At 38.1% G+C, this 71,282-nt stretch overlaps 5 protein-coding genes, 2 long non-coding RNA genes and 1 pseudogene across 9 annotated transcripts; 2 read left to right on the top strand and 6 right to left on the bottom strand.

Annotated features, from left to right (window-relative positions):
- The first annotated feature begins 7,821 nt into the window (after positions 1 to 7,821).
- On the top strand, positions 7,822 to 27,763 carry LOC125208963 (E3 ubiquitin protein ligase RIN2-like). 3 transcript variants are annotated; one of them, XM_089068246.1, is made up of 14 exons: positions 7,889 to 7,965; positions 8,108 to 8,141; positions 8,870 to 9,298; positions 23,344 to 23,421; positions 23,705 to 23,791; positions 23,870 to 23,991; positions 24,269 to 24,365; positions 24,451 to 24,556; positions 25,499 to 25,656; positions 25,773 to 25,910; positions 25,992 to 26,059; positions 26,147 to 26,374; positions 26,748 to 27,090; positions 27,348 to 27,763. In XM_089068246.1, the coding sequence occupies exons 3-14, from the start codon at positions 9,059 to 9,061 to the stop codon at positions 27,402 to 27,404; spliced, it is 1,722 nt and encodes a 573-aa protein (XP_088924372.1). In that variant the 5' UTR covers positions 7,889 to 7,965; positions 8,108 to 8,141; positions 8,870 to 9,058; the 3' UTR covers positions 27,405 to 27,763. The 3 variants fall into 3 exon arrangements, with proteins under 3 accessions (XP_088924370.1, XP_088924372.1, XP_088924371.1); XM_089068244.1 differs by lacking the exon at positions 8,108 to 8,141 and having other exon boundaries at positions 7,822 to 7,965; XM_089068245.1 differs by lacking the exons at positions 7,889 to 7,965; positions 8,108 to 8,141 and adding an exon at positions 8,222 to 8,780.
- LOC148930646 (uncharacterized) lies at positions 9,881 to 11,661 on the bottom strand. Its single transcript, XR_016137048.1, has 3 exons — positions 10,407 to 11,661; positions 10,229 to 10,296; positions 9,881 to 10,152 (listed from the first exon to the last, which is right to left on the bottom strand). It is a non-coding gene; the product is annotated as an uncharacterized LOC148930646 (long non-coding RNA).
- Positions 19,975 to 21,755, bottom strand: LOC148930647 (uncharacterized). Its single transcript, XR_016136773.1, has 3 exons — positions 20,501 to 21,755; positions 20,323 to 20,390; positions 19,975 to 20,246 (listed from the first exon to the last, which is right to left on the bottom strand). It is a non-coding gene; the product is annotated as an uncharacterized LOC148930647 (long non-coding RNA).
- Positions 27,764 to 29,717: 1,954 nt separating the features above from the next.
- On the top strand, positions 29,718 to 30,962 carry LOC125211115 (uncharacterized). The gene is made up of 4 exons (XM_048110812.2): positions 29,718 to 29,864; positions 29,949 to 30,039; positions 30,122 to 30,186; positions 30,679 to 30,962. The coding sequence occupies exons 1-4, from the start codon at positions 29,754 to 29,756 to the stop codon at positions 30,790 to 30,792; spliced, it is 381 nt and encodes a 126-aa protein (XP_047966769.1). The 5' UTR covers positions 29,718 to 29,753; the 3' UTR covers positions 30,793 to 30,962.
- Positions 30,963 to 32,658: 1,696 nt separating this feature from the next.
- On the bottom strand, positions 32,659 to 35,361 carry LOC125214690 (ETHYLENE INSENSITIVE 3-like 3 protein). The gene is made up of 2 exons (XM_048115815.2): positions 35,120 to 35,361; positions 32,659 to 34,864 (listed from the first exon to the last, which is right to left on the bottom strand). The coding sequence occupies exons 1-2, from the start codon at positions 35,152 to 35,154 to the stop codon at positions 32,941 to 32,943; spliced, it is 1,959 nt and encodes a 652-aa protein (XP_047971772.1). The 5' UTR covers positions 35,155 to 35,361; the 3' UTR covers positions 32,659 to 32,940.
- Positions 35,362 to 38,560: 3,199 nt separating this feature from the next.
- LOC125217041 (ETHYLENE INSENSITIVE 3-like 3 protein) lies at positions 38,561 to 39,774 on the bottom strand. Its single transcript, XM_048118863.2, has 2 exons — positions 39,707 to 39,774; positions 38,561 to 39,630 (listed from the first exon to the last, which is right to left on the bottom strand). Exons 1-2 carry the CDS (start codon positions 39,730 to 39,732, stop codon positions 38,847 to 38,849), a joined length of 810 nt encoding a protein of 269 aa, XP_047974820.2. The 5' UTR covers positions 39,733 to 39,774; the 3' UTR covers positions 38,561 to 38,846.
- Positions 39,775 to 43,027: 3,253 nt separating this feature from the next.
- Positions 43,028 to 45,120, bottom strand: LOC125208868 (ETHYLENE INSENSITIVE 3-like 3 protein). Its single transcript, XM_048108362.2, has 2 exons — positions 44,820 to 45,120; positions 43,028 to 44,621 (listed from the first exon to the last, which is right to left on the bottom strand). The coding sequence occupies exons 1-2, from the start codon at positions 44,942 to 44,944 to the stop codon at positions 43,415 to 43,417; spliced, it is 1,332 nt and encodes a 443-aa protein (XP_047964319.2). The 5' UTR covers positions 44,945 to 45,120; the 3' UTR covers positions 43,028 to 43,414.
- Positions 45,121 to 63,458: 18,338 nt separating this feature from the next.
- LOC148930648 (large ribosomal subunit protein eL37 pseudogene) lies at positions 63,459 to 63,995 on the bottom strand (annotated as a pseudogene).
- Positions 63,996 to 71,282: the final 7,287 nt, after the last annotated feature.

Here is a 71,282-nt window from a genome sequence, read left to right on the forward strand (position 1 = left end):
GGTATATTTTTCCCCATTATAGTCCAAGCAAATTGTTCCATCAAACACATCGATAATGGTCTTAGCCGTACGCAAAAATGGCCTCCCCAAAAGTACCCCACTGGGCTCAGCAGACTCATCATCATTCATCTTGATCACGTAAAAATCAGCAGGATATAGAAACTCATGCACCTTGACTATAATATTTTCCAACACTCCTTCAGGGCAAATGCAAGTTCTATCTGCTAGCTGGATTACTACTTTGGTATCAACCATTCTTACCCCAGTTAACCTTTTATAAATTGAAAGAGGCAAAACATTTATTGACGCCCCTAGATCACACATGGCATGCTTAACCTTGATATCCCCTAAAGAAATGGGTAATGTAAACATACCTGGATCCGTGCATTTTGAGGGCATCCTTCTTTTTTGTATCACAGCAGACACAGTTTCTCCAATCACAATCTTCCCATCTAGTTTGGTTTTCCCTGCAATAAACTCCTTGATGAACTTACTGAAGGTGGGCATTTTCAAGGCTTGCAAGAATGACAAGTTGATTTCCAACTTGCTGAAAATCTCCATGAGATCCTCTGTGTCATCCTTTATCTTCTTCGCCTCCCCTCGATATGGAAATGGTTTTGCTCGCTTTACTGCATTTGTGTAAGTACCAGCCTGGGTTTCATCAACTGCTTTGTTTCCTTCCCTGCTTACTTCCTCAGTTTCGGGGTCTAGGAAGAACGGGTCCCTTGGTCGAGGTAGAGATCCCCCTAAATCTTCCTTCTGGGGGTCTCTCTGAACAATGATCTCCCTTAGTTCAGCGCCTCCTTCTTGCTGTTTCTGACTCTGTTTCCCTTCTTTGGCTTGCATAGGCGCTTCCTCATCAGCTCCCAACATTGGCCCTTCGTAACCCCACCCAGATCTCAAAGTGATTTGACTAATATTTGCCCGGTCTGGCGGTTTGACGGTAGCAGGAAGTTTACCTTCATTCCCTCGCATCTCGTTCAAAGATACTGCGATCTGGGAAAGTTGTTTTGCCATCATGTCCATGGCGGCCTTTTGCTCTGACTGAGCATCTTGTAACTTGTGCACCATGTCATTGTTGGAATGTAGGTTACCTTGCATGAACTGCTGTGAATTTACCAAATCATGGACCATGTCATCCAAACTCCGTTGTGGTCTGAAGTTGAATTGACCAAAATTTTGTCCTTGACCTTGATTCTGTCGAAAATTTCCTTGATGATTGTTGTATTGGTTACTCGGCCCTTGATTGTTGTACTGGCCACCAGACCCTTGATTCCCTTGATGGTTCTGTTGGGAATTCTGAAAATTGCCTTGGTTATTCCTTTGGTGAGGTGGCACATAGGAGTTTCCTGGGTTGTTTTGATTTTTGTTTCCCCAATTAGCTTGATCCTGATTCCTGTATCCCAGCTGCAATTGTCCTTCTTGTCCCTTCCCTGGCCAATTGGACTGCCTCTCCGGAGGGTGTGCAAAATTCGTGAGCTGCAAGGGAGGTGGCTGGCTTTGATCATGGTCAGTCCATCTGAAGTTTGGGTGAGTCCTCCATGGAGCGTCCCTCTGTCTCCCTTGATTCCAACTTCCATCGGGATTCCAACTTCCCATCGAACTTGCTTGAGCGTGGCACTCTCCTTCGTAGGGTTGACTGTAGTATGGTTGCAGTTGCCTTTCCTCTTGACCAAGGGATTTCTCATTTTCCACTGGAGCATGCGGATTGCATTTCTCGATCGCACTTAGCAAGGCCTTTTCCAGTTTATCGATCCTATCTTCCACCTTCTTGTCTTCTTGATCCATCACTGCATTAGCTGATCCTCTCCTCAATATGCTTCGCGGGTTATCATAGGCCTTCTTTGCCTCAATCAATCTCCCCAGCGTTTCCCTGGCTTCACTTGCTTTGTTCTTAGTAAAATTTCCCCCGCTCGAGGAGTTCATCAAGTCCTTTGATTCAGGGTTTGCACCTTCATAGATCAAATAGTAAGTCTCCGCTTCTATCATCCTGTGGTTTGGACAAGCATCCAGCAGCCCCTTGAAGCGGGACCAATAAGAACTTAGGGACTCATCGTATTCTTGTTTGCACTCCTGAATCTCCTTCTTCAAGGCATTCGTCTTATTAGATGGAAAAAAGTAATCCAAAAATTCCAGTTTAAAATCCTTCCACGTGTTGATCGAGTCCGGTGGAAGCCTAACAGCCAAGTGTTCGCCTCCCCTTTGAGAGCAAACGGAATTGCTCGAAGACGGTAGTCCTCTTCTGTTGCCTCGTTGGGTCGCTTCTGAATGCTGCATAGTTTACTGAACTCGTTCAGAAATTCATAAGGGCATTCATTCCTACGCCCAGAGAAAGTAGGTAGAACTCCAAGCACATTTGTTTTGATGTCGATCGACCTCCGTCATGGATTCGAGACTATAGCATGAGCGGGTTCACCGTCAAGATGTGCGGTGAGCGACCCTATTTCCGGATCGGGGTCTAGTAGATGAGCCATATCTGGGTCCTTCTCCTCCTCGGTCTTGGAATGCTCTGGTTCGGTTAATGTCCCTGGATTCTCCTCTGTCGATGAATTCCACTCCTTTTCACTTTCTGACTCGAACGGGAATGGATCTTCCGTTTTCAATCCTGATCTAGTAGTGATGGTAGATGTAGATTGCTTGATTCGCCACTCGTACTGGCCACTCCCTGATCCAGATGAACTTGCCCAACTTCCAAATTGGAAGCCCGCTTTCATAAACTGTCAGGGAGAAAGAAAATAACAAAAATTAGAATATTTACACCAAATCCTTAATAACAGCAAACGCCATCCATCCCCAGCAACGTCACCACTTGAAGCTACTTGAGATGTGACAGTACAAGTGTAGTGTGTGTGCAGTGTTGCGATATTCAAATAAGGCAGGTTCCCCAAATCCAGCAAGTCCACTAGATCACTTGGTCTAGGAACTCGTAGGTTGTGCGGAATCCCGGTCGTCGGACACACAAGTACTTCCCCGCTTCAAAAACCCTCAACCACTTTACTAAACCTAGTATAGGGAAGTAGGGATCGATCCCACAGAGAAGGATGCGTAAGACTCGTAATCAAGGATTTGGGAGTATTTTTGGTGTTGGCTGCTGCCACGCATTTTCTTGGGTTGAGGAAAATTAAAATTAACTTGACTTGGGAATATTAGAAAGAAACTTAACCTAACAGCTAGACCTAGGAGATAATTCTACGGTGGGACCACATCTAAGAAAAAACAGAGTACGACTGGAAAGTGGCAGAATAACTAACTCTCGTACTAACTGACAGTGACATCGTCTTCTACAACCAAATTCGCATAAAACTTCTTGAGAAAACACATAAGCAAATAAAAAACAGGGCTACTAACTTGAAATCAAATCTATGCATAAATAACGAAGAACTTAACAGATCTGCATGCCTAGACGAAGTGAAATAGAAAACAAAGGAAATTAAACAAGTCTATCAACTACTGTTTCTTTCACACGCCAAAACCAACTTCAGACGCTAAATCCACTCCGGATCCAAGCGTCCGACACGGACTCCAAACAAAAGAAATTCTCCATCACGTCAGATTTACAAATTTAAGCTCCGAACACTCAATCAACCACAGATCTGTCACCAAATTCCACATCAAACACCTCAATAACGAAATAAGCAGAGATCGACATAGCAATTTAAGAATTACGCTAACAGCAGAGAGATCTAAGCAAAATAACTTGAAATTAAACAGCTAAACTCAGATCTATGAGCGATAAGCAGTTAAACATCATCAACATCAAAATCGACTCCCAAAAGTGAAGTTCGACGGTGGAAACTAGCAAAAACAGCTGAAATTAAAACAATTGTATCTTCGCCCTCACTAGGACGGTGTTACCAAACTCGAGATCTTTAGAAAGTACCCCCCCTATCACGATTATCCCCAGAATTTTTCCCAAGTGTGTGTGTAAATGTATGAGCTAAGAAGAGTAAAAACTATCTCTTGCGCTGCATGCTCCTCTCTATTTATAGGCGTTTTAGTGGGTCCAACGAGGAATTGATAATGACTTTGTTGCCCTCAGCTGTAGACTCCCTTTATCACGCCAATTTCCTCGTAATTCCTGCTCATTTCGTTCCATTCTCCTGCTAGACTATCTCCTCCATAACTTCCTCGATCTAGCCATTTTCTTCACACACCTGGCTTAGTAAACGTGTTAGACCCAGCAAATTATAACATTACTTTGCACATACCGATGCATGAAATTAGCCTTATCAATATACTAAATTAGTTGCGACACTTTAATGTAGTCTATAATAAAAAAAATCTATTGAAATTGAAACTATAATATTAATATGCAGTACAATTTATTTTAAAACTATTTTATGAATTTTCCATGATAAGAAGACTTCATTATTAAATGTAGTTTCATTTATTTAACTTAAACTGAATTTAATAATACTTAGATAATTTGCGAAGAAAAAATTATAAAACATAATGATTTGTAATTGCAAATCAATAATAATTTACGGCAACAATAGTGTTATAGTCTAGTATTTGATGAAGTATAATTTTGGTGAATAAAAAATTAATTAAATTTCAACTCCGACGAATATCAACTAAAATCTTCAATTGAAAACCTTACTTTGGAAAGTGACTCTAATATCAATTAAATTTTTAATTGAATTTAAGATGGATTGAAATGTCCAACTATTTTAATTCTAAGACCCAACTAAACAAAATACATCTGTACAAAGATATAATGAACCAAAAATTTATAGAAGAACCTAATAACACAATTATATTAGTACAAGAACCTCTACGTGTGTTTTGTCTAAAATTAGTACTCCCTCCGTTCCAAGGTATTAGACCAACTTTCCTTTTTGGGATGTCCCAACATATTAAACTCATTTCCTTTTTTAGCAAAAAACATCTATCTTATTTTATTCTCCACCTACTTTTTTCTCTCTTCTCTCCCCTACTTTTTCACTCTCTCATACTTTACTCTCTCCACTTTAACTATTTAAATATCAATTCCTTAAATCATGTGACAAAAAGAAGTGAGTCTAATACTCCGGGACGGAAGGAGTATAGTATAGTATACTTTTAAAGATGATGTTGACGTAAGATATATAGTATATCAATTATATCTTTCCATATCATAACAAATTATCATACTTCCGTCTCTCAAATTTTGTCACATTTTCTCATTTATGTTTGTCCCATAAAATTTGTCACATTTCATTTTTTTTTATCATTTTTGGTAGTCGAAAATTTTAAATAAATTTTAGATTTAATTAAATACCTTAGTAGTTTCAATTAATACTAAATCCATATGTAATTGAACAATTGAATGTTGAATTGGAAATTTCAATTGTTATTAAAAAAAATCGGCTGATCATGGTTCAATTGGTAATTTATTTAATCTTAAGTTCAATTGAATAATTGAGATCTAAATTAATTTAAATTCAAAATAATTGAAAATTTAAATAATGAGGTTCCATTGAATAATCTTTAGTAATTTTATTTGATAATAATCTTCAGTAATTTTATTTGATATTAGGTTCCATTAAATAATTAAGACATGAATTAATTTGAATTCAAAATAATTCTTAAAATTCATTCGATAGTTGAAATTTTAATCATATACTAATACAAGTCACTTAATGGTGGTACGTATGAAGTATTAACATTTGGTTCGACACGAGTTTTAATACATAATTGGTAAAGTAAAGAGAAAGAAAAAGTTTTTAAAATATTATTAGTTGAGAATGAGTCTCACCTCATTAAAGAGAATATTTTCCGAAATTAGAATGTTAATACTTTTCAAGGACAAACTTAAAAGAAAAGATTTCATAATTTTCGGAGACGGAAGGAGTAGCAAACATAGTGATGCCATAATATAACAATGTATATAGTTCTCTAATTAGTACACACACGAATATATCATAATACGCAAATAAATAATTATAATACCAATCCATGAGATATTATTGAAATACACAATTATAAAATAATTGATAAAATTTAAATATTATTATATGATATTTTAGAAGCTATTAATTTTTAACGATAATGTGTGGTACAATATAAATGTTATCAAGTTATTATTATCAACATTACTATTCTTATCATTTTATACGATATGGAGTATTATGGTGTAGTGAACAAATTATCTTTGATTGCAACTGATAAATTTGTAAAAAATAGAAAAAAAATAAATAAAAAGCATTCCTGATATGTATAGAAAATAGAAAGAAAGAAAAAAGCATTCTCTTTGTTGATTTTTCTGGTGAAGGGAAAAGAGTAGACGAGAGGGTAATTGATTTTCTTGTTAGATTCATTTTGAAAGCTATAAATCGGATTGAAACTGAGTAGCATACTAAAAAGAAGTACTCCAACATATTTCAATAGTCAAGGTTTATTATGTAAAAACACTACAACACGAATAACTACACTGATTACTATTATTATTTTAATAGGTGTAGTTTCTATTATGTCCTTGCGTGGCCAGCCACATTATGACCACATAACATTATCCTTATTCTTATTGTTTCTAAGTATTCAAACGAATCCTTTAAAATGTCATATGTCATTCATCCACAAGACCACAAATCAATTAAACAATCACAAGCTTAATCATCAAAATTAATATATGCTTTTTGTTTAATTGATTTACCTTTTAAATTGTCCGAGATACCTATATTTGTTGGTGTATATGTTGTGGGTGCTCAGTAGTTCTAACCACAAAACCAAAGCCAGATAAATAACTTAGCACATAATCATTGTATCAAGGTCGTCTAATGATGAAACCACCAATATATGCATGTTTAATGGTTTAGTGGAAGTTAATCCCAATATCTGCTTATCAGATGATGAGTGACCATTTTCTGGATATTGACAATTTGCAAGTAAGATGATAATAACACATAACCAAATCTACAATAATTACTCAGTGATGAAATATGAAGTTTATGGCAAACACAAAACCAAAGTATTTACACGCATTAATTAAATAATCACCCAAACATGAAAAGGACTGAAAATGCCAAAAAATGGAATTTGAACTTTAGATCTCATACGTCTTTATAAAATAGTGAGTCTTTAGTATAGTTGATTTTCTTTAAAAATCATCTGACAATAATTTAGAATTCAACGTCAAAAGTTATTCGTGTTTTGAATCCTAATCTTTCACTTCATTCTTATTAGTTAAACATTACTACATAAATTTTGAATTATAAGTATACTGACATTTTTATACACATGTATAATAATTTTATTTAATATCCATAATATTATAGATAATGCGCATGATTATTATTTGTTTAGACTTTGTCTAACTTTGGAGGACTACCAAAATGATAAAACTAATCTACTCTCTCCATCCGCCATTCATAGCTCCGTTTTTTTAACTATAATTAAATTATACACAATTATCATTTTATAACGGGCCAAATATAATTGATCAGAAATTTCTTTTCAGAAAGCAACCAAACGTGTAAATTTACACAATTGATTTTAAACTAACTATTTTAATCGAGACCCATTTTAACAACCAAACAATGTATTACTACTTCATTATAGTATTAATTTAAGTAATATTATTTGTTATGATTTATATTGAGTCATATTAGAGCAAACAATTGAATTAATTGCTCAATCAAAACAAATTAAAATACTGTTATGCAACCGAATTTGAAAAAAAATTAGGAATTCAGAAGCAAGAAAATACCCCTTATAAAAATACCATCTTAAAGAGCTGAAACCTAAATCTTGATATATGTTGCCATTAGGCAATAATATCACATAAAACATGTGTGTTTAATTAATGCCAAAGGCTCATACACTAATCTCACTTGGATATTTATATCTTATAAAAATAGATAGAATAATATAAAATCCGAAATTCACTGACAATTTCCCTTCCCGCAAAAACACACATAGAAAGAGGAAATTAGATATCACAGATTCTGCTTGTTTCCGGACGCCTTCAAATCATCCTCATAATTCGTAAGAAAATTCTATTCAATTCATGTTTCAAATTGGGTTTAGTTTAACTATGCATATTTTTATTTATTTTATGCATCCCGATTGATCGCAATTTCGTTCTGATTCCTCCTTTGCCTTTTTATTGTCTATGATTACAATTTAGTCAACGATTTCTGGTCCCAAGTTTGATTTTTGAGGTAAATTTCGCAGCTTTCCGTTCAATTTCTAGGGCTAGGTCGCTTTCTTCTTTTGGAAAGGTTTCTAAATTAGAGGATCGAATGTCTTTTGGAACGAAATGCGACAATATTTGAGCAATTGTGTTGAATTGTGAGTGCATAGATACGCAATTCTGCCGTTATGATGCTTGAATGAATGTTGATTTTGTTGTGTAATATTTCTGTTGTTTGTTACAGAGTAAAGGCTCTGACTTTTAGTGTTATTTTCTTGCTGTTGTTGTTGCAATTGTTTCTTGTTTTGCTTCACTTTCCAGGGTCCATAGTTATTGGACAATGGTTGTTTCTTGTAATGGAAAATCTACATAATTATATGCTGTATTATGGTTATCTGGTTCGCCAACAAAAGAAGTTGATGAATTGATAAATTAACTGCTAGAATGTTCTTCTGAGGTAGCTGAAAGTATCTATTGATTTTGCTATCATTATTCCTTCTGTCGAATGCTGTGTATGCACGTAGTTCTCAGCTGATACCATTTGCGGAAGGTTGTCTTGTCATTGATACTAGACTGGACGTCACTTGAGAAATTTGTTTTCTCCAGTTGGCATAAATTCATGTCTATTTTTCGATAGTGCATTGTCATTAACAGCTTTTGTATGAAGGTATATGCGTATTCTGGAATTTTGGTAGACTTTCCTTGTAGTTTTTATCTTTTTTGGATCATGCCTCATGGTGTTGCTTTTTCGTCCAGGACGATCTGTTGAAGCCTTATAAAGCCTGATAATTTGAAGGAGTGTTTCCGAAACCAGTTTAACAAAGCTATATCTGTTTCTCTCCATTAAAATTTCGGGACTGTTTTTGTGGGCAAAGGAAAATGCTAAAATTGCTCTCATGAAAATTTTGGATTCTACTTTTGGTGGAACAACTGGACATATTTCCGATGGGTGTCAACTTCTTATCTGTTTCTATAGCCTGTACGATTCTGAGCCTGGCTGGCGTCCAGTACTGGACAGAAATCTCACTTGCAAAGCATCAATCAGATGTTTTGATTGTAAATGAACTTATCAATTCAGAAAATGCAACCCATACTCTTGAGCTTCTTTTTGGTTCATACACGACCCTTCTGCTGGTTTCCAGTTTGGCAGTTAATGTCATCGTCCTGGTAATCTTAGGCCTAAAGGTAAGTTTTTTTCTTTGTTATAACTCACCTTATTATGTTTATGTTTCCTCAGCGTGGAAACATCTTACTCTTTGTTATGCTGAAGTTGTATAAGTTGTTCTGCATTAGTATCATTAACATTATTAATCTGTTTCTCAAAAGGTTTTGACTCCTGAGACTCTTAGTTACTTTTACTCTTATATTCTGACTTTGCTAACATTCACTAATATGCAGTTGTGACATCTTACTATCTTAGATATTTTCCAACCCAGTGCATGGTAACAGTTTTGGTGGATTTAGTCCGAGCTTAGATTGGCTACTCTTTGTTTACATTTATCTCCAGGAGCCTTAAAAGAGCAATAAAAAATTGAAAGATATTAATGTAGTACAGTTCTAATGACTAGCATGCCACTTTATAATTAATAGTGGGCAAATAAGATCGACTGCCCCCTGGTATAGTGTAATACCCGCTCTTTGTTACCTTTTCTTTAAGACTAATGTCAACCTAGAGAAATGTTTGTTGTTTTCAAATCAGAAATATTAGTCGATGGTCTTGCTTGGTTGCTAATTTGAAGAGTGTCGATCAAACTAAAACAGATTTTCGTATATACGTGTGAAATACAATAAACGTCAAGAAATAAAAATGATTTACACATGTGTTGACAAAAAAAAAAAAAAAGAATTTAAGAATACAAATATACAAAGAGTTGGGCCTCGACTCTCGAACACGAGATTTCTTTCGGCCCAAAGACTTAGAGGGCAGCCCGAAGGCCCGTGCAGCCAGCCCGACTGCCTCGTCTCGATCCCAGGCCACATCCCCAATTTTTTTTTAAAAAAAACCCTTTTCCTTTATCTGCCATTAAACCTGCAAGAACCTACAAAACTAATAAATATTTTAGATTACTTTTCCCAACATCAAACCAAACAAGGAAGGAGGCATCCTTTCTTTACCAAAGGAGGTCTAAATGATCCCAAAATGGGAGGTACACTCCTACACAGCCAATGCACCAAACCGAGAGCTGTATGTGAAAACAAAAATTCTTAAAACTTAGGAGTACAAGGCTGCAAACCTGTGTACTAAGTAATAAATGAATGAAGGGACAACTGAGATAAAACATTTAGAATTTACCTCTCATTGCTGCCAAGAATTTGAGACTTGCCTCTTTTGGAGTGGCAACCTATCCTTTGACCGATACCTTGCTGATCAGCTAGCCCAAAACGTGTCCCTCCAGCTGCGCCAAATCAGCCCAAACCGAACAGCCACCTGCTTCCCCTGCACATCAAACAAAGTAACCTAATGAAGGTAGTACTTATGTTTCAAGAAAGAGACAAAGGAAGTAAACTAAAGGTGCCATCTGCAGCATGAAAACAAAGAGCTTTGACAGCCATTTAAGGCCTCACGAGTACACCACACTTCGCCTATATAAACCACCATAAACCGCCCCTGACTCCCTCCCCAGAAACCACAAATTCACTCACAATCAAGGAGTGCAGCAAGGAATCGGGAGGAGCAAGAAGGCGAGGAGGGGCAGCGGCAACACGGAGAAGCAGCCGTAAAACGAGAATCGCAAAGGAGAGGTATTCCATAGCCCACCCTCACCAATGCATCATGATAGCCAATCATAGATAATCAAGAACTTAGAACTATAGGTGCTCAAAAATCCAATGTGAACTTAGCAATATCGACTGATAGAACCCATACTTTGAGTAAGAATACAAACCAACACAGTAGGCCTCATGTACAAGTTTTGATATCAAAGTTTTCCCCAATTAAATTACTACCCAAGATGGTTTCAACATCACACAGTAAGATACACTAAGACTTCATCTTTGAAACATAGTATTGTTACAAGGAAATAAATGAGAGGAAAAAAACTTAGCTTTGGAGCAAGGAGTGATGGGAGAGCTGCCGGACGGCGAGCTGCGATGACGGCGGTAGAGAATTCGCCGGAGGGAGCCAGGAGAACGCCGGAGGCAGGGAGAAAGAGAGGCGATGCCTCCTTCCTGTCGGCGACTCCGCTAATAAAGATGAGGCGACGGCGGGCTGGTCTTCAAGGCGGGCCAAGCCGCGTCTACCTCAGCCGGAGACGTCGGCGACGGCGCTGAATCGCCGAGAACGAGCAAAGGATGAGCGGAGAGGGGAATTTCAGAGGCGCGGCGTAGCAGCCGAAGGAGGGAGAGATTAGAAGGGAAGAAGGAGAGAGAGAGTTGGAGCAGCGGCGACGGCGGAGCTCGCCGCGCGATAACGGCGACACAGGCGCGCCGTCGATCCAGAGCTGGAGCCGGCGACGAAGGGGGGGGAGATGCGCCGTCGTTCCTCTCCAAAGCAAGGATTAGGAATTGGGGTTTTTGATTTTGATTTTGGGGATTTTGTGTTTTGAGAGAGAGAGGCCGATAGTTTTGAGGGAGGAAGAAATTGGGCCTCTTTCATTTGGGCCTCTCCTTTTCTTCTTTTGGGCCTCTATAAATTAAATGCATGGGCTAAGGTTTTGTTAATTAATGGACCAATTCTTTAAATAATCTAAGGAGTTGGGCTAATAATTAAAATAAAATGGGAGTTTGCTCTAGCCTAATTAAATCATGAGCCCACCTATGTTGCTAAATCAAATAATTGAGGTTAAGTAATGGTCCGCTAAATTTTTTTCACGATGATAAATTTAATTCCCAGACTTTAGTATTAGCGCTCGAGTAATTTATGGTGCGAAATGATGAAAAGACCTCGAGTCTATTTTAGTACTCAGGGACTCTTTTTTATGAATTAAGGAAAAGGAATAAAATGATCACGCACTTAGGATGCATCCACGTTTAAGCTTAATTGATTTATCAAAGTCTAATTAAATATTATGCTATTTCCTAAAGGGGCGTCTACGAACGTCATCTAAGGCCAAGTTAAGGAAATTACGGAAAGAGCTTTAGCTTTTGAGGTGGGCATTTCTTTCAAAATGTGATTTCAGTATGAAAATGTGAATCTTTGCTCAAGTATGTTGTCATGCCATGTTTTGTTTTATGATTACCTATCTGCTTGGCTATGCCAAATCAAGTTAAATCGAATTCGGGTCCCAGTAGGGCCGCAAACCCTACTCGGACTAGTGTACACATAAGGGGACCGTGAGCTAACAAAAGGGGTTGGCCGGTCCAGTGACCGTCGTGGAATGTGGCCACATTCCCGGTTCACATCAGTTTCAGATATGGTATATCTATGTTATGTGATTGCGCAATCAAATCTTTACTAAAGGAAAAGTATTTTAGTGACTCGGGTCTTTTTAAGTAAAACCCCGTGATCACTCAACTCTGGCATTGACAATTAAAGATAAAACCATTTTTGGCAATGTGCCCACTGAGTATATCAAATACTCAGCCCTGCATGTTATTTTCAAATGTGCAGGTTGAACGTGTACGAGGAGGCGAAGGTGTTGGGACAAGACTTTTAAATAAGTAGTTAGGTAACCCAAAGTAGCATGTCTTCATACGTGCTATTTTGTCTTGGACTCTTCCGCTGCAAATCTAGAATTAAGTGCTAGAAAGCTATGAACTTAGTCTTGATACTCTGAACACGTTTTGACTATGAACCCATATGCCTTTGATACTATTGATTTAAGTGATTTCATCCTTTTATTGTTGTCCCTTGATTATTGAGAATTTTTAGTCGCGAAATAGCTACGCTCACTAGCACTAGGGAGTTGTGGTCGTGACAGAGTGGTATCAGAGCACCGTTCTTTCGCTCTGGACCCAAGAACCTTCTTTTCAAGCCTTAGTCGAGAATGATAGTACTAGACTAGGATAGTACTAAAATGGAAAGCTTAAAAGGACCCAACACCTCGACTCGTCACGTTCAACTGCAGCAATGAGGTAAGAAAGAAGTTTTTACCAGAAAAATTTTCAGTTATTCATGAAAGAACTTGAAAAAAAAAAAATGATTTCTTTTTGAAGATATTGTGAAAATATTCAGGGTTTTCAAGGAAAAGCATGTAAATTCCATTTTTCCTACGAACCATGGAATTTCAAGTTTAAATTGTTAAGCATAAGGATGTCTTTGAGACAAATGCTAAAGTATTATCAGTTACACATGCTCGATTATGTGAAGTATGATGATAGATTAAGGAACTTTTTAGGAAGTTACGGAATGACTAACGCATGCGAACATAGAATGCCTAAGAAGTACGTTAGACTAAACGCTCTTGAACAGAGTTGTAAGTTGATGACTTCCTTACCGCTTTTCTAAGCGATAAAATGAACGAGTATATGCAAGTTAGGGCAAACCCCTAATTTTGTTTTAAGAATGAGGAAATATAGATGAATGTGTCTAAAAGTGGACCCCACACCTTTTCCTCTACCCTATCTCTTGACGAGACCACGATCCATGATGTTGTAATTGGAACAATTCCAAATGTACAAGAATGAACCTAACAATTTATAAATAACCCATCTATTCTTAGATGGTAACGATCAGACGAGATACGAGAAACTACCTACGGCACATGGGCGTCTGTTGAACGTTTTAAATGATGGGAACAACATGAAGTTCCCTTTGTCTTCATGAACTCAATCATAATCAAAATGAGCGTACCCTTGATCTAGTAAAGGAGGTGTATCCTTACACGAAAAGATATCGTACTTACGATCAAATTAAGTGATCCAGTCTTGCGTAGCAAGTCAAGGAGGCTACGTGATCTAGAAACAATGCTTATAGCACGCTGTGAAGCACGATGGAGAGTGCAATGTTTTACGAGAATGAACGTCCTGACTTATCGAGATCATTATGAAAATATGACCTTCAACGACAGCTATTAGTTGTAACACCAGGAATCCTAGCTTGGAATCTATGGTTTCCTGGAACGCTCTGATCATGTACAAGCTCCGAAAGAACAAACAAGAAAGTGTCACATAAGTGGAACAGATGATTATGATCAACAGTACTTACTTGGATTCCCATCGATTTCTTTCTATGAACCTCCTTAATGAAAATGCCCTCGTCTACTTTAGACCTTAGATTGACTTGGATTTATGCAACTAATGCCTCATTTTTTTTTTCTCCTACGAAAGTTGTGACTCTCTTTCAATTTGTTGGCTATAGTAGTTGAGCTCATTGTTCAGAAAATGTAAGGTGTTGACTTCATAAGCTCCGGTCATAAACCTTCGACTCTAAAGTTGCTTACGGCCATGCCCTCCAGAATAATCTCATTTTGAACATCCTGAACAAGGGTGTCCTGCCGTCTTTTTAAGACTTTTGATTGACTCACGTTTTTGCAAGTAATAAGTCACTATCATTTTATTTATTTATTTTTTTTTTACGAAAATGGTGACTTACTTTCAAATCTTAAATTCGAAAGACTTATATGTTCTCAAGCATCTTTGTTGTTTGTTGTCCCCCGTATGACCCACCATTGATAAAATCAATATCCCAGATTCTTTAACTCTCACGGTATAACTTCACCCTTAAGTTGCTGATTTTTTCAGACATTTCTTCTCAGAGAATGGCACAATAAGTGGAACTTTTGTTCACCTCCTTATTTGGCAACCATATTGTGACTATTTCGTTCTTATATGAGTGAATTTTTCTTGTCCAGTTCCACTACATGCATTATTTCTAGCTCAAGATTTCTTTCTGAAACACTAAGTTAAGGCTAATGTATTGCATTTTCCTTGATGGTAGTTGACTTTTCCAAAAATATTTCTTTCACTTTGGTCGCTACCTGTGAATCCATTGATGTATTTCCATGATTTCCACATTATAATGTTGGTGAACCATGATCAACGTTAATCAATGGCAATTGTTTACATTTCTAAACCCTCTTGCGACTAATCATCTGAGATCTTGACATGTTGAAATCATCATCCTTGATGTCCGGATCTAGTCAATTTGAACGGACAATTTAACCATCTTATTTGACAAGCCTACTATGGAAATTGAGAGTTCATACAGTATCATCTTATTCTCATGACCTACCTCATGTTCTTTCAAGTTCCCATAAGAATTGAATTCACAAATTCGATGGGTTTAAGTATTTGAAACCATTTGAACCTTGAAGTTCTTTGAATGGATACGATAAGTTCAATTGAACTTAGTACTTGCCTTCAAAATCAATTGTCACGATTTGAGGTCGAAAATTCACAACAGTCGAGCAAGAGATGTTATTCTTATCCCTTTGGATATTCTATAGTCCTTTCAATAAAAGAAATTTGCAGTCATGCTTCTTCTAGGTGACATCAGTACCTATCCAAGTTAAGACTGTTTGATTAATCATCGAGTTCTTAGTACAAGGCAATCACGAAGGGCATAGTTGTTTGGACTTTTCGCACTTGTGTGCCGCCGGTCACGAGCTGCTATGGGATGGATCGTTACGCTATATACATAGAATGTAGGCCACAAAAAGAGAAATGTAAAGGAATCTTATATACGTACAGACCTAATGACTTTTCGTTGTGCAAGACTTATTTATCTAAGTGATTAATCGTTTGGGGCACAAATAACAAAGTGAACTAGGAGAGCCACGAGGAAATGGAGATCAAGATCATCGTTAGGTAACGAAATCTAGTGAAAATATGAACACTCTCATAGATTACGTTTTAATGAACGGATGTCTTCGACAAGAGGAAAATCATCTGAGATATGGCGCAATAAAACCAACGAATGAAGGAACGATCGGGAAAACGAAAACGTACTTCAAATGAGAATAAGAAGCAACAACTTGCCCCAAAACCATCGCAGAATGGCGGTAGAGAAGCCGATCTCAATAAGAAGGTTGAGTACCGACCTAAGGCCCATCCCCGCGCTAAGTGGTCAAGAAACCACCGTGGAAAGTGCATAGTTAGGACACATAGGTGCCTTAATTGTGGCAGAAGCGGACATTTCTCCAGGGAATGCTGTACAAGAATACTAGGACAGGAGGGAGGCAGGACTATTAAGGGCAGCGTCCGTAGTTGCGGGCACTTCAAGCTGAGCCAAGAAGAAAGACAGTCCTAATCACCATATCACCAGCGGCAGCTACGCCAGAGGTTTCCCACTCAGACTATAGTTACTGCACCGAGGCAGAAACAGCCTAAGATTGAGCAGGGAACCAAGAGCAAGACAATTTAGCAAGTATGGGAACTCTCCTCAACATACCTATTGTCATTCTTTCATGTCAGCACCTTGCGTGGATACTTTAGAATTGCCTACTGATGAAATCGAACATAAGATGAGGGTGTTCTCACCCATAGGAGGCCTTAAAGATACCTCACGAACTTGCTCGAACGTAGAATTCACTATGGGAAACCTTAAGTTAGTGGCTCACAATTTACATGTAACGTTGATGTGGAACGTCGACATCATATTGGGAATGGATTGGTTAGCCGAGAACTACGCTACCATTCTTTGTAAGGAAAGGCAGATCTCTGTGCAATACCCAGGGAAAGAACCCACAATCTTTCACGGAATATCCGTGAGGCGACGAAAGTCCATAGATTCTGCGCTACAAGCGGCCACTATGATAAGGAAAGGATGCTCTGCATACCTCGTTTATCTGAATGGAGAAGAGAAAGAGGACCGTAAGATTGAGGATGTAGAAGTGGTACGAGAATTCCCAGATGTCTTTTCGGACGCACTACCAGGATTGCCGCCAGACAGGCAATTAGAATTCACAATCGATCTCGAACCAGGATCGGCCTCGGTATCGAAGGCACCATACAGAATGGCGCCTAAAGAGTTAGAAGAACTCAAGATACAGCTACAGGAATTACTAGACCTCGGTTTCATCCGACCCAGTGTGTCACCATGGGGCGCACCAGTGCTCTTCGTGAAGAAGAAGGACGGAACACTGAGAATGTGTATCGACTACCGAGAGTTGAACAAGCTGACGCTCAAGAACAAGTATCCTCTACCAAGGATTGATGACCTTTTGACCAACTTCGAGGGGCGGGTGTATTCTCGAAGATGGACTTGAGATCAGGCTATTACCAACTGAAAGTCCGACATGATGATGTACCCAAGACGGCGTTCCGCACTAGATGCGGCCATTACGAATTCACTGTAATGCCTTTTGGACTTACAAATGCCCTGGCAGTGTTCATGGACTTAATGAACCGCGTGTTCCATCCATACTTGGACAAGTTCGTCCTAGTCCTTATAGATGATGTACTAGTCTATTCGAAGAACGAGAAGGAACACGAGAAACGTCTGAGAACCACCTTAGAGACGTTGAGAGCCGAGAAACTCTATGCTAAGTTTGGAAAATGTGAGTTCTGGCTTAACAAGGTGAACTTCCTTGGACACATAGTAACGGCAGAAAGGACCCGAGTGGACCCTGCAAAGGTGGAAACAGTACAACGTTGGCAGTCACCAACAACGCCTAATGAGATTCGAAGTTCTTAGGTTTGGCTGGATATTATCGAAGGTTTATTGAAGGATTTTCTAAAATAGCCAGACCACTGACTCAACAGCTCAAGAAAGGAGCTAAGGTCAATTGGACGCCGGAGTGCGAAGCAAGCTTCCAACTATTAAAAGAAAAGTTGACCACCGCACCAGTCCTAGCCGTGCCAGCACCAGGAGCAGGCTATGTAGCGTACACCGATGCATCAAAGATTGGACTTGGATGCGTACTGATGCAGAATGGCAAGGTGATTGCGTACGCGTCACGCCAACTCAGGCCACATGAGCTAAATTACCCCACTCATGACCTTGAACTAGCAGCAGTGGTACATGCCTTAAAGATTTGGAGACATCACCTCTACGGAGTTCGATGTGAGATCTTCACGGACCACAAGGGCCTTAAGTACTTCTTCGAGCAGAAGGATTTAAACATGCGACAACGCAGATGGCTCGAATTAGTCAAGGATTATGACTGTGGTATAAATTACCACCCAGGCAAGGCCAATGTAGTGGCAGATGCCTTGAGCAGGAAGACTATGCCCCAAGTGGCCACCTTCCTCACACAGAATGAGGAGCTCATACGGGAATTTGCTAAGATGCGGCTGGAGGTAGTAAGAGCACCAGAGACGGTGGAAGGTAGGATCGCCCCTTTAGTGATTGAACCAGACTTAAGGGCCATAATTGTTGAGGCTCAAAGGAGTGATGAAGCATTAGAGAAAGTTCGTCTTAAAGTGAGGTCGGGAAAAGAGGTGAGTTATCATGAAGAAGCGGATGACGCCCTCACTTTTGAAGGGAGATTATGTGTACCCGATGACGAGGTTCTCAGAAATGAGATCATGAGCGAAGCGCATGAAACACCCTATACTGCCCACCCAGGAAGTACGAAAATGTATCAAGATATGAAGAAGCAGTTTCGGTGGGATGGCATGAAGAGGAGCATAGCGTCGTTTGTAGAAAGGTGCCTAGCATGTCAACAAGTGAAGGCTCTACATCAACGACCCTATGGGAAATTGCAACCCCTAGAAATCCCCGAGTGGGAATGGGAACACATTGCTATGGACTTCATGACAGGGTTGCCAAGGTCACAAAAGCGCGCACTTCGTGACAGGATTGTTATTTGGGTGATTATAGATCGCCTCACCAAAAGCGCGCACTTCGTGACAGGATTGTTATTTGGGTGATTATAGATCGCCTCACCAAAAGCGCGCACTTCGTACCAGTTCGTATTACTTACGAATCGAACAAGTTAGCTCAAATCTACGTGCAAGAGATCATACGATTACATGGAATACCGGTGACGATCACATCAGACCGTGATACGAAATTTACTTCTAGATTTGGATAAGCCTGCAGCAAGAGCTAGGCACCAGATTGAATTCAGTACGGCATTCCATCCACAGACTGATGGGCAGTCTGAGAGGACAATCCAGACCTTGGAAGATATGCTGAGAGCCGTAGTGCTCAACCGTGGAGGAAACTTGGAGCTAGTACTACCATTTATAGAGTTTGCTTACAACAACAGTTGTCAGCATCTATAAACATGGCCCCAAATGAAGCATTGTATGGAAAGAAATGTAGACCACCGCTTTACAGGAATGAAGTCGGAGAGAGAAAGATACTCGGACCGGATTCTGTAAAGGAAATGATAGAGATTGTCCGTCAGATCCGTGAGAGAATCAAGGAAGCTCAAGATAGGCAGAAGTCTTACGCGGATGCTCGCCGAACCAATCTGCAGTTCAAGGCGGGAGACAAAGTTTTTCTGAAAGTATCTCCGTCTAAAGGGATTACGAGATTCGGCGTCAAGGGCAAGCTAAGGCCACGTTTCATCGGACCCTACGAGATTCTAGAAGAAGTGGGTCCTGTGGCGTACGGATTGGCACTCCCACCGAGTTTCGGGAATGTACACAATGTCTTTCACGTATCACAATTGAGGAAATACGTGTTCGACCCGAAACACATAGTCCACCAAGAGGAAATGGTTTTGGAACCAGACTTAAGCTATGAAGAGAAGCCAGAGGAAATATTGGATAGGAAGGTCAAGGAACTGAGGAACAAATCTATTGTAACGGTGAAAGTTTTATGGAAACACCATGGTCACGAGGAAGCTACGTGGGAATTTGAAGACAAGATGAAGGAAAGGTACCCAGAGCTGTTTGAGTAACATAAGCAAAATTTCGGGACGAAATTTTTGCTAAGGTGGGTAGAATGTAATACCCGCTCTTTGTTACCTTTTCTTTAAGACTAATGTCAACCTAGAGAAATGTTTGTTGTTTTCAAATCAGAAATATTAGTCGATGGTCTTGCTTGGTTGCTAATTTGAAGAGTGTCGATCAAACTAAAACAGATTTTCGTATATACGTGTGAAATACAATAAACGTCAAGAAATAAAAATGATTTACACATGTGTTGACAAAAAAAAAAAAAAAGAATTTAAGAATACAAATATACAAAGAGTTGGGCCTCGACTCTCGAACACGAGATTTCTTTCGGCCCAAAGACTTAGAGGGCAGCCCGAAGGCCCGTGCAGCCAGCCCGACTGCCTCGTCTCGATCCCAGGCCACATCCCCAATTTTTTTTTAAAAAAAACCCTTTTCCTTTATCTGCCATTAAACCTGCAAGAACCTACAAAACTAATAAATATTTTAGATTACTTTTCCCAACATCAAACCAAACAAGGAAGGAGGCATCCTTTCTTTACCAAAGGAGGTCTAAATGATCCCAAAATGGGAGGTACACTCCTACACAGCCAATGCACCAAACCGAGAGCTGTATGTGAAAACAAAAATTCTTAAAACTTAGGAGTACAAGGCTGCAAACCTGTGTACTAAGTAATAAATGAATGAAGGGACAACTGAGATAAAACATTTAGAATTTACCTCTCATTGCTGCCAAGAATTTGAGACTTGCCTCTTTTGGAGTGGCAACCTATCCTTTGACCGATACCTTGCTGATCAGCTAGCCCAAAACGTGTCCCTCCAGCTGCGCCAAATCAGCCCAAACCGAACAGCCACCTGCTTCCCCTGCACATCAAACAAAGTAACCTAATGAAGGTAGTACTTATGTTTCAAGAAAGAGACAAAGGAAGTAAACTAAAGGTGCCATCTGCAGCATGAAAACAAAGAGCTTTGACAGCCATTTAAGGCCTCACGAGTACACCACACTTCGCCTATATAAACCACCATAAACCGCCCCTGACTCCCTCCCCAGAAACCACAAATTCACTCACAATCAAGGAGTGCAGCAAGGAATCGGGAGGAGCAAGAAGGCGAGGAGGGGCAGCGGCAACACGGAGAAGCAGCCGTAAAACGAGAATCGCAAAGGAGAGGTATTCCATAGCCCACCCTCACCAATGCATCATGATAGCCAATCATAGATAATCAAGAACTTAGAACTATAGGTGCTCAAAAATCCAATGTGAACTTAGCAATATCGACTGATAGAACCCATACTTTGAGTAAGAATACAAACCAACACAGTAGGCCTCATGTACAAGTTTTGATATCAAAGTTTTCCCCAATTAAATTACTACCCAAGATGGTTTCAACATCACACAGTAAGATACACTAAGACTTCATCTTTGAAACATAGTATTGTTACAAGGAAATAAATGAGAGGAAAAAAACTTAGCTTTGGAGCAAGGAGTGATGGGAGAGCTGCCGGACGGCGAGCTGCGATGACGGCGGTAGAGAATTCGCCGGAGGGAGCCAGGAGAACGCCGGAGGCAGGGAGAAAGAGAGGCGATGCCTCCTTCCTGTCGGCGACTCCGCTAATAAAGATGAGGCGACGGCGGGCTGGTCTTCAAGGCGGGCCAAGCCGCGTCTACCTCAGCCGGAGACGTCGGCGACGGCGCTGAATCGCCGAGAACGAGCAAAGGATGAGCGGAGAGGGGAATTTCAGAGGCGCGGCGTAGCAGCCGAAGGAGGGAGAGATTAGAAGGGAAGAAGGAGAGAGAGAGTTGGAGCAGCGGCGACGGCGGAGCTCGCCGCGCGATAACGGCGACACAGGCGCGCCGTCGATCCAGAGCTGGAGCCGGCGACGAAGGGGGGGGAGATGCGCCGTCGTTCCTCTCCAAAGCAAGGATTAGGAATTGGGGTTTTTGATTTTGATTTTGGGGATTTTGTGTTTTGAGAGAGAGAGGCCGATAGTTTTGAGGGAGGAAGAAATTGGGCCTCTTTCATTTGGGCCTCTCCTTTTCTTCTTTTGGGCCTCTATAAATTAAATGCATGGGCTAAGGTTTTGTTAATTAATGGACCAATTCTTTAAATAATCTAAGGAGTTGGGCTAATAATTAAAATAAAATGGGAGTTTGCTCTAGCCTAATTAAATCATGAGCCCACCTATGTTGCTAAATCAAATAATTGAGGTTAAGTAATGGTCCGCTAAATTTTTTTCACGATGATAAATTTAATTCCCAGACTTTAGTATTAGCGCTCGAGTAATTTATGGTGCGAAATGATGAAAAGACCTCGAGTCTATTTTAGTACTCAGGGACTCTTTTTTATGAATTAAGGAAAAGGAATAAAATGATCACGCACTTAGGATGCATCCACGTTTAAGCTTAATTGATTTATCAAAGTCTAATTAAATATTATGCTATTTCCTAAAGGGGCGTCTACGAACGTCATCTAAGGCCAAGTTAAGGAAATTACGGAAAGAGCTTTAGCTTTTGAGGTGGGCATTTCTTTCAAAATGTGATTTCAGTATGAAAATGTGAATCTTTGCTCAAGTATGTTGTCATGCCATGTTTTGTTTTATGATTACCTATCTGCTTGGCTATGCCAAATCAAGTTAAATCGAATTCGGGTCCCAGTAGGGCCGCAAACCCTACTCGGACTAGTGTACACATAAGGGGACCGTGAGCTAACAAAAGGGGTTGGCCGGTCCAGTGACCGTCGTGGAATGTGGCCACATTCCCGGTTCACATCAGTTTCAGATATGGTATATCTATGTTATGTGATTGCGCAATCAAATCTTTACTAAAGGAAAAGTATTTTAGTGACTCGGGTCTTTTTAAGTAAAACCCCGTGATCACTCAACTCTGGCATTGACAATTAAAGATAAAACCATTTTTGGCAATGTGCCCACTGAGTATATCAAATACTCAGCCCTGCATGTTATTTTCAAATGTGCAGGTTGAACGTGTACGAGGAGGCGAAGGTGTTGGGACAAGACTTTTAAATAAGTAGTTAGGTAACCCAAAGTAGCATGTCTTCATACGTGCTATTTTGTCTTGGACTCTTCCGCTGCAAATCTAGAATTAAGTGCTAGAAAGCTATGAACTTAGTCTTGATACTCTGAACACGTTTTGACTATGAACCCATATGCCTTTGATACTATTGATTTAAGTGATTTCATCCTTTTATTGTTGTCCCTTGATTATTGAGAATTTTTAGTCGCGAAATAGCTACGCTCACTAGCACTAGGGAGTTGTGGTCGTGACATATAGTTTTGAGCTACAATACGATGGCATGTGTAGCGTGAAATTATTTAGTTAACTATCAATTGGTGCTCAATTGACATGTTTCTGCAGAACACTTGATTATTCTTGCAAATTATCCCAACATAATGCATATATATCTGAGTTTTGTTGGAAAGGCATAATCTCAATGCTCAGATTGATGGTCCCAATTAATGACGATTTGTCGATTGGATTTATATGGAAATTAAAACTCAACTTACATCACAAAAGTTATGATCTTATCTTTTTTCTTGAATGCAGACAGTATTCTTTTCGGAGTTGTATACATCTGAAATCCGAAAAATGCTTGAAAGGCTCGTGAATTACATCATCTACAAGGTTTGATCTTTGTTCAAATATGACATTTATCCTTGCTGCAATAGATGCATAGAATGCAATTGGAAATTTCTGATTACAAAACGCCTGAGGTTTACCATCAATCTTTTTGCTCGGGAAGTGGTGGAATTTTTTGTTTTATTTTTACCAGCATGTGTATGAGATTATAGTTAAAGTTGTTGAACTGGTAGAAAAATGCTTATCCAATGAGGATCCAGTGATACATGCTCTGAGAATTGCTTTGTTTGTTTTGTTAAAAGAGTTGTGATTATTCAGCTTTTGACAGGGAACTTTTCTTCCATTGGTAGTCCCACCAACAATATTTCAAGCAGGTCTATGGTCAACTTGGTTAGCCATGCTTTGCTTCTTAAAGGTACTCATTACAAGAACATGATATCATTGGCCTAACATAATGGCATATGCACAACTGATCTAAACACTAATTATGCAGATGTTTCAAGCTTTAGCTAGGGATCGGCTTGAACGCTTGAATGCTTCACCTTCTGTCACCCCATGGACATACTTCCGTGTATATTCTGCTTTGTTGCTTGTTTTCTCTGTTGACTTGCTCTGGTACTTCTTACGCACCTTCTGTTTCATATATGGCTGTGGTTTCGCTCTCTCCAGTAGCGCTACTTGATTATTTTGAAGTTTATATTGAGTCGAAAAAACATACTGATATGTTTTTCTCCTTGATATGGATGATTGCCAATTACTAAAAACATTCTTATAGGGTAACATGATACACTAGACTTACCAAAACATTTAGTATCTCTATTTCTTGTTGCTTATGTGTCTAAAAACCCTTCAATTTCATGTTTACACTATATATGACTGTCTATTTTTACAGGATATTGCTATGTGTGACAATCTACAGTGCAATGCCTTCATCAATATTTTTGTTGTTATTTTTTGAGCCATCTAGCATAGCTTTTGAGACACTGCAGGTAATGTTACCTTTTCCATTGGATTTTAAGAAATTATAATGTGGTGAACCAATTTAGGCTCACAGTTTGCCAATTCCTTATGCAGGCCATTGCGGTCCATGGGTTTCAGTTGCTGGATATATGGATGCATCACTCCGCAGGAGATGCTGCAAATTCACAATTATCTAAAATCTTCAATATGTCTTCCGCAGGTGATTCTGCTAATAATTTTTTTTTGTGAAACAGGATATTTGAATTATCTCCATTCAGTAGAAACTAGGTTGATGCAATATATTTGTCAGGTTCAAATAGATATGCTGAAGTGTTTATAGAAAAATAAATATAATCCATCACGATTGAGATTCATTAGGTGGTTTTAGATGGAAAATGTGTGATTCTGCTTCAGTCCATTCTTCGTAATTCTTTTAAGTCGAAACTTGATTTGGATCCTCATTTATGTATGTGCGCCTGTATATAGAGTTTATTGTTTATTATTCCAGTTTATTCTTTTATTTTGTTTAGTAAAGGATAACTGAACTGAATATTACCAATCCAGAGGAAAGATAGCTAACAGGAATGATAGATGAGATGTACTCTCCTGCCCAAGCGCCACATGCATCATTCTCTAAAGTAATAGAAATTCTATACGAGTCTACTGACTTTATATACTTATGTTGAGCCCAAGAAACCCCTCACCCCTTTGACCGAAGTAGGAATCGGTCAATGTAGAATGGTTGACACCTTGGACGGATCCATATGCACACCATATGACGGATCCATGAATGTTTCTGTAGATTAACACTAAGCACACAAGAACGTGCCTGCAAAAGGGACATAACTGTCCCGAACTGGTGCACATGCTCCTGCCACTCGATCCCTGCCATTTATCAGATTATTGTCAAAGGAAAAGAGCACAAGTTTCATGGCTGACAGATGCATTTGTCAGGCACTCACAGCCCAGAACTGAAATAACTAACTTAACGAAGAAAAACAGAAAAAACAGTCTGTCCGCCATGAATCAAGTGTGTGACATTTTCTTCAAGGATGATTTCCATGATTTTATTTTTACTAGCATTATTTTGAATAGTGAGTTGAATATGATTTGAGGTTTGACAAAGTAATGTTCTTTGGGTTTTACTGATTTGTTTTCTTAGGTTCACTGGGGGAATGGAAAGTCATGATTATTCGGAATTTTGGATTTTTCCTTGACATGATGACGTTGCTAATGGCTCTTGCTCACTACCTATATATTTGGTGGCTTCATGGCATGGCATTTCATCTTGTAGATGCGGTCCTTTTCCTAAATATTCGTGTAAGTACTCTAGTCGCCCTTTTATGTTCTTAAAATGCATTTATGACATTGTTATACTGCCTTTGATTTCTCCATGTTGTTTCGTACTTATTTTGAATATTGATCATAATTTATAGGCCCTTCTAAGTGCTATTGTGAAGCGTGTCAAAGGTTTCGTCAAATTGCGTATGGCTTTGGGAACCCTTCATGGGGCACTTCCTGATGCCACATCTGAACAGCTCAAAGCATATGATGATGAGTGCGCAATTTGTAGGGTAATGCTCACTTTTACTCGCTGGCTATGAATTTCAGTTGTTTCATAGTGTAAAAACCTGTGAGTGTTCCAATAATCACAGGAACCGATGGCAAAAGCTAAGAGGCTGTCATGTAATCATTTATTCCATCTCGCATGTTTGAGATCTTGGTAAGTCTGATATGTGTTTCCTCAAAACACCTCCTTACAGTTACTTGAAGCTGTGAGAGGTAACATTTGATTGATGTGTCGATGCAGGTTGGATCAATGTTTAAGTGAGAGTTACTCATGCCCCACTTGTCGCAAGCCGCTCTTTACAAACAGACCTGAAAGTACTGTGAATCCAAATGCTGCAGATTTGTCTAGAGATGAGCAACTCGCTCATCAGATTAGTACTGCACTCAATGGGCCAGATCTTCCCGGTCATAACCTGCACCCGGGAGTCTTTACCAACCAGCCCCAGAACCTAGAAATGAGTGATTGGAGGTCTTAATCCTTCTCGATTTCTCACATATCACACAAATGAATAGGGCTGGCTTTCTTTCATACTGTATATGTGAAAAAAAATTGTTGCCTATATAGTGGCATCATGATTATAAATAAGATGAATTCTCTTATGTGAGAACTGAATTTTCTAAGCCACATCTCACTTCAAGATTGTGAAAGGTTGAGTGGCAATCGCTAGTCCTTGGTGTGTATTAGGTCTTGATTGCTCTCTTTCTTAATTTTTCTGCTTGTTGAAATAGGTAATATATGAACTACTACTCTCTTCCAGTGTTCAGCTATTCTTCTAGCTTTCTTTATTTCTCGAAATTCAGAGCTAATGATGCATTTCTTTTCTTCGTTTTTTCCCTTGTAGGAGGACGGGTGTAAATTTAAGCTGGTTGGGTTTAGATGGAGCTGGCCCATCTGGATTAAATCGTGTTCAGATGTTAATGAGGCAACTTGACGTTGGAGAAACTTATGCACATAGTACGCTTGAAGATGCTGCATGGAGTCTGTTTCCTCCGAACCCATCTCAGATTGGTACCTCGAGAACACCTATCCCTCCCGCTGCCTCAACAAGATATCCGGGAGGCACTAGTGGTTTGCATTTAAGGTCAACATCTAACGCTGCCAACACCAACTTTGAAAACATAATTGCAATGGCCGAAACAGTCAGAGAAGTGCTGCCCCACGTTCCAGACGATGTAATCTTTCAGGTACAGTACTACAGTTTCAGTTACAATCATAGAAACTCATTTCCCGTGAGCAAGGATGTCAATCTAGCCCGAAACTGATGGTTTAATTAGCTTCCTTGGTCAGAGCTTGATAGCATGATAGTCCGGCCCTAGGAATGTCAAACCAGCCTAAATCAATGCGTTGGCCTGATTAGATCGATGAATGATTTTTAAAACCAGGCTGTATGCTTTTTCCGTTATGGGAAAATCTCTGATTTGGAAACTGGAATAATATGCAGGATTTGCAGCTGACAAATTCTGCGATGGCGACAGTGAATAATCTTTTGCAAATGTGATGGAAGCCGCGAGTGATACTCTTCCTTCTCCAGTGAGCGATACTCTTCCTTCTCCAGGCCGAAGCAGGTTGAAGCTCGGAATGCAAACGATTATGAGGTTTGTGCAATAGAAGCTTCTTCCCTCCTCCCTCCCCCTGTGTACAGCAGCTGCACACTAAAACATCTTTGAGGAAATGTGCAAATAATTAATTTTGTTAGGAAAATAAAGCAAATTCAGTCTATATGAAAGGGCTCTGTTGTATCTCTTTGTAGTTGCCTTTTTTCGTTATATTACATAATTCTGAGGAATGTTGTAGTCTTTCTACTCTATTATACCTATTTCATGAAATATGTAACACCTCCATCTCTATCTTCTTTTACCCTTGCCTTTTTTCTCTCTTATTTTCACCTTTTAGAGTATTAAAAATGGATATGGAGTGAATGAAAATAAATAAATAAATAAATGGTTATTTTGTTACCAACTTTGTAAAACATTGGGTAATTTTGCAAACCTCCATAAGATCAACTACTCCACTATATCCTCTAATGGCAGTCTTGTTCCATTTCTAATTTTTAATTACTTTATGAGGGAGATAATAATTGGCAACAAATTGTTTTTATACCCGAGTGTTGTTTATAACAAACCGTGATGAACTCATCTTTTTAGAATAAAAATAATTATTAAAAAAATGGATATAAAATGAACTAGCAAAATTACAAAAAAAAGGTTAAAATTTATATAACTTCATAAAACATGGGTAGTTTTGCATACCTCCCTCATATCAACTACCCCACTATATCGTGACTACACCTTTTACATCAAATTAAGGTGAAAATTAGACCTTTTTACATCAAATTAAGGTGAAAATTAGCAGCAAACATGGGAGAGAAACTCCCTCAAAATCTTGACATTAATCTTACATCCCATGGTTAATAGTATTGTTTTTTCTTTTGTATTGACATTTGCTTATTTACTAAGTTTTCATCACCCACAGTTTTGTGCTAAAAGTTTGGAGCCTGTCTATTAACCTCACAACATTTTGCATTGGTTATACTATTATGTCACGTGTTGGGATTTGAACGAGTTATTTAATTCATGCTTGTTCTTTATTGCTTAATTTTGAACCAATCCCTATATTGATAAGTAGAAAGTGATTTATTTTTATGCGAGATGTAAAATAGAAAAACAAGCCAATGGAGAAAGTACAAAATGGACTATCAGTCTTTTTTAATATTGTCTTGTCCTAGGCAATTGCATTTTTCGCCTTTGCCTAGGGTTGAGCCTAGAATCTCGATCTATTGGTTAGAACTTAGAAGTGAATAAATATCTTAGCTACACTTCAATGTCAACTATACAAATGACTCCACGCACACAATATACACAATACATTGTCGAAGTTGCACTCTACCTTTTGTGATTAGGACCTTTGGAAGATTTACCTAATTATCTTTTGTAACATCAATGTTTTTGTTGCCCCCAAACTAGGCTATAATGAACCACTTCATAGAAGAATTAAGTGTGGAACATGTGTTGAACTAATAACACTGTAGACTGGGATTAAGGTTGCTATGCTAAAACTGTATACTACTACCTGTTTAAAGTTTCACTGTGACTCAGTACAAGTTTTAAGAAATATGAGTCTCTCTTTTAAATACTCACTTCGTCCTAAAAAATAGTTTCTTTTTGACATTTTCATCCCGCCGAAAGAAATAGACCACATCTAGTTTTTGAAAAAAATTCACAACTTTTACTCTCCTGACAGTGTGCTCCACAATCCTACTTCAACTACATTTTCTCTTTCTCTCTTTTACTTTATTAATTTCGCATTAAAAATCTGTGTCGTCACCAAATTCTCTATTTTTATGTGACTAATAAAGTATTAGTTGTAAAATATTGGAATGCGAGCGTAATGTTTTAGTTGATACCAAATCTTACAAGAGTTACAAGGCTTTAAATTATGAATATTTAAAAATGGCAAAATAACACATTAATTATCTTATGGACGAAAAAGTAATAAGCTAAAATAGACAGACAAGGTTACCTGGGTATCTTGAGTTTCCCTCAATCACAAGTCTTTGTCCAATACTTATTGCTACAGTACTAATATTTTCACATATATATGTCCTTCCAAATTAGAGTACTTGTACCGAAAGTTAGTTGTGATCATTCCCAACTACAAATAGTACTCCATTTTTTATTCACATCCATATAGTAAAACTAGACATACATATGGTTTATATATTTCTTTATGTAATTTGTACTATTTGGTTGTTTTCTCCACACACACACACAAACACACACACAATGTATTTAAATGCTCGTCAAATTAATAAACTTCTTACATTCTCTTCTCACAGACACCAATAATCATGTGTGTGAAAGAAGCTTCTTTGATGGTCTTATTTCTTTGCTTCTTTATGCATGCTTCATATTCTGCTCTTCCAATTCCCACTCACAATAAATTTCTCCCTCAAAAAAAGGTCTCATCTCTTTTCCTACATTCATTCAATTTTCCAGTTATTTTAGGCTGATTTACTTTTGTGTGTGTGTATGTTTGAGTGCAGATTGAGGAGAAGTTGAAAAATGGAAGGGAGACATTTGAGCACAAGTTGATTAGAGAGGAAATTTGCAAGAAAAATAATGCCATTAAAAGAGGTATGGTATACATTTAAAATACTTTAAAGAAAGCAATGAAATGTTTGGACGAAGATTAATTTATTTATTATGAATAATGTAGGAAGTAGCAGAGCAGATTGTAAATCTTCTCTTCACCAGGCCTTGCTGCAATTCACAAAATCAGAGGTAACAACACAATATAAACTCAATATAGAAGATTTTATTATATAGAAACAAATTTTAATTAGGGTTTTTAGAAATATAAAAAGAGGACAAGGGTTTGTTACCACAATAGTTTCTTTAATGTGAAATTAATTAAGATAAAGTTAAATGTACATAATCCCCTTAAATTTTAAATTAAATACTAGTAGTAAATTAGTTTTGTTATTAGTTATATTATTCTATAGCAATAAAAAAGAAATGATTTAAAAAATTTATGACAAATTTTCACATGATTTTGAGTTTGATTCAAATTAATTATACTATATTCAGTGAAAAAATTGTTTTTTTTGGGTCTTAAATCTATAGTATGTAATTTAATTTATATGAATTCATATTAATAAATTAATTTTCAACGTAAAATATCTAAAAGTTGAATTATGTATTTACATATATTATCAAAAAGTTATATTTGTTTTTACATTTATGTAATTGTAAGTGATTCGATATTGGACGTAGGTCACAAGATGGAGACATCGGAAGGTAATAGAAATGGATTTACAACATTCACAACATTTATCAGAGACGGACTATGATCCACCCCATCGAAAATCACCTATTCACAACAAATAGTGTATGCAAATACATATATGATTAATATTTTAATCATTGTCTACTTTTACGATAATATTACTATTTAGAAATAATATACACAGGCAGTAGTTTATTTTTTGCTTATGACGAGGCACGTGTAACTGTGTAAGGAATATTGGTTTAATTTGATGCATTTTCGTTGAGGTTTACGTTAAGGCTCTGATTAGTTACGTTTATACCCATGACCCCATTTATCAATTTTGTTAATAAAATACTGACGTGAAAGGAAAAAATAATTGGGTGTGACAGAATATTTTGGACAGGTTTTAAGGCCACTATTTATTACTAGGAGTAGTTTTTATGTTTGAATTTGAGTAGACAACACATCAATTTGCAGCTAAATCATCGATCTTACTTTTAAAATAATGGTAACCATTGTTCAATCTTTTTTTATGAATAAATGGATTTAAAATTTAAGATCACGCTATGAGGAATTCAAATTTGAGATCTTTAGCCTCGTACATTAATATTTGTATTAGCAACTCATATACACTTACAATAGTTTTGATTGTCATCGCAATAGGAAAATGTTACACTAATAACTTAAATTTGTTGTACATATACACACGTGTAAATTTATTATTGGTTAATAGACGGACGTGCAAATGATAGTAATTCCCATGACTCCATGACCGCACAAATAACCGTAAACTGGCGGCAAAAGTGCTTCAAATAAAAACGCACAACTCAGAAATCTGCAGAACCGAAAAACCAAAAAAATGTCACGTACATCATGGGCCACTCTGCGGAAGAAACTGCGCGAACTCGAATTGGAACTCAACCACGCCTACCAGTTCCGCCTCCAGCCGCATTCCGACTCCGATCAGAAGATCTCCCGCCGCCTCAACAAGCGCTTCGATTACGTCAGCAACCTCCTCTCGGCGGAGGCCGCCTCCGCGCCGGACAAAACTGACCAACTCACTCAGATGACCGAGAAATTCGCCGAACTTGAGGCCGTCTTCCGCTGGTGGAAGAAGGAAGACCCTGCCACTTACGCCCTAACCAATTGCCTCGCCTACGAAGAAGACAACGACGCCAGTTCCGACTCCGATGAGTCGGATTCGTCGGTGGAGGATTCCGTCCGCGGCGAGGAGAAACGGTATCGGCGGATTTGGGGCAGATTTTGCAAGTTGTGTGGTGCGTTTGGTGGCGGAGTGATTTTAGGGGCGGTTAGCGTCATCTACTTTTCTTCTTCATTTATCTGGGAATATCGAGATATTTATGTTATTCATCCTACTTAATTGTAGATATAATTACTTTGATTTTATGATTAGGTATTAATGTAATTTGCATATGCTTTGAATTTCTTATAATTTGTGATAAATTAAGGCGATGAAGATATGTATGGTTGACGAAGAATGTTGTTTGTTTCATAACAAGTTTAGCCTAAAATGGATCAGTGATTATAATATGGATTCATAATAATGCAAGTTATTATTTTTTGGGACGAGATTGTATGTATGTTTCCATTTTAGGGAATATAGCAAATTGAATGGGACGGAGAGAGTGTTATATATCAATTCAATACATGCTATCCCCTCAGATAATTAAACCCTCGGGAGAAGGCCATGAAGAAGAAGTTGAAGGCGAAGATGTACACTACTGGACGCCGAGATAGGGACCAGCAAGAAGTACCAATGGAGTGTCGAGATCAAAGGTGGCGAGCAGACTAGCACGGATGAGGTCTCCAGCACCGAGCAGAAGATTTGCCTAATGTATATGCACAGGATATGCCAACTTGTAACCATACTAAATCCAGTTTCTCTCAAAAACAAGAACATTCTTAATCAAGGCATTGAAACATTCATATGGCCAAACAACAATTAATCAAAAAACATCTCAAGATTAACAAAATTGTGACAGATTTAAGTGACCTGGCTGATTTGAACAAAAATAAATACCAAACTTGTTTACACCTAACAGCTATGAGTGTCTCTACAATAACTATTGCCAAAGGAACAATGATGAAAATTTCAAGAATTTAATTTAATCAGAAAGCTTATATTTTCTAAATAAAGCTTTCAGCTGAAATCTCTTCTTGAATCTCCAGAGTTGGTATATGTACATGATCTGAACATATGTACTCTCAGCAGTGAAACACATTAACGGATACCTGTTCGCGACAGCTTATGAGGCGAAGTACTTCATCAGTTCAGCGAGGTTATTGTCATCGACTGTATCCATATCAATACCAAACTCAAAGTCGCCCGTCTCTAAGGAACTCGTGCCATCAAACTGGAGACTGAAGGGACTGTATGCTGGTAACTCGGGTGTCAAACTGACTAGAGGAGATGGAAACTGTGCACCCACGTTCCTTTCTGGCTCATGTGGGAATGCGTCTTTCACAAATTCAGGGAAACCTCCTCCAGCAATATCATTTCCATTTCTAGGTAAATGGAGCTCAGGATCCTCTGCCACCGTGTCAATGAATGATGCCTCCTGATGGCTTGAACCAGCTGCAGGTGTTGGGTTATAGAAATGCTGATGATAAGTTAACCCATGATGGAGGCTAAGAGTTTGAGATCCCTCGGGCAGAGATGAATCTTGGCTTAACATGGTACTTTGTCTTCTGTCATGTAATTGAGGAAACTGTCGCTTATTATGCAACTGAGTATCTTGAGGAGCATGAATCACATGGATACCCTGCCCCATTAGGTCACCACTTTGATCAATGTTATATGGCAACTGTTCTTTCTCCTGGATCAGAGACCTAATTGGGACAGAATTTGAAGAAGGCAACAAGCGAAGGTAGTTTAAGTTAGGCTCGACTATGCAAGTTTGTCGTTCCACATCATTCTCTTGAGGTACAAGAGTAGTTAATCCATCTAACTCTGGCTGGCTCTCAATGGTCGTGAATCCATTGAAGCGTGCATTGTCATTATTTACACGAATCACAAGGTCCTCATGAACACCGTCTTGATTTTTGTCGAGAGAAGGAGCATCTTGAAGGTTATCAGTGCTTGATTTTGGGAATTTTCTTTTCCTTGGGCGACCAACGGCACGCCTTTGATTTTTGACTATTTTTCCTTCAGCGTGAACCTGAGTCTCGGCAGGTACTATATCCATACACTGGTTTCCATCATCTTTAGATGAAACAGATCCAAGGCCATTACCGACACCATCAACATCATAATCACTATCGCTCTCTACTGAAAGTCTCTTCTTACCTCCACGACCTTTCAAACGCGCCTCAGTAATACCAGATGAACCATTCTCACTGCTTGGCTGCCGAATAAGAGCTTCCTCCATGCTCAATACTGCCAACCATATCGAGCTTTCTTTAGCAGTCATCTTATCCTGTAAACACTTCGACAGGCTAATTAGTCTCCTAACCTTTGCAATATCCGGTGACATATGCTTTATCACAGCAGTTAGCACCCCAACTTTCCACATCTTCTTCAGATCATGTGGCTTTTTATACGGAGGAGTCACGCCCTTTGGTAAACTCAGTCTCGCCCACCATTCCTCATCCCCTGTCGGCCACCATGGTGGCGAGACGCCCTTCTCCAACGGATACTTCCGCTGAGGCGGATCACAGTGTTGCATCAGCGACGACAGAAGTGACCCCAACGTAGCATCTTGTAAGTCTTGAAGTACACACTGCGAATTCCCCTTGCGACTACCTACCCCATCCTCTCTAGAGAGGCATTCGGCCTCATACTTAGCAATAGCCGCAGGGCCATTTTTATCGAACTTCACTTTCTCCTTCCACCATTCTCGTATATTATCCGATGCGCCACTAACAGGCTTACCCTTCTCAGGGATGATGCCATACACAAAGCCGCGAGCCTTGCAGACATCCATGAGCTTTAGCATGTACTTCAAGATGCCATCCTGTGCTCGGGCCATCTTCTTCCGACGCGCCTGGTCTGTAGTCGAGGATACAGCCTTATGCTTCTCTGCAAGCTTCTGTCTTTCCTTGATCCTCTTCAGCCTCACACGATCCTTCCACATTCTCTTCTCCAACTCCTCTGCTTCAATCTCTTCATCACTCACATCTTTCTCCTCTATCAATCCCTGACCTCTTATCTCATCAATTTCAATATCCGAACTGTTGCAGAAAGCATCAACATCAACTAATTAAACACATGATTTAAACCCTACATGATTGCTCAATATAAGAAAGCATCACAATCAGCAATCACAAGATTCTATGCTTATTTCCTAATCAAGTAAAAACAACTCCACTCAATATTTAGGGAAAAGCCAATTCCTTCTCACAAACACAAAAATGGTAGAAATTTCAATTTCAATTTCAATTTCGATTTCAATTTCAATAAAAATAAGTAAATTCAGAAAAGCAGACCTCATATCAACTCCAATATCCTCCATCACAGCCATGTCGAATCGAAAACCCTCTTGAGATTTTGGCGGATCTTGTGATAGGGGAAAGGGCTGAATGAATGGGGTGAAGTAGAAAAACGCAAATCGACAAAAATTAATTAAAAATTAGAGAAAAGGACAATGTCTTTGGCTGATTGCAAAGGCCAAAGATTTGTGGTGGACTACGAGAGTGTGTGTATGGTGTGGAGAGAGACAGAGAGAGCCAAATATTCCACTGTGTGTTCTGATGTGGAATTACACTAGCATCTTCAGTTCTAAAATGATAAACTGTAGGGTTGTGTACCGTAGAGAAGATAGATGTTAGTGCACAAGGTCAAACACTGAATTCGAGGGGACTGATGAAAATCACGAAGATCAGTATCGATTGAGAATAATCTTTGCCGATTTGAAAATTTTGGAAAAATCGAATTATAACAATCTACTAAAAATAGCCTCATCTAGCTGGAATTTAAATATAAAATTAATAAAATATAAATAAAGTGAGTAAAGTATAATAATTACAAAATTGAAAAAACAATACATACAGTACGATATTATAATTAAAAAATACACAACTAATAAATACTTCCTCATACAATAAGAGTCACACGTTGATATTTTGGTTCGTCTCATAATAATAATAATAAGAATGACACTTCATTTTTTATCATAAATAGTTAGTAGGTCTCACATTCTACTAACTTATTTAATGCATATTTTATTATAAAATCAATATAAAAAATTAAATCTTATATTCCATTAATTTTTTCAACTCGCTACTCGTTACATTTCTTAAAATTCATGCCGATAATAAACGTGACTCCTATTGTGAGAGGGAAAAAGTATAAAAAGAAATAAAATTTAAAGAGTACCACTACACAATTGTACGGATATAAAAGTTCTATAGCATTTGATGCTTTTGAGGTAAATTGATTTTGTTGAATTAGCATTAATTATATTAAAGTTCGTTTTTTTTAATATCTACGGCGGGTTACATTATGGTTATTTAGAATCACTCTATTAGATATGATAATGTATGGTGAGCCTTTTGATATTCCTTAGGTTGTTCACATTGCTTCAGTATAGCTAGAAACAAGTTCTTCAAAAGTCATGTAATCTAGACCTGTCCCAAGTTTATCGAACTGGTGGTTAAAATCGAAACCGTAATCGTCGGTTACGGTTTCGAACCGAAACCATGAGAATTTACCTGAATCGAAACCGTTGATTTTTGAATTGTGGTTCGGTTCAGGTTCAAAAAGTTTTCGAATCGAAACCGTATCGGAACCGCCGGTTCCAAACCAGAACCACGAAAAACCGCCGAAAAATCGTGAAACCAAGTCAGAACACAAAAAACCGTAAAAACCGCCGGTTCGGAACCAAAATCGAAACCGACGGTTTTGAAACCGTAACCGTAACCGCGAGACACCCTCGCGGTTCGGTTTCGCTTCGGCAATTTCAAAAATCAGAACCGGCGGTTCCGAATCGTAACCGCCGGTTTCGGCACCATGGACACCTCTAATGTAATCCATTGAGAAACTGACGTTCGAAGAGTCACAAGTTAAAATATTAAGATAAAAGATAATCAGGTCAGATGGGGTCTTTCAAGACTCGTTGCGACTCTGGATGAGTTAGGACGCGAGACCATTGGCTTGTAAAAGCTAAAGTGCGGGGCTACAGTTCCCATGATTCGGGTTGGCTTGATTCGATTTGGTGCGCAAAATTAATATCGTAGCTCAAAATAGCTTGGAAGATGTTCGCCAATTGTTTAAATACAAATGTGAGGTGAGTCCAAAAAACAACACAATTTTGTTGGCCAGCTCTGTAGTTGGATTGTAGAGCTCTTAACCAAAGTGGTGGTCGTATGTTTAATTCGTAAATTAAATATGAGAATATTTTACTGAGTATGACTATATAATCATAGCACGATTTCAAAACAAATTATGGATAAATGAGAGACGAGAGGAGTGATCAATTGCTAACTCATCATTTAATTGTTAACTACAATTAATTTAAAATCATATGATTTTAGAAAATGTGTGGTCTACAATTTGTCACGTGTAATTTTCGTTTTTATTAATTAAATCGAAAAAGATAAAAAAAAAAACTCCAAATTAGGGTTTTGGATGAAAATGTCAATATAGTGTTTCGAAAATATCAACACAATGCTTTGAGAATGTCAACACAATTTAGGATTGACATTGTATATGTTTTATATTGACATATTATCTTAGCTACATTGACATTAACCTGTGTACGAAAAATACGAAAATTCTAGATTTTTTTTTTCAAATTTTGACGTCGGAACATATGCATGTAGTATATCGTTGAAATCCTTATAAAATTATCTTTAATTTGATATATGTTATATGAATTTAAAATTTTTGGGATTTCTTTTAAAAGTTAGTTATAACTAACTTGACATTAATACCCATATTGATATTTTTTTGAATTAATCCTATGGCCTTATTGACGTTTTTTTTTATCGTATTGACATTTCGTGGTTGATGATCTAGGCCTTTAATTTGAATATCTAATGTCTATTATTGAGTTGTAGTTAATAATTAAGCATTGAGTTAACAATATATCACTCCCCTGAGAGATGATATGTTGAATTGAAGTTGTGGTTGCATATTTGCAATAAATCTATACAACCAAATTATTAATGAGTAAATAATGGAGGAGATCTTATTTTACTAATTGCAAATTTCCCTTGCCACTATGGGTGGCAAAATTGGTAGTGGTAATGGATAATTCTCATCTTGAACCAATACCCGGCGGGTATCGGATACTCGCTACCTGATGATAATGGGAAACTGGGTGGGATTGGGTAGTGTGTTTTAAAATTTTATGGGTAGCGAGCGCGGGTATATCCGTTAGTCGCGATAATACTCGATATTGTTAATATTAGCTATACCATCTTTTAATAATCCCTCCGTCCCACATTTGTAGTAGCATTTAGTTATGGTACGGATTTTAAGTAATTGGTGGAGTGTGTAATAAATGAAATGAGATGGTAGAGTGAGATGATGGAGTGTGTAATAAATGGAGTGTGATGATGGAGTGTGTAATAAATGAAATGAGTTGGTTGAAGGTGGGTCCCTCTTTGACTTTTTGATTTTTTATTTTTGTTTTGATTTATTATAATATAGATAATGGCATTTGAGTGTAATTTTAGTAAATAATGGGGTAAAATTTTATGTGCAAATATGGTAAATTCTAAATGTTACTCCAAATATGGGACGGACTTTTATGGCAAAATGTTACTACAAATCTAGAACGGAGGGAGTACTTTATAGAGTTCTTTTGAAACATTTTTATATTCCAACGACCATATAGTTGTAAACTCATTGGATCTAACTATAGAGTGGCCGCTCACTTTTATTATCAACTTATTCAAAGCTTACCATGAAAAGTACTACTAATACATTAAATTTGGGAACATTATCGTGGGTTTTCAAATTTTTGGGTCGGGTGCGGGTACCCGCAATGTCGGGCACGAGATACCCGACACGGGTATCGGATAATCCCAATTTATTGTGGGGCGGATATTGTGACAACAAATTTGGTGAAATCAGGTACGGGTACCCGACTTTTCGGGTGCGGATACTCACAGATAACCCGTTTCGCTACCCCTACTTGCGACTACCAACCCCATACACTGATTCCCATCATCTTTAGATGAAACAGATCCAATACCAGATGAACCATTCTCAGCTGCTTGGCTGCGAAATAAGAGCTTCCTCCATGCTCGCAACTCCCAACAATATCGAGCTCTCTTTAGTAGTGATCTTATCGTGTAAACACTTTGACTGCCTAATTAGTCTCCTAACCTTTGCAATATCCGGTGACATATGCTTTATCACAGCAGTTAGCACCCCAACTTTCCACATCTTCTTCAGATCTTGTGGCTTTTTATACGGAGGAGACACGCCCTTTGGTAAACTCAGTCTCGTCCACCATTCCTCATCCCCTGTCGGCCACCATGGTGGCGGAACGCCCTTCTCCAACGGATACTTCCGCTGAGGCGGATCACAGTGTTGCATCAGCGACGACAGAAGTGACCCCAACGTAGCATCTTGCAAGTTTTGAAGGGCACACTGCGAAGAGAGGCATTCGGCCTCATACTTGGCAATAGCCGCAGGGCCATTTTCGTCGAACTTGACTTTCTCTTTCCACCATTCTCGTATGTTATCCGATGCGCCACTAACGGGCTTACCCTTCTCCGGGATGATGCCATACACAAAGCCGCGAGCCTTGCAGACAACCATGAGCTTGAGCATGTACTTTGAGATGCCACCTTGTGCTCGCGCCATCTTCTTCCGATTAGTCGAGGATACAGCCTTATGCTTCTGTCTTTCCAAGATCCTCTTCAGCCTCACACGATCCTTCCACATTCTCTTCTTCAATTCCTCTTCATCAATATCTTCATCACTCACATCTTTCTCCTCTATTAATCCCTCACCTCTTATCTCATCAATTTCAATATCCGAACTGCTGCAGAAAGCATCACAATCAACTAATTAAACGCATGATTTATTTCTCAAATATAAGTAAATTCAGAAAACCAGACCTCATATCAACTCCAGTATCCTCCATCACAGCCAGTCGAATCGGAAACCTCTTGAGAATTTGGCGGATCTTTGTGATAGGGGAAATGGCTGAATGATGGGGTGAAGTATAAAAACGCAAATCGACCAAAATTAATTTAAAATTTGAGAAAGGGACAAATCACGACGTGATAAACGAAATTAATGAATTTGGACCAAAGTTTATTGGGTTTGTATCGTAATTGGGTCGACTTGTTAAGAACAAGAAAATTTCGTGTTGGGCTCAGGTTACCCGTTAAGAAATAATATTATAATATTATTAATTTTATTATTTTGAAATGATACTCCTACTTTTTTAGTTAGGATTTCGTTGGTTTAATTATTTCTATGAATATGTTGATGTATTGTTCATAAGATAAGATTGTGTATAAGATTTTAGATTTTTAATCGGATTCTTATTGATCAAATTCAAAGTTTTATAATTTTTGTTAATCATGAGCAGCTGTTATCAGATTCTTACCGTGTTATCAGGTCGTGTTGTTATCGTGTCGTGTTGACCTAAGGTGGTTCGTTTCGTGTTCGAGGATAGCAGATCGGGTTCGTTTTGGGTTTGAGGTTTTTTGAGGTTTACTTAACAGCTCGTGTTTGTGTTTATCCTTGTTGGGTCGTGTCGTTAACGGGTTAACTCGATAACAACCCAACACGCACGGTTTACCGCTCCTAAATTTGTGGTGGACTAAGTTGAGTGTGTTTATGGTGTGGACTGTGGAGGGAGACAGAGAGGGCGAAATATTCCACTGAGTGTTCTGATGTGGAATTAAACTAGCATCTTTAGTTCTATAATGATAAACTGTAGGGTTGAGGCGTTGAGCACTGTAAAGATGATTAATGTTTTTGCGCTAGGTCAAACACTGATTCGAGGGGACAGATGAAAACTACGAAGATGAGATGAGTATTGTGAACTGAATTTTCATTATTTAATTTAGTTTTCTGAAAATATTGATTCAATTGAGAATAATCTTTGCCGATTGAAAAAATTGAAAAAATCGATTTATAACAATATACTAAAAATAGCCTCATCTAGCTCAAAATTATTAGTATAAAATTAATAAAGTATGACAAAAATATAAATAAAGTGAGTAAAGTGAGAAAATCACGAAGATGAGTATATATATTCAATGTGAACTAAATGTTCATTACTTGATTAAATTTATATTTCTGCACAATTTGATTAGATTGAGAATGAGTATTATATCATATTTTTATCACACATTAAAATTTGTGTTATGTCAATATATATAAAAATTTAAAAAGAAAAGGAAAAACAAAAAAAATGAACACATAATAATAAATACACTAAAACTATAAAAAGAAAAAAAAAATTATAGAATACCACCACACAAGTGTATAAGGACTAAAGACATAATAGTCATAGTATAGCATTTGATGCTTTTGAGGCGAAATGATTATGTTGAATTAGCATTTAATTCACGATTTAGAGTCTCACCTTGATTCGGGGCGGATTTTAAGAAACACCCCTTTAATCCCATATAAATAGAGATAATTTCCTTTTTCTATCCGCCATATAAAAATAGCTCAATTCTATTTATGAAATATTTTCCTCAACTCATTACTCATAAACCTTAATTCATTTACCACTTATATCAATAAGATCCCCCATTAAACGCTAATAATTATGTGGGTCATATTATCTACTAATATTATTTTAGCTACTTTTCTCACCATCTCTCTCTTACTTTACCAACTATATATGCATTATTTCCTATGTCGTCCCAAATGTCTCTATTTTTATGGGACGGAGGAATAGTATAAAAGAGAGTGGATTGAAAAAGTTGGCGTAATATAGATCCTACTTTTATATCAATTAGTTTTATAATAAAATGTGAATGTAATTAGTTTGTGAAAAGTGAGGTCAATTTAATAAAAATGGAAAAAAGTAAATATGGACGAACCGAAATGCCAAATATGAACAAAGAAAGTATTAAACTTTACTTATTTTTTATTTGTGTGGGCTAATCATATTATAGTAATTTAGCATCACTTTATTAGATAAGATAAATACAATGAGCCTTTGGATACTCCCCAGGTGCTCATAGGTTGCTCATATTGCTCTAAGAATTGCAGTCCAACGAGAAATGAGTGTTTGAAAAGTTGCACTGTCCAATGAAAAATAAGCATTTGACGAGTCACAAGTTAAAATATTAACAAAAGGATAAGTGGTCAGGTTGGGTCTTTGAAGGCTACGTATTTATCAAGTGCTCGGTAAGTTTACCATAAATAACAATCATTAATATTAATAAATTAATCTCACCGTCTTGATTAGACTACATGGGTTTCCAATTCTAAGAGCATCCACAATAGCGGCTAGCCGATTCGCGTGCGCTAGCCGCCATTGTGGCGTACCGATCGGCCAGCGCCCATTTTCATTTTTTTTTGAAAACCTATATATACGCGATTTTAGTATCATTTTCGTTTGCACCACTTGTTTTAACGAGTTTTCTCTCTCTCTAAATTTCTGTACAAGAGCAACATTGAGCGATGGACAACAACAACGAGTTCAGTTCGGCGACGAGCGGCTCTCATACTCCCATGGTACCCGCGGGATCTGGATGGGCCTCAGATATTCAAGTATGGATACGATGGATGATTATAATCTGCCTATTCTACTGCAAATGGAATGATTGATTTTTGGGCAAGGAAACGTCTTGCACTGATTAAACCCCTCTCACTTCTTTCTCTCTTTTTTTGTTTGCATTCATATACTCCATTAATCAATCACAATTATGTACTAATAGTATTAATAGGTGTTACTTAAAGCTTAATTACGTATCATGACTATTCTTACAAAACATAATACTGTTGAAAAGTAAAATACGAAAAATAAAATTTAAGAACTCTTGAAAACTACATTGTGATTGATTTGAATTGTTTGAGATACATTGTACATTCCTATTTATAGGACTAGAGAAATAAATGTGTCTAGGGACTTATGAAGATTGGTCTCTACCATAATAATAATAATATATTCCCTTGAGAATTGAGACGCTAAGGCTCTTTCCCACAATCTTGAGACTCTCAAATTATTTATTTCCAACAAATATTGTTTGTACTTAATATCAATATACTTTTACAAATTTAGTCAACATGCTAAATAAACTCATTGGATTTAAATCAATATAAATTTGGACTTACATGTTCAACAAGTACTCATATAAATCGAAGAAAGGTGTATTAGTAACACTAGTACTCCATAATTGTAACTAATGAAATGAATGCACACAACAAAAAAGAAAGAAGTGAGAGGGAGTTGATCAGCCTTATCATGAAGTGAAACGTCTGATCGTTTATTTGAACGCTTTTTTTGCCTATATAAATCATGTTTTGGTGATCCACAATACATATCCAGGAACAATGCAGGACATCTCAGAGAGGTGTGGTACAAAGATAGATAAGATGAATGCGTTAATCACAAAAGAGCGAGCTTGTAACGGTGAGGATCGCAAAGAACTAGTCAAGGTCACAACACTCTTGATGCATCAAATCACGAGCATACAGAGACGAGGAAGTCTTTGCTTGTTCAAGTTAAAGCTTGTGGCTGATTCTGTTTGAACATCTTTATTACATGACTTCATTTTGTTATAGGCTGAACAACTGACTCAGCTACCTCTATTTTCTCTCCTGTTTTATTCAAACCATACCTTCACATTCCCTCAAAAGAAGCATACAAAACACGCAAGCAAGCCTGCAGAACAAAGCACTAAGCAACAAATGGAAAGGTAGTTTAAGTAAGCTTGTGTTTCCAACGCTGGCTGGCTCTCAACGGCCGCAAATCCATTAAACTGGGCGTTGTCATTATGTACACGAATCACAAGTACCTCATGAACATCGTGTTGATTTTTGTCTAGAGGAGCATCCTGAAGGTTCTCAGTGCTTGATTTTGGGAATTTTATTTCCCTTGGGCAGCCAAAGACATGCTTTTTATTTTTGACTAATTTTCCATCCGCACGAACTTGAGTCTCAACAGGTACTAAATCCATACACTGATTCCCATCATCTTTAGATGAAACAGATCCAATACCAGATGAACCATTCTCGCTGCTTGGCTGCGAAATAAGAGCTTCCTCCATGCTCAGAACTCCCAACAATATCGAGCTCTCTTTAGCAGTGATCTTATCGTGTAAACACTTCGACTGCCTAATTAGTCTCCTAACCTTTGCAATATCCGGTGACATATGCTTTATCACAGCAGTTAGCACCCCAACTTTCCACATCTTCTTCAGATCATGTGGCTTTTTATACGGAGGAGTCACGCCCTTTGGTAAACTCAGTCTCGCCCACCATTCCTCATCCCCTGTCGGCCACCATGGTGGCGGAACGCCCTTCTCCAACGAATACTTCCGCTGAGGCGGATCACAGTGTTGCATCAACGACGACAGAAGTAACCCCAACGTAGCATCTTGCAAGTCTTGAAGAAGGACACTCTGCGAATCCCCCTTATCCTCTCTAGAGAGGCAATCAACCTCATATTTGGCAATAGCCGCAGGGCCATTTCTGTCGAACTTCACTTTCTCCTTCCACCATTCTCGTATATTATCCGATGCGCCACTAACGGGCTTACCCTTCTCAGGGATGATGCCATACACAAAGCCGCGAGCCTTGCAGACATCCATGAGCTTTAGCATGTACTTCAAGATGCCATCTTGTGCACGCGCCATCTTCTTCCGACACGCCTGGTCTGTAGTCGAGGATACAGCCCTATGCTTCTCAGCAAGCTTCTGTCTTTCCTTGATCCTCTTCAGCCTCACACGATCCTTCCACATTCTCTTCTCCAATTCCTCTGCATCAATCTCTTCATCACTCACATCTTTCTCCTCTATTAATCCCTCACCTCTTATCCCATCAATTTCAATTTCCCAACTGTTGCACAAAGCATCACAATCAACTAATCAAACTCAATCAACAATTACAAGATTCTATGCTTATTTCCTGATCAAGTAAAACTAACTCCACTCAATATTTAGGGAAAAGCCAAATCCTTCTCACAAGCATAGAACATTCAAGACACCTAAAATGGTAGAAATTTCAATTTCAATAAGTAAATTCAGAAAACCAGACCTCATATCAACTCCAATATTCTCTGTCACAGCCATGTCGAATCGAAAACCCTCTTGAGAATTTGGCGGATCTTGCCAGAAAGGAAAGGGCTCAAGTTCAACGGGGACCGAGAATGTACCCATCATACACACGATTATTAATGCTCCTAATCCAGCTTCCACTCCTTTCTCGTAGCAGAATTACACTAGCATCTTCTATTCTAAAATGATAAACTGTAGGGTTGAGCACAGTAGATAAGATGGATGTTTGTGAGCAAGGTCAAATACTGAATTCGAGGGACAGATGAAAATCACGAAGACACCTAAGAAAAATTACGAGTTTTCTTATTTGACCATATTCTGTTTTCGGCTAAATTTTGATTCCATTGAGAATGATGTTTTCCAATTTGAAAAATTCGATATAATTTTTCTTAATTTGAAAAAATTGGAAAAAATCGAATTATAATATTTTTATGAATATAATACTCCCTTGTCCCGCTTTACCAGTTCCGGTTACTTTTGTGTACCCGTTTTATAAAAATGATAATAAATAGTTAAAGTGGAGAAATAGTCTAGTAAGATAGAGGATAATCTACATTTTTACAACTAAATTATTGTTAATTGACATAATACCTTAATTGATATTTTTTGTTCACTGTATTGATACTCGGACTTATATGATCTTGGCCCTTGATTTAATAATATAATGTGTATTATTTAGTTGTAGTAGTTAACAATTTAAGGGTAAGTTAGCAATATAACATGCTCCTTATGCCATAATTGTAAATTTTGGGTTGGGTTTTTTTATTAGGTTTTCAAATTTATGAATTTTCAAATTATTTGAGTTTAGAGATGTCACACCCCAACTCATATGAGTGACTTATGCACTTACCAAAAATAAATTCAATTATATTGAATCGTCAGAACAATAAATATATTCTTTATAACACACTTAATATCTCTGTAGTAAAAATGACAATATAATATGATAATATGCAAAATAATGCATGTTCGGGTTAGGGATGTCACAATTCTTCCCCTCTTTAAGAATTTTGTCTGCAAAATTCATTTCTTTATAATTTGACCTACTCAATTAAATTGTTAACCCGTAAACAAATGTGGATAGTTCTTTCTCATCTTTTCCTCTGCTTCCCAAGTCGCTTCTTCGACTCCGTGATTTTGCCAAATAACTTTCACCGTTGTAATATCTTTTCTTTGCAATTGTTTTATCTGGCGGTCCTCTATATTGACTGATTCTTCTATATAACTCAAATTTTCAGAAATACGTAGATCAAGATCTTTCAACAATATCTCACGGTTTAGTATAATGAGGGCTCAACTTACCTTTTTGCTCGAATCGCATGACTCCTTTCTGAGGTGAAACTCACAAAAAAACTTTATAAAAACTGAGATAGTAAATTGCGGATCTCTATCAATATATAAGATACTAGAATACCATATAAACATTCCTGTAGATAATAATGTCAAATCTTCAAAGCAAAATAATGTCGTTAATAACAGATTTTGAACAGAATAAGAAACTACATGTACTTGTGATTGTTACGACGAATAAGCAATAAACATTCCACTAAGTCAAAAGATAACCAAATCCATGTTTCAGTGCATCACTATAAATAACATAATATCTTGTAGCTGCGAAGAAAACCAAAATAGGTGACATATTCAACCGATGCTTCCACTCATTAAAACTCTTTTGATATGCTTCACTCCATATAAAAGAAGAATTTTGTCGTACTAACTTCATTATCAATTGAATAATAACCGAGAAACATTTCCAGTTGAAAACCAGTTCAATCTTTCGTAGATCCACTTCTATTCCATGACCTGACACCACGTGTCCCAACAATACCACAGGGCGGCTGACCCTTCTCTCCTCGGTGACATATGTTCATTATAATTCAAATGCAAATGAAACTTATAACTAAAATGTATCATATGATTTACACGAATGCTATGTCCCAGCGGGATTCTATCCCCACTCTGATACCACCTAAGCTGTCACACCCCAACTCATATGACTTTTTGATACTCTTGATATTTTTAAACTGCGTGCACAATAAGGAATGTCAAGCTTCCTAGGTCCAGAGAATCCACTAGATCACAGGGTCTAGGAACTCACGGAACTCTGAAAGATCTTGGTCGTCGAACACACAGAATATCTCTTCAAAACCCTCAACCACGTATACTAAAATTAGTATAGGGAAGTAGGGATCGATCCCACGAGGACAGATGTGAAAGTACGCATTTAAGGGATTTTGGGTGGTATGGCTGCTGCCACGCAACTTGGGGTTGAGGAATTTATACTAGACTTGGTAATTGAAATTTGCTACGCTAACAACTAGATCTAGGCAGAAACAGGAAACATGCATATAAACTGGAACAAGCGAGACAATTTCTAGATCTAAGAAAACTGTTCCCTAAATTACCTAGACCTGGGAAAACAACTGCAAGTGGGGACCATTTTCTGAAAAAGGTAGAGTACGGTTAAAAGGCTGCAAAATAACTAAATAAAGGACTAACTAACAGCAACATCATCTTTTCCAACCTTTGGCATGAAACAATCAGTAAAAACAGAGAGAGAACGTAAATTAAAACGAAGCAGACTGAATTAAAAAAACAGTAAAAACGAAGAACAGTTAAAACTAGGCAGATCTACGCTACTAGACGAAGCAACATGAAAACGAAAACAGAAAACCAAAATCCATGCACAACTCAGTTTCCCCTGTTCAGATCCACACTTCGGATGCTAAATCAACTTCGGATCCAAGCATCCGAACCAAAGTACGATAAAAACCATCTCCATAACTACAGATTTGCCCAATCACCACAGATCAACAACAAAATTTCTCAGATCAATCACAGAAACATCCAAAACGGAGAATAACGTCAACCTTCGAAATAAAATTCCTCAGAACATAAAATCAACGTAAATCAACACCATCATGACATAAAATAAACTTCATAGAATAACGATAAGTAGCACGAGCAGTCGACTTCTAAAACGGTGAAGTTCGACGGAAACCAAAACGCAAAAACTGAAAAGTAAACGATTGTATCTTCGCCCTCCGTGAGGACGGTGTTGCAACAGAATTTTTTTTCTAAGATGAAAACCAGAGTCAGGTACGCTGGTTGAAGCTTAAGGCCTCTCATCATGGGGAACTGCGGTTTGAGCCGTCGAATCCACAGGGATCGTCGGCGGTGGTGTGGCAGCCGCGGTTGTCACCAGGCTGGCTGAGAATAGGGCGTACACTTCTTTCGCCTTCTTGACGCTTCCCAATTTCTGTGTCAATTCCGCCAGAATAACCGCGTCGTAGACCTCCGGCTGTGAACTTCTTGTGGCCTGAGTTGGATGTTAGAGTTTGTATACTAGAAATCACCTTTCGAGTGATTGAATACTGTTAAAACTCTTATTTTATTTTCCAAATGAATAAACAGATTATTTTTATCATAATGTTGTTATGTTTTACATTTAATGGATGTTTATTGCATATTTATATGTATAAGTAACTTAACAAAGTCTAAGTCTTTGTTTTAGTAGACTGATTGTGGGCGTCGTTCGCTTTAAGGTAACACAGTCAGTTCTAAACAAAGAAAAAGAATAATTTCACAACCTAGATAGGCTTAGACTACCTATCGTGAAAGGTTGCAATGTCAGTCCGATTATTTCTAAGTCTTACTGAAATAAGATGACGTTGGTGTGGTATAGCACTGAATGGATCTAACATCGGGACAGTCTTTATGCTATCTACTGAAAGACGAGGTCTCGTAAATTATTTCTCAATCAATGTACGTTAGCATTGAGCATACGGTATTGATTATGCACTACTTTGACTTACCAAATGGTGCGAGTTTTTCGCAACCCAATAAGCCTGGTATATTGGGTAGTGGTGATTAATATCTAGCGGTGCTAGGATTGCTATTATGTTGAATCGTGCGCGAGGTGAGTCTCGTTTGATAACATCCTCAAGAGAAGCTTGAAATAAGGTTTTATTATTCGGAACCTAGCTAGTTGGAGTTTAATTACTCTATGAATAATAAATAATATTTTCATGCTGAGTCCTCTCTTGGAATAAATAAGATATTAATTAATTAAGTCCATAGCAGACAATAATTAATTAATGGATGTTTCTATCTTAAGCGCGGGAAATAAATATAAAGTAATGGAAACCCGAAGTACTTGTAATTTCGGATTTGGATGGGGAGTGCAGTATTACTTCTGTAGTGGCTGCTCGTAATATTCCAATTTTTAGCTTATATTAAATTGGATTTAATTTAATTAGTAAAAAGCTAATTGGAGGAGTCCATATCCAAAGCCTTCCATAGATCCCTGTCTGGGCCCAATATGTGACTTATTATAAATAGGAGAATAAAGGAGACAGAAGATATACTTATTTTACTCCAAAAATTTTCGGTCCCCCCTCTCCTAAGTGGTGGTCGAATTCTTCTCCTCCGTGGGAAAGGATTTCTGTCTTCTCTATTTAAGTCATAGTGTGCTGGTGAGTCAGCACACCCTGATATCAGTTCACAGTCCGGGAACCAGTCAGAAGATCCGTGGTTTTGTACTAAAGATCTTCACGTGGAAAAGAAGCTAGCCATCTTCGATTCTTTGGAAAATCATCAAGGTATAATGGCTGAACCTTAGAAAAGTATGTTTTAGGTTTCAATTGATTTAAAGCATGTTATTATTTGAGTTATGAGCATGATACATGTGATAATTACGCGAATAGAATTTGTCTAAATAATCCGCTAAATAGATCTGAATTATTTGTAATTGATTTATGTGAGCGCTTCCGCTGCCAGTCCTTTCATTGGATCCATCTCTGTAAATCTGAAATCAAAAGAAAACTTGGTATAAATCGGGTTAGGGTTTGTATTTCTTGAGAGAGAATCGAAGTAGAGAGAAGGGGGAGAAAAAATGGTTCGTCGTTTGGGATTATTGGAGAGAGAAACTGTCGGTTGGCCTTTTTGGTGAAAAAATGGTGCGGTTGCAGGCGTGATGTAAGCAACCGTACACCTCCCATAAATATCGGCCAATTTGAAATTCAAATTATCTCCATCCCTCCTAAAACTCCTTCTCTAGACTTTCCTTCCCTAGCTGATTTCCCTGACCACGACTTTACACTTAAAAGAAATTGAAGACGCCAGACTCCTAGGTCGAGGATGAAATACCAGACAAACGTTTTTCCTAAGGAGTCGGGTGCTTTGAAAATATTTCTGGAAGATTTAAATTTTCACTTTTTTTTTGGATTTTTTCCTTGAATTAAACTATTTTTAAAACGCAATTAAACTATTTACACATTCCTTTTGAGTGTTCCCGAGATTCTCTGGTTCAGTGTATATATTAAAAAAAAATGTAGCCACATTTACCTAACCCAGGGATTCATCGAGAATACTTTCTCGTCTGACTAGGTGATAATAGGGAGTGCGTGTAGTGGCACTTCCTCCACTACACATAACTCAGAATTATCTCTATAGACTTTCACTCTATGACCATTAACAAGGAAAGAGACAGAGTTAGAGGCACTTCCCTGGATCTCTACAGCTCCATTCGTGCGGAGGCCGACAATGGTATACGGACCGATCCACTTAGACTTCAACTTCCCTGGCATCATCTTGAGCTGGGATCGGAAAAGGAGCACCTTCTGTCCCACATGGAGTTCCTTGACCCGGAGATTCTTGTCATGCCATAACTTTGTCCTTTCCTTATACCACATAGTAGACTCATAAGCCTCCAGCCTCAGTTCCTCCAACTCTTGTAACTGTAACTTTCTCTCCTCTTCACAAGCCGAAGGCTTCATATTCATCTCTTTTACTGCCCAGTACGCCTTGTGCTCTATACCCACGGGCAAGTGGCACATTTTTCCAAACACCAGCCTATAAGGCGACATTCCGATAGGAGTTTTGAAAGCAGTCCTGTAGGCCATAATGCATCACCGAGTCTCTTACTCCAGTCCTTCCTTGATTGATTAACTGTCTTCTCCAGTATTGCATTGATTTCTCGATTAGAAATTTCTGCTTGGCCATTAGACTAAGGGTGGTAAGGGGTAGATACTCTATGGTGCACACCATATTTCCTCATCAGAGCCTCGATGGTGCGATTACAAAAATGTGTTCCCTGGTCCGAGACATTGGCTCGAGGAACTCCGTATCTGTTGAAGATATTGGCCTTCAAAAACTTGTCTACCTCCTTTGATTCACACGTCGCGGTGGCCTTGGCTTCTATCCATTTAGACACATAGTCTACTGCGACCAATATATAGGTGTTCCCATAAGATGATGGAAACGGTCCCATGAAGTCCATCCCCCATACGTCAAAAATTTCGCAGACAATTACCGGGACTTGGGGCATCTCGTCACTCCTTGAAATTCCCCCTGTCTGTTGGCACCTCTCGCAACACTGACAAAACTCGAAGGCATCTTTATTAAGCGCCGGCCAGTAGAACCCACTATCCAGTACTTTCCTCGCTATTTTCCTTGGTCCAAAGTGACCTCCACACGCCAAAGTGTGGCAATGATTCAGCACATCTCTTTGTTCCCATTCGAGAATGCAACGTCTGATCACCTGATCTGAGCACATCTTCCATAGGTACGGATCATCCCAAAAGTAATATTTGGCTTCACTTTTAATTTTCATCCTCTGGGCCCGGGAAACTTCGTCTGAACTTGGCACCTCTCCCGTGACCAAGTAGTTTGCCAAGTCAGCGAACCATGGTTCTGCGTTTAGCGTTCGCTTCCCTTTGTCGGATTCTCTTAGACCGATTAATGCCAACACTGTCTCCAACTGATTGGTCTAGGGAAATCCCCTAGATGATACAAATGCTCTTCAGGGAAAGCATCAGGAATGGCCTCTTCCGTTTCCCCTTGAAAAATTCTACTCAAGTGATCGGCTACTCTATTCTCTGTTCCTCTTTTGTCTCTCACTTCCCAATCAAACTCTTGCAAAAGCAACACCCAATGAATTAACCTTGGCTTAGACTCCTTCTTCGCCAGTAAGTACTTTATCGCTGCATGATCTGTGAAAACTATAACCCTCGACCCAATCAGATAGGGTCGGAATTTCTCGAATGAGTACACGACAGCCAACATTTCCTTCTCCGTGGTATCATAGTTCTTCTGACCTTGATTTAGAGTCTTGGATGCATAGAAGATCACATAACTTTTCCCATCTATCCTTTGACCTAGGACAGCTCCCACAACAAAATCACTAGCGTCGCACATTATTTCAAAAGGGTAATTCCAGTCTGGCGCCCTGATTATTGGTGCTGATACGAGTTTGTCCTTAAGCATTTGAAAGTCTGCTTGCATCCCTCGTCAAAGACGAATTCCACATCATTGTGCAACAGATGGGTGAGCGGTTGCGCGAATTTTGTGAAATCTCTGATAAACCTCCTATAAAATCCTGCATGACCCAGGAAGCCTCTAACTTCCTTTTGGTTCGTGGGGTAAGGTAATTTTGATATCACATCCACCTTCGCCTTGTCCACCTGTATCCCTCTTTCAGAAACCACGTGACCTAGGACAATACATTCAGTCACCATGAAGTGGCATTTTTTGAAATTCAAAACCAGGTGCTTCTCTTGGCTTCTTTTCAATACTAGGTCAAGGCTGGCCAAGCAAGCGTCGAATGAATTCCCGTATACGGTAAAATCATCCATGAATATCTCAATGCACACCTCAAGCAAGTCCGAAAAAATACTCATCATACACCGCTGGAACGTTCCTGGTGTGTTACACAACCCAAACGGCATTCTTCGGTATGCATAGGTACCGAAAGGGCATGTGAATGTGGTCTTTGGTCTTTGTTGGGGTTTGTATACTAAAAGATGCTTCAAGCGTACATGCCTTTGTACAGTCAGCTTGTGCATGTATACGAGAAACGCCACGTCCACTTGTTTACCTAATTATGAGAATAAATAATATAATATAATGGTTTATTATTGAAATATGATAAACAAGTCTAAGGCTTTTTACTAAGAAGGTCAAGTAGGGAAATTCGATGAATCTCCTCATGAGTTTTCCAGTAGGGGACTTGGCCAGATCTAGTAAGAAGAAAAACGTATTCACAACCTAGATAGGCTTTGGCTACCTATTGGTACGGTTGCGGTGTTTGTGATAATTCTCTTTTACCTAAGAAGAGATTAATAACACCGGTGTGGTAAAGCACTGAAAGAATCTAATCCGAAATGTTGTTTATTGCTATCTACTGAAAGAATATATTTCAGAAAGTTTAGTATTTTCTAGTCTATGATATTAATATCAATATTGTTTATTCAATCAAACGCCACTTTGACTTATCAATGTGAGAGTTTGTACGTAACTCAAGTTCATGATATCTTGGGTGGTAGTAATTGAATAACATGAAGGTATTGGAATATTATTTCATAGAATTTGCGTGCCCAGTGTGGTATGATTAAATCCCTAAGGGGTGATCCCCAAGAGGTGTTTGAAAAAGGAATTTATTATTCAGAAAACTGCGCAGTTGGAATTTATTCCACGAATAATAAATAAAGTTTCAAACTAGAAAAACTCTTTGGAGAATTAATTTAATTCTAGTCACATAGCAGACAAAAGAATTAAATTGATGGATCAAGATAATCTTAAACGCGGGAAATATTATAAAATAAAATGAACCCAAGTTATTTGTAATTTGGTGATTTAAGTGGGAGTGCAATATTATTCTTTAGTGGAACAAAATAATATTCCATTGATAATATATTAAATCATGGGTCATTTGATTTAATTAGTTAATTATCTAATGGGTGAGCCCAACACTTAAGTCATTTCATGGATCCCTTTACTAGCCCAATAAGGTCCACTATAAATAATGAATGAAATGGAAACCCTAGCACACAATCCAAGACAACATAAAACCCTAACCCTAGGAGGCAAATCGGCGCCTCCCTCTTCTCTCTCACTTGGTCTCGATTTTCGTGCCTAGCACGTGGGAGAATTAGGGTTTTGATTATTGTTCTTGATCTATCCTAATTCATAGGATTAGATCTAGACAATTTGGTGTTTGTATTGGGTTTCCCTAGATCCATTCAAAGTTATTTAATTGATAATCTAAGATCCGCCCACACGGATGGAGAATCAAGGACAAGGGAATAGTACGGAAGATTCGTGGTCGATAAACCAAGGATCTCCGGGTGGTGCAGCCAGCAACGTCAATCCAATGATGGATTATGAGGTAACAATCGAATCTACATCGAATATGCATGATTATGTGTTTATTTGATGTTATATCTATAGATCTGTGTTTATTGCATGAAATTGGAGTCGAATGCATAATCACCTAAATAGATCCGTTAAGGACCTGTATGTTTTCCGTGTCTTCCGTTGCGGTAGTCCCAACAGTCTTCCCTTGATCTTCTGGGTTTACGTAGATCTGGAAATAGCCACTGTATCCATCAAGGAAACAAAAATACTGTTTGTCGGCTAACCTTTCTAACATCTGGTCAATGAAAGGAAGGGGAAAGTGATCCTTCTTTGTGGCCTCATTCAACTTCCTGTAGTCGATGCACATCCTCCACCCAGTCACCAGCCGCGTGGGCGCCAACTCGTTCTTTTCATTCTTGACAACCTGTATTCCAGAGTTTTTAGGCACCATATGGACAGGACTGACCCACTCACTATCCGGTATGGAGTAGATGATCCCTAGAGAGAGCAGTTTCAACACCTCCTTCAGAACTTCCTCCCGCATGTTCGGATTCAGCTTCCGTTGTGCGTCTCGGTGAGCCTTTACACCCTCCTCTAACCGGATGTGATGCATGCAGAGATCGAGGCTGATTCCTACTAAATCGGAAAGGGTCCATCCTATTGCTTTCTTGTTCCGCTTGATTACTTCCAACAATTCATTCTCCTGCTCCTTAGTCAAGTTACTGTTGACTATCACTGGGAATGCCCCATTCTCTTCCAAGTAAGCATACTTGAGACCTGGTGGGAGTGTCTTCAGTTCCTTCTTGGTGTCGTTCGTCTCCTGGGGCAAGGGATTTTTTTCTGCAATCTCAGGTAATGTCTCCTTCTCAGACCCAGGAGAATTCTCCAGACTAGCCACATGGGTTGATCCCCTTGATCTAGCTTACTCGGGATTTTTGCAAAACTCCATGATGGCTTCTGTTAGTTCCTCATCTGTCAATTCTATTGTGTTCATTGCTGCACACCAACCTACAAATTCTCAATCGATTAAATGACTCAACTCTGAGTTGTCAATTTGTTCATGTATCAATTCCGTCTCAAGATATTCCGTCTTTTCATTCCCTCATCTATGCTAAATGTATATTTTTCCCCATTATAGTCCAAGCAAATCGTTCTATCAAAAACATCAATAATGGTCTTGGCAGTGCGTAAGAATGGTCTCCCTAAAAGCACGCCACTAGACTCAGCAGACTCATTATCATTCATTTTGATAACATAGAAATCAGCAGGATATAGAAAATCATGCACCTTAACTATGACATTTTCTAACACACCTTCGGGACAGATGCAAGTTCTATCTGCTAACTGGATTACCACCTTGGTAGCGACCATCTTAACTCCTGTCAGTTTCTTGTAGATTGAAAGTGGTAAAACATTTATAGACGCCCCTAGATCACACATGGCATGCTCGACACTGATATCCCCTAGAGAAATGGGTAATGTGAACATACCTGGGTCTGTGCATTTCGAATGCATCCTTCTCTTTTGTATCACAGCAGATACATTTTCCCCGATCACAATCTTCCCGTCTGGCTTTGTCTTCCAAGATATGAATTCCTTGATGAACTTACTAAAGGCATGCATCTTCAGGGCTTGCAAGAAGGGCAGGTTGATTTCCAGCTTGCTAAAAATTTCCATGAGGTCCTCTGTATCATCTTTCTTTTCCTTGGCTTCTCCTCGGTATGGAAACGGCTTCGCTCGCTTCACCGCATTTGTGGAACTCCCAGCTGGGATTTCGCCAATTTCCCTGCTCACTTCCTTAGTTCCTATGTCAGGCTCTGGATCTAGGAAAAATGAGTCAGCTGCTCGTGGTAAAGATCCCTCTAAATCTCCCTTCTGGAGGTCATCTTGAGCATGAACTTCTCTGGGTCTGGGGCTGGCCTTGTGAAACACTTGGGTCTCCTTCCCCTCACTTGCCTGTGCGGGTACGTCTTCATCGGTCTCCGGGATCGGTCCTTCATAACCCCGCTCTTATCTCAAGGTGATTTGACTAATGTTTGCTCGATCAGGTGGCTTGACTGTTGCAGGAAGTTTTCCTTCATTCCCCCGCATCTCATTCAAAGAAACCGCGATCTGAGACAACTGCTTCGCCATCATGTCCATGGCTGCTTTGTGTTCCAATTGAGCGTCTTGCAGTTTGTGCACCACGTCATTGTTGGAATGCAGGTTATTCTGCATGAACTGCTGCGAATTCACTAGGTCGTGGACCTTATCATCCAAACTCCTCGGTGGTCTGGAGTTGAATTGATTCGAGTTCGACCCTTGACCTTGGTTTTGTCCCTGGTTCTGCCGATAATTCCCTTGATTTTCTTGGTGGTTGTTGTACTGGTTGCCAGATCCTTGATTCCCTTGATTGTTAGGTTGGGAACTCTAGTAATTTCCTTTGTTATTCCTCTGGTGTGGTGGCACATAGGAGCTCCCTGGATTGTTCTGATTCCTGCTTCCCCAATTAGTATGATCTTGATTCATGTGTCCCAATTGCAGCTGCCCCTCCTGATTCTTCCCTGACAAGTTGGATTGCCTCTCTGGAGGGTGTGCATAATTTGTGATCAGGCGGTTGATTTTGATCATTGTCAGTCCATCTAAAATTAGGGTGAGTCCTCCATGGGGCCTCCTTTTGCCTTCCTTGATTCCAACTTCCATCCGGATTCCAGCTTTCCATCGAATTCGTCTGGGCTTGGTAATCTCCTTCGCAGGGTTGACCGTAATAAGGTTGCAGTTGCCTTTCCTCTAGACCGGGGGGTTTCTCATTCTCCGGTGGGGCATGAGGGTTGTACTTCTCAATTGCATTCAACAGTGCTTTCTCCAACTTATCTATCCTGGCCTCCACCTTCGTATCGTCTTGCTCTGTTACTGCGTTGGTCGTTCCCCTCCTCATAATGCTCCGCAGGTTATCATAGGCCTTTTTCGCCTCGATCAACCCCAAAGTCTCTCTGGCTTCACTTGCTTTATTTTTGGTAAAATTTCCCCCGCTCGAGGAATTCATCAAATCCTTTGATTCAGGGTTTGCATCTTCGTAAAACAGATAGTAAGTCTCTGCCTCAATCATCCTGTGGTTCGGACAAGCATCCAACAGTCCCTTGAACCGGGACCAGTAAGAACTCAGGGACTCATCATACTCTTGCTTGCACTCCTAGATCTCCTTCTTCAATGCATTCTTCTTGTTGGACGGGAAGAAATAATCTAAGAATTCTAGCTTGAAATCCTTCCATGTGTTGATCGAGTCTGGTGGGAGCCTCAGCAGCCAGGTATTAGCCTCCCCCTTAAGGGCAAACGGGATTGCTCGCAAACGGTAGTCCTCCTCAGTCGCCTCGTTGGGTCGCTTTTGGATACTGCACAGCTTACTAAACTCGTTTAAGAATTCGTAAGGAATTCATTCCTTCGCCCAGAGAATGTGGGAAAAACTCCTAGCACATTTGTCTTGATATCGATAGACCTCCGGCGCTGGTTCGAGACTATGGCGGGGGCGGGCTCACCGTCCAGATGCGTGGTGAGCGAACCTATCTCCGGATCGGGATCCACTAAGTGTGCCCTAAATTTAATCAAGTAATGAACATTTAGTTCACATTGAATATATATACTCATCTTCGTGATTTTCTCACTTTACTCACTTTATTTATATTTTTGTCATACTTTATTAATTTTATACTAATAATTTTGAGCTAGATGAGGCTATTTTTAGTATATTGTTATAAATCGATTTTTCCAATTTTTTCAATCGGCAAAGATTATTCTCAATTGAATCAATATTTTCAGAAAACTAAATTAAATAATGAAAATTCAGTTCACAATACTCATCTCATCTTCGTAGTTTTCATCTGTCCCCTCGAATCAGTGTTTGACCTAGCGCAAAAACATTAATCATCTCTACAGTGCTCAACGCCTCAACCCTACAGTTTATCATTATAGAACTAAAGATGCTAGTTTAATTCCACATCAGAACACTCAGTGGAATATTTCGCCCTCTCTGTCTCCCTCCACAGTCCACACCAGAAACAGGAAACATGCATATAAACTGGAACAAGCGAGACAATTTCTAAATCTAAGAAAACTGTTCCCTAAATTACCTAGACCTGGGAAAACAACTGCAAGTGGGGACCATTTTCTGAAAAAGGTAGAGTACGGTTAAAAGGCTGCAAAATAACTAACTAAAGGGCTAACTAACAGCGACATCATCTTTTCCAACCTTTGGCATGAAACAATCAGTAAAAACAGAGAGAGAACGTAAATTAAAACGAAGCAGACTGAATTAAAAAAAAACAATAAAAACGAAGAACAGTTAAAACTAGACAGATCTACGCTACTAGACGAAGCAACATGAAAACGAAAACAGAAAACCAAAATCCATGCACAACTCAGTTTCCCCTGTTCAGATCCACACTTCGGATGCTAAATCCACTCCGGATCCAAGCATCCGAACCAAAGTTCGATAAAAACCATCTCCATAACTACAGATTTGCCCAATCACCACAGATCAACAACAAAATTTCTCAGATCAAGCACAGAAACATCCAAAACAGAGAATAACGTCAACCTTCGAAATAAAATTCCTCAGAACATAAAATTAACGTAATTCAACACCATCATGACATAAAATAAACTTCATAGAATAATGAAAATAGCACGAGCAGTCGACTTCTAAAACGGTGAAGTTCGACAGAAACCAAAACGCAAAAACTGAAAAGTAAACGATTGTATCTTCGCCCAACGTGAGGACGGTGTTCCAACAGAATTTTTTTTCGAAGATGAAACCTCTAACTACCCCAGAATCCCCATTTTCCCAAGTGTGTGAGTGTGTGTGTGAGCTGAGAGCTAAATCATGTATATTTCGTGTGTTGCATGCTCCTCTTTATATAGGCGTGGAAGTGGGTCCAGCAGGGCTCTTTTGTGTGAATAGTCTTCTTTGCCCTCAGCTTTGGACTTTCTTCGTCTAGCCATTTTCTTCCTTAATTCTGCTCACTTTTTGTCTCTCTCCTCCGCTGGTCCACTGCCTTCAGTACTTCCTGGACCTAGCGAATTCCTTCACACACCTGGCTTAAAATTTGTGTTAGACCCAGTAAATGGTGACTTTTCATCACATAACCGATGCATGAAATTAGCCTTATCATTTATGCACTTACCAAAAATAAATTCAATTATATTGAATCTTCATAACAATAAATATATTCTTTATGACACACTTAATATCTCTGTAGTAAAAATGACAATATAATATGATAATATGCAAAATAATGCATGTTCGGGATTGAAATGTCACAAGAGAGGTACTAATTCATTTTTTTTTTTAATTTTTAGATATTTTTATTCAAATATAATATCATTTCTATAAAATTTATAACAAAAAAAGAGATTCGGGTAGGACTGGGGAAACGGTTCTCGGTTCTCGGTTAACCAAGAATCGAACCTTATTTTTTGGGTTTTCGGTTAAACGAGAATCGGCAAAAATAAGGTTAATGTTCGATTCTGGTTATTAAGTTTAGAGAAAGGGACAAATCACGACACGATAATCCAACACGAATCCGCACGAAATTAATGGATTTGGGTCAAAGCTTATTGGATCGACTCGTTAAGAACACGGAAATTTTGTGTTCGGTTCAGGTTACCCATTAAGAATAATATTATAATATTATTAATTTTATTATTTTAAAAATGATCTTTTTTTTGTTGAATTTCGTTGGATTAATTATTTCTATGAATATATTGATGTATTATTCATCAGATCAAATTGTGTATAAGATTTTAGATTTTTAATCAGATTCTTAATTATCAAATTCAAAGTTTTGTAATTTTTGTTAATCATGAGCAGTTGTTATTAGATTTTTACCGTGTTGTCAGATTCTAACCGTGTTATCAGGTCGTATTGTTACGTGTTGTAATCGTGTCGTGTTGACCTAATGGATTCGTGTCGTTAATGGATTCGTGTCGGGTTCGTTTCGTGTTCGGGTTTGAGGATAGCAGGTCGGGTTCGTGTTTGGGTTTGAGGTTTTCTTAACCGATCGTGTGTTCATGTTTGTCCTTATTGGGTCGTGTCGTTAACAGATTGACTCGATAACGATCCAACACACACGATTTGTTGTCTCTATTTGTGGTGGATTACACGTGAGTGTGTGTATGGTGTGGACGGAGACAGAGAGGGCGAAATATTCCACTTTGTGGGCAAGGTCAAACACTGAATTCGAGGGGACAGATGAAAATTACGAAGATGAGATGAGTATTGTGAACTGAATTTTCATTATTTAATTTAGTTGTCTGAAAATATTGTTTCGATTGAGAATAATCTTTGCCGATTTGAAAAAAATGGAAAAATCGATTTATAACAATCTACTAAAAATAAACTCATCTAGCTCAAAATTATTATAAAATTAATAAAATATGAGAAAAATATAAATAAAGTGAGTAAAGTGAGTAAATCACGAAGATGGGTATATATACATTCAATGTGAACTAAACTAAACGTTCGTTACTTGATTAAATTTATATTTCTGCACAATTTGATTCGATTGAGAATGAGTATTATATCATATTTTTATCACGCATATCTCAATATATATAACAATTTAAAAAGAAAAGTAAAACATAAAATGAACACGTAGTAATAAATAAAAATATACTAAAAAAAAAAAAAAAAATTAAAGAATACCACCACACAAGTGTATAAGGACTAAGGACATAATAGTCATAGTATAACATTTGATGCTTTTGAGGTAAATTGATTGTGTTGAATTAGCCTTCAATTCACGATTTTAAGTCTCACTTTAATTCGATGCGGATTTTAAGAAATACTCCTTTAATCCCATAAAAATAGAGATACTTTTCTTTTCTATTTATCCCATAAAAATAGCTCAATTCCATTTACGAAAAATTTTCTTCAACTCATTACCCATATACATCAATTTATTTACTATATCACTAAGGTCTACCATTAAACGCTAATAATTATGTGGGTCATATTATTTACTAACATTATTTTAACTATTCTTCTCATCATATATCTCTTACTTTACCAATTATGCATTCTTTCCTATGTCGTCTCAAATGTCTCTATTTTTATGGGACAGAGGAGTAGTATAAAAGAGAGTGGATTGAAAAAGTTGGCGTAATATACATCCTACTTTTATACCAAGTTTCATAATAAAATGTTAATGTAATGAGTTAGGGAAAAGTGATGTCAACTTAATAAAAATAGAAAAAAGTAAATATGAACGAACCGAAACGCCAAATGTGGACAGAGGAAATGTTATACTTTACTTATTTGTGTGGCTGGTCATATACTCATATTATATTAATTTAGCATCACTTTATTAGATAAAATAAATATAATGAGCCTTTAGATACTCCCTAGGTGCTCATAGGGCTCACATTGCTCCAAGAATTGCAGTCCAATGAGAAATGAGTATTTGAAAATCGCACAGCCCAATGAAAAATGAGCATTTGGCCGAGTCACAAGTTAAAATATTAAGAAAAAGATATGTGGTTAGGTTTGGGGTCTTTGAAGGCTCGGTGCGACTCTGTATGTATGAGTTAGGACGCGGGACCAGTGGCTTATAAAAGCTTAAGTGCGGGGCTGCAATTGGTGAGCAAAATATCGTGGCTCAAAATAGCTTGATTAGAATAAATGTGCAAGACTCCAAAGTGAAATCAGAATATCAGATGGCTACTTTAGGGGCTCGCTTGGTTCGAGTCACGGATTGGGGCTGATCATGGCTCGTTGTTCACAAAATTCATGGCTACAAGTAGGTGGGGACGGGGGCTTAAGCCGGCTGGAAAAGTGGCCCAAAAATAGAGGGCTCGAATCGGGTCTACATAATTGAGTGCGGGTCTTTAATCGCACACAGTGCTCGGTAAGTTTTACTCGCTTAGGTCATGTGTTTTACCATAAATAACAATCATTAATGTAAAACGTCTTTATAAAGTGTAGTGTTGAATCTTCCTATTCAACTGCATATGGAATGATTGATTTTTGGGTAATGAAACGCCTTGTACTGATTAACCCCCTTTCACTTCTTTCTCTTTTATTTTTTTTGCATTCATGTATTAATCAATTACAATTATATGCTAGCATTAATAGGAGTAATACTTAAAGCTTAATTATGTATCATGACTGTTCTAACATAATTAACATAATACTGTATGCTGTTTCTCTTTATAGTATTATTATTTTTAAAATATTAATTTTCAATTTTAAATTAAATGATGAAACTGCATTTATCATTGATATTTACAGCCTCTTATTTATTGATATTTGGCCCATTTTATATATGGAGTTATAATTATTTGACCTTTCAAATAATAAAAATAATTTTAATTGATAGATAATTTTTAATTAAAACAACATTATTTTAAAAAAATTCAAAACTACCATTTCATATATGTATATATAGATAGATATATTCTAAATATCCAACAATAATAATTATTTTATAAAATTATTTCAAAAATAAGAACATTTTTTTTGTAAATGACTAAAATATACTACCAAAAAACTGAAAATCCCCAACTTTGTAGCATATGAAATGTAAAATTAATTTAAGATATTGTTTATCAAAAGCTATAATTTAAGATTGCACCGGTGAGACACTTCTTGGTCGAGCTTCATTTCATTGCAATATAGTGACCCTATACACTAAAAACCCAAACCCTGAAACCTAAATCATAAACCCTTAACTTTAAAATATACTCACTTCTTGGTCGAACTTCATTTCATTGCAATATAGTGACCCTATACACTAAAAACTCAAACCCTGAAACCTAAATCATAAACCCTTAACTTTAAAATATACTCATCATCCAACAAATGAGCCAAATATCAATAAAATTCTTCATTTGTCCCACTTCAGTTTTACTATGTTGATCACTTATTCTATTTTGGGGGTTTTAGATCTGTATTCGATATTCGATATTTTACACTTGGTCGGCCTACTTGATAATCTTTATTGATAGTAGAGTTTTTTTTACCTAAAGCTTGGCTGTAAATATGTAACTAAAGAATTGTCTTAAATAAATGACCATTATCAATTTTAATGTTTAAGATTTGATAAGCCAATATCATCTATGTTATTTTGCTTTAAAAACTTTTTGTTTTTTTTTCAATTTTTACTAACTTGTAATGTTAAAAAGTGACAATCATCTATATTATATTTCTCTAACGTTTTAATTAATTCATGAAAAAATAAAAATACAAAAGCTAACTAAAGAATTTGTTGATCATTGTGATATTGACATCGATTTTTTAGTCAAGAATATGTCAAAATAGGAAACAATTCACAGAAAAAAAAAGGAAAGGAAATAATTCAATATTAGATTTATATTGCAACCAAAAATAGTTCTATAGAGCTTTATTTGTATGCATTACTTGTTTCTATAAATAAGAGGCTGTAAACATGTATAGTAAACAATATAATGAAAATACACAATATCGAACTCATCCTTGCGCTCGCGTAGCAAATCAAGACTCGAGAGCCTCGCTCGCCAGATTGCAAGATCCATCTCCATGTTGACATGCTCTCAAAGCTTGAAACCGTCCATGTCTAGTAATTAGTATGTTAACGTTACTGATCCCAATATCAAATCCATTCTTGCGCTCGCATTCGCATAGCACTTCGAGACTCGAGAGCCTTTCTCGGCAGATTACAAGAGATCTTGCAAGCGCTCATCCATATCCATTATTTTATTTTATTTTAACCAACAAAATGTAACAACCTATATAAAAAAAAGGTGCTGAAATGTCAATCCCAAAAATCAAACTGTCCTCTAAGATCGAAATAAAGATAAGCAGGAACAAATGCACCTTGCTGCGGCCTTCTTCCTTGGTGCAGCCTCGGTACCTTCTCTGAAATTGGTCTTGAATCTAGGGGGTACATTGCGGAGGTACCTCGTGCGACCAGTTCCGGTGGTCTTTCTACGGATGGCCTTCACACTCCAGTTATATGTGTGTGTGTGTCTTGTTCCTCCTCTTTCCGAAACTCCCGGTTCCCTTCCCCATTGTTGTCGCGCAGCTTCAAAAAACCTCATCCATCCATATCCATTATCATCAGCTATACCAGAATTTATAGGAGAAAAGAAGTTGAAAGAAGCATAGAAAATTAATGGCATAAATGTGTGGGAAGAAGAAGAGAATGGAATTCACGGAGTTTTTGAATCGGAAAAACTATTTCTCTCTCGATAAACGTGATGTTTAATAATACTACGGCATTTATTTGTATCCATTAACTCCCTTAAATTCATTAATGAAGAATAATTTTAATTAGATTATAATTTTAAAATTAGTTAGGCAGTTTTTGTAAATATTTTCAATTCCTTTTTATATGTGTATAGATAGATAGAAGCGTATTATTTAAACAAAATACATGAATTACCACGAATTTAATAAAAATGTGTTGCTTATTACAATAAATCAGAATTAACCATTAAAATTAATAATGACCACAAATAAAAAATGAAATAATAATTAAAAAGAGTGAACTATTATTACTACACATTCTGGACGAAACTAAGCAAACTAAGAATTAAAAAATGCCATTTATGTCAAAGAATATAAGAAATTGTAGCACCTTTTCATGTGGCAGAAGCTAATTAATTTTTGTGAGAATTTCATTCTAGTGTCAAGAATTGTGATTACATAAATACCCCCAAAACTCCCCTTGGTAATTCCATAAATACCCCCAAAACTCCCCCTTTATATATGTATAGATAAATTATTTTTAAAATCAGTTTTCGGCTTACATGAGTTTTGTTTGGTTAAACATGTTAATCAGAAACATGCTTAATAAACTCATTGGATTTATATTCATATAAATTTGGACTTACTACATGTTTAACAAAAACTACTAACTACTTCCAATTTATAGTACTCATATAAATTGCAATTAATAAAAGGAATGCACACAAAGTAAATAAATCGAAGAAAGGAGTATTATTAACACTAGTACATAATTGTAATTAATGAAATGAATGCAAACAACGACAAAAAAAGAAAAAGAAATGATAGGTAGTTAATCAGCCTTATCGTGAAGTGAAACGTCTGATCATTTATTTCATCGCTTTTTTTGCCTATATAAATCATGTTTTGGTGATCCACAATACATATCCAGGAACAATGCAGGACATCTCAGGGATGACAGAGGTGTGGTACATGATAGAAACGATGGGCACAACTGGGTTTGATTATATTTTCTCTTATGTTTATGTGCTGAAAAGAGCACAAATATATACAACTCAATGCTACAGCAAATCCCACTAATTATGGAGCTAATTATAAAAGATAATTTGACAGAATATACACTAACAAATGGGCATATGATAAATAAGGAAGACAAATCACAAGGATATTGTCAAATCCTTCACTCCCCCTCAAGTTGGAGCATGAAGATTACGAATGCCCAGCTTGCCAGCAAGATAGCGAAAACGGGAAGCTCCTAAGGCTTTGGTGAACAAATCCGCAACTTGATGATCTGTGGAAATCTTTCGCGGCTCGATGTCTTTGGACTCAACCCGTTCTCGAACAAAATAACAATCCATCTCAACATGCTTTGTCCGCTCATGGAAAACGGGATTATTGGCAATGTGGCAAGCAGCTTGATTATCGCAATGGAGTGGTGTCGCCCTTGTTTGTGTTGCTTCAATGTCCTTGAGCAACCACCGCAACCATAAGATTTCACTAACAGTGGTTGCCATGGCTCTATATTCGGCCTCCGCGGAGGAGCGCGAGACAACAGATTGTTTCTTGGTGCGCCAAGATATAGGCGATCCTCCCAAGGAAATGAAATAACCTGTACATGAACGCCTTGTCATGGAGCAGCCCCCCCAATCAGCGTCACAATATGCTTCAAGCTGGAAGTCCTTATTTGCTGGAAGAAAAAGTCCCTGCCCCGCTTTTGCTTTGAGGAATCGTAAAATGCGAACAGCGGCATCCATATGACTTTGACGTGGAGCTGTAATAAATTGGCTTAAATAATTCACCGCAAACTGAATATCAGGTCTCGTAACTATCAAATAAAGAAGTCGACCAATTAATCTTCGATAACAGAGAGCATCCACCTGTGGGCTATTGTCTTCATTGCTCAAACGTAAATTTTGTTCCATGGGAAATTCGCTTGGACGACTACCCTGCAATCCTCTGACTTAGAACAATCCCTTCAGCAGATCGTGCCACCTCAATCCCAAGGAAATATTTCAAAGGCCCCAAGTCTTTTATGCTAAACAACTTGTCCAGATACTCTTTCACGTCATCGATCTTGCGAGCATCATTTCCAACTAATATGACATCATCAACATATATGAGTGCAGCCACATAAACTCCATTTCTCTTGAAAATGAATAATGAATGATCAGCTCTTGATTGACGAAAGCCAATATCGACCAAGGCTCGGGTGAACTTATGGTACCAATTTCTCGAAGCTTGACGCAAACCATAAAGTGACTTTTGTAATTTGCAAACTCGGGTATCTCCTTCCTTTGCAAACCCTTGTGGAATCTTCATGTATACATCTTCCACTAGATCACCATGTAGGAAGGCATTGTTAACATCCAATTGATGTATCACCCAATTTTTCTTGGAGGCAATGACAAGTAGGCTTCTCATGGTGACAAGTTTTGCAACTGGTGCAAACGTCTCATGGAAATCTATCCCCTCAATTTGTTTGAATCCCTTCGCCACCAATCGCGCCTTGTAGCACTCAATTTCTCCATTGGGTTTATATTTGATTTTGTAAACCCATTTTGAGTCAATAGCCTTCTTTCCAGGTGGTAATGATACTAATATCCATGTACCATTTTCTTCCAAGGCTTTTATTTCTTTTCTCATTGCCTCGCACCATCGTGAATCTTTTACGGCCTGATAAAAGAACTTTGGCTCATCATGAGAGGTGATGGCAGCGAGGTAAGCCTTATGACTATTAGAAAATCTATCATAAGAAACAAAATGTGCTAAAGGATATACCTCGGAGGTTTCTGAATTGGCGATGGGCTGCGAATGGTCAATGGACTTTGACAAATCAGTGACATAGTTTTCAAGTCGTTTGGGCTGGTACTTGGTTCGTTCACTTTTCCGTGTGCCCTCAGTATCTCGCTAACTGTCACTTGCAATGACTTGGATCGGCTGATTTCTAATCTCTTCCATAGATGTGCTATCTACAGAGTTAGACCCATTTGAATCATCCATTGTACTCCTACCAACTCCAGCCATTAATTCCTCATCTTCTTCCCATTCTATTTGTCTTTTCTTGTTAATATCACCGACAATGACACCTTCGGCCCCATATTTCTTGAAAGGAAGGATGTTTTCAACGAATTTAACATCACGGGATGTGAAAATTTTTCTTGTTTCAAGATCAAAAACTCGATAGCCCTTTTGAGAGTACGGATACCCAACAAAAATACAACGTCTCCCCCTTTCTCCAAACTTATCTCCCCCTTTCTTGTTATCTTTGGCATAAACTAAACAGCCAAATATATGAAGATGGTGGCAAGATGGTGTTTTTCCAAACAAAACTTCATAAGGTGTTTTGTGTTTTAGGACTTTAGAGGGCAACCGATTGATTATGTAAGTAGCCGTCAAGACACATTCCCCCCAAAACTCTATGGGTAACTCAGCTTCAAAACGTAATGCCCTGGAAATTTCTAGAATGTGCCTATGTTTTCTTTCGACTATCCCATTTTGTTGTGGAGTATCAGTACAAGATGTTTCAAGGATAATTCCATTATCTCTATAATAATCAATCATGCTTTTAGACTGAAATTCAACCCCATTATCTGATCTAATCCTTTTGACATATTTACCAAATTGTTTGTGCACCATATTACAAAAGGAGATCAAGAAATGACTCATATCAGACTTATATTTCATAAGGAACACCCACACACCTCTACTAAAATCATCAACTATAGTCAAAAAATAATGAGCACCTGAAAGCGAAGGAGTACGATAACCATCCCAAATGTCACAATGAATGAGTTCAAAACATGAAGTTGTTTGTATGCTACTGATAGGAAACGGAAGCCTAGTCAATTTGGCTCTCAAACAAGAGTCACAATGTTCATTATTCTTTCCAAAACTACCAAAAGAACCGTCTAACTGCTGTATTTTTAAACTTGAAGCGTGCCCCAATCTCTTGTGCCAAGTTTTCGAGTCTACTTTGACTGAGAGAGCAGTACCTTTCTTGATAGTCGGTTCCAGCAGATAGAGACCATCGCAATGCCTACCCATCCCAATCAGATTCCTCGAAGGTAAGTCCTGCATAACACAAAAATCCGGAAAGAATGTGAGAGCACAATTCAAATTTCTTGTCAATTTGCTGACGGATAGCAGGTTGCACTTGAAGTCAGGTATATTCAAAACTTGGTTTAGTTTTAATCCATTGGGTAGATTTGCATTCCCAATGCTCTTGACTGGAACAGTTTCTCCGTTCGGAATCTTGACAGGTATTTCAGTTCCACAGCTTGTTTGGTTCTCAAGTAACATGCTATCACATGTTATATGTTCAGTTGCCCCTGAATCAATTATCCATGAGTTCAAATTATTTATCTTACCAGCCATGTTCGCGGATATGGGATTTTCTTCACGTGCTACCTGCGAGGTGTCTCCACTTTTGCTAAAATATTCCACAAGCTTGGAATATTTTTCAGTTGTTATCCCGGGAAGAGGGCTACTGCGTGCTGCCATGTGTGCTGATTTGTTGGCGCCTCTTAGTTTGTAGCGTGAATCCTCCTTCTTGCCACCGTTTCGTCCAACCTTCTCCCCTTGTTTTGGATAGCCAACAATTTCATAACACTCTTCAACTGAGTGATAGAGCTTCCCACAATGTGTGCACTTCTTGGGCTCACGCCTATTTTCTTTAGGTGCCCCCCAATTCTTGTCATTAAGACGAGCAGCTTGAGTCTGAAAGGCTGCTGCCTCAACACTTGTTTTTCCAGTAGCATAAATCTGTTTTTGTCTCTCGTCTTCAGACACAAGATGAAAGGAGGCTCCAAGGGGAACCATTGGTTTCGTACTCAATATTTGAGTTTTCACCGTTCCGAAGCTTTCATCCAAACCCATCAAAAACTCATAGAGACGTTCCTTCTCCTTCATTGTTATATGTTGCTTGTTAATATCACAAGTACATCCGCCACACTTGCACTTAGGAAGGGGTGATATTGCCTGAATTTCATCCCACAAGCCCTTGAGCTTCGTGTAATATGCTGAAACGGACATCTTTTCTTGTCGAGTGAGGGACAAGATATGTTTTAGTTCATACTCTCTAGGCGCACTTTCACTTCCAAACCGCTCCTGTAAATCTTCCCACACCTCACGGGCCGTCTTCGCATGTTTGACGCTGTTGCGAATTTCTTTGTCCATTGAACTATGCAACCAACCTCGAACCATTGCGTTGCATCGTTTCCACAATAATAACTCCGGTGAGCCTTCTTCTGGAATTGGGATCGATCCATCAACGAAGCCAATTTTATTTTTTGCAAAGAGGGCATTACTTATTTCATCAGCCCAATCTGTATAATTGCCATCACGGAGGAGATCACTCGTGAAAACAATATTGGGGTTATCGGAACCGGATATAAAAAATGGTGACATTACGTCGACCACGGCCGATCCATTTTTTCTTGCAGAGGTTTCTTCCCCTTTTGTCATGGTTTAAGACGATGGGAGAAGGAATAAAAAGGTATATCAATGAATTGGATATAAGGATTATCAATATGCGGAAGCTGGTTGATCTTTAACCTGCTCTGAAGCCATGATAGAAACGATGGGCACAACTGGGTTTGATTATATTTTCTCTCATGTTTATGTGCTGAAAAGAGCACAAATATATACAACTCAATGCTACAGCAAATCCCACTAATTATGGAGCTAATTACAAAAGATAATTTGACAGAATATACACTAACAAATGGGCATATGATAAATAAGGAAGACAAATCACAAGGATATTGTCAAATCCTTCAGTACAAAGGATTTAGGGTGGAGATGAGAAAGTGAAGTTTTCGAGTGGCGAATTCAGATGCCCATATCGCGAGTGTATAGTGCGAGCCTATGTCTCGAGCATGCTTTTCGAGTGTCGGAGGGATCCCTAAGCGTGGAGCAGAGGGCCAAACACTCTGCCATGGCTCGATATCTGGCCATCGATATATCTAACCAATTAATACAAAAGTATTCGGATGAAAATTTGTTGCATTCAAATGTTACTAAGAGCAAGAGTTCAAAATACGGTAAAAAGGTTGTTTGTTTCGCTATTTCTCTTCTTATTTTCATGCATTTATGTGTCTAGATAGATAATCAAGGCCTTTATTTTTCTTAAAACAAAAATAGACTAAAACAAAAGGCTTCAATGATACCTCCAAATCCATCACTCCATATTTTTGTGTTTATACTATATGACATTTACATTAAAATTGGTTTGAGTTTTGGTGTAAATGGTTGAATTTGAATGCAATTGAAGCCCTTTTTTCTTGTTTGGTATTTGATGGTACATCATATGATTGATCCTCAGAAGAAGCTTACAGGAAAAGCCAAATTAGAAGAGGTATGTATAGTACTATATGAATGCATTATCTTATTCCCTTTTATTCTAGCATTGAAACTGTAACATGTAGAAGGAGAAGGAGAAGGAGGCTCTCGATAAGGCTGCTGAGACGGAGACAAAGATGGATGAGATGACAAAAGCTATGGCCAGAGCAGAACAGGTATGTTGTACTTATATATGGATGCATAATTAATCTTGTTTCCTCCTATTGATATTCTAGCACTAGAGACTGATGATATATATGCAGAGGGAGAAGGAGGCTCTCGATAAGGCTGCTGAGACAGAGACAAAGATAGAAGAGATGAAAGACAAGATGAATGCACTAATCGCGAAAGAGCGTACTTGTAACGGTGAGGATCGCAAAGAGCTAATGATGCACCAAATCACGAGCATACTGCGAGCTGTGGAGCCTTAGAGACAAGGAAGTCTTCGCTTGTTCGAGTTAAAACAAATGTTTGGCACTTTCTACTTTGTGGCTGATTCTGTTTGAACATGTTTATTATTACTTGACTTCATTTTGTTATAGGGTGAACAATTGAATTAGCTACATCTATTTTGCATCTTGTTTTATTCAGAATTCTCTCCATTCATCTACATCTCTCTCTTTTTAATTTTATGTTTTTTCGTGCCTTATTATTAGTTCTATAGTCACCTAGTATATATTACTATTACTTTTTATGGGTAAATGAATTTAAATTTGAAGAACGTGCTATGGAGGATTTGAACTTGAGATCTTTGGCCACAAACATTACTTT

This window comes from Salvia hispanica, chromosome 3 (assembly GCF_029641045.1).
Source record: "Salvia hispanica isolate PSC_SH4W2 chromosome 3, Shi_PSC_v1, whole genome shotgun sequence".
In the NCBI taxonomy this organism is placed as follows: Eukaryota; Viridiplantae; Streptophyta; class Magnoliopsida; order Lamiales; family Lamiaceae; genus Salvia; species Salvia hispanica.

What these genes read in the sequence shown, in the direction of transcription:
- LOC125208868 (XM_048108362.2), bottom strand. Translation starts at nt 44,944, where the DNA reads ATGATGGGTACATTCTCGGTCCCCGTTGAACTTGAGCCCTTTCCTTTC. An exon ending in AATATTGGAGTTGATATGAG is followed by an intron (nt 44,622 to 44,819) that starts GTCTGGTTTTCT and finishes TTTGTGCAACAG; the next exon opens with TTGGGAAATTGAAATTGATG.
- LOC125214690 (XM_048115815.2), bottom strand. Translation starts at nt 35,154, where the DNA reads ATGGCTGTGATGGAGGATATTGGAGTTGATATGAG. An exon ending in GATATTGGAGTTGATATGAG is followed by an intron (nt 34,865 to 35,119) that starts GTCTGCTTTTCT and finishes TTTCTGCAACAG; the next exon opens with TTCGGATATTGAAATTGATG.
- LOC125217041 (XM_048118863.2), bottom strand. Translation starts at nt 39,732, where the DNA reads ATGGAGGATACTGGAGTTGATATGAG. An exon ending in GATACTGGAGTTGATATGAG is followed by an intron (nt 39,631 to 39,706) that starts GTCTGGTTTTCT and finishes TGCTTTCTGCAG; the next exon opens with CAGTTCGGATATTGAAATTG.
- LOC125208963 (XM_089068244.1), top strand. Translation starts at nt 9,059, where the DNA reads ATGGGTGTCAACTTCTTATCTGTTTCTATAGCCTGTACGATTCTGAGC. An exon ending in TGGTAATCTTAGGCCTAAAG is followed by an intron (nt 9,299 to 23,343) that starts GTAAGTTTTTTT and finishes TCTTGAATGCAG; the next exon opens with ACAGTATTCTTTTCGGAGTT. An exon ending in TAGCTTTTGAGACACTGCAG is followed by an intron (nt 24,366 to 24,450) that starts GTAATGTTACCT and finishes TTCCTTATGCAG; the next exon opens with GCCATTGCGGTCCATGGGTT.
- LOC125211115 (XM_048110812.2), top strand. Translation starts at nt 29,754, where the DNA reads ATGTGTGTGAAAGAAGCTTCTTTGATGGTCTTATTTCTTTGCTTCTTT. An exon ending in AAATAATGCCATTAAAAGAG is followed by an intron (nt 30,040 to 30,121) that starts GTATGGTATACA and finishes TGAATAATGTAG; the next exon opens with GAAGTAGCAGAGCAGATTGT. An exon ending in TGCAATTCACAAAATCAGAG is followed by an intron (nt 30,187 to 30,678) that starts GTAACAACACAA and finishes TATTGGACGTAG; the next exon opens with GTCACAAGATGGAGACATCG.